A 72089-nucleotide genomic window follows, 5' to 3' on the forward strand; every position below is an offset into this window, starting at 1 on the left:
CGATGTCCTATGCCTTTGGAATGGCGCATCGGTTGCTTTTACCGTCACTCATCGTCCAAATCTACAATCAAACCTCTGTCCTCTACCCTTCTCAGCCGTCAGTCATACGAACTTCACCCTCCGTCTTCCTCCCTCAGTCCTTCTCCCTCTTCCCTCAGCCCTCCATCCTCCTCCCTCAGTCCTCTTCTTTCTGCACTCGCTCACCACTTTAGAAACTTATGGATAAGACTGTTGGCTGAAAAGAGAGATCTGAGGGGGGGGGGAGAGCTGAGCAGCGAGGGCGTAGGGAAGAGGACTAAAATGAAGAGGACTGAGGGCGAAAGGCAGAGGATGGAGGGCTGAGAGCAGAAGGATGAGTGCGGAGTTCGTATGACTGACGGCTGAGAAGGGAGGGTAGAGGACGGAGGTGTGATTGCAGATTTGGACGATGGGTGATGGTAAAAGCAACCGATGTGCCATTCAGAAGGCATAGGAAATCGCATGAAGGACAGGTATTTCGCTGCAGGATGTCCTAAAATGCGTTCCGTACAAATACGCATTGTCTCCGGAGGCTTCTCATGGCAAATGCCCTCTCTTTCTCTCTAAACAAGCCATGGCTTGGTTTGGACATAGGTGCCAAGGCTGATGTGCCCGTGTGTCAGTCACGTGTCCATGTGCAGCTGTACAGTGTGCGCACAATTCTCCACTACTGCTGCTGTGTGTGCCCACTGCGCGCCGCCGCCTCCTCCTCCCAAAACTGCGCGCGCTCCGCATTCCGGCGGCACTGAGGGGAAGGAGAATAGAGAGACAGTGGGAGGGGAATCAGGTCACGTGAGGGGAACGTCTGTCTCCACGTCTAGTCTAGTCCAAAACTGAAGAGAGAGAAAAAAAAAAGTGGGCAGCCGACGGCTAGGCCTGTGTGTGAGCCGCGGCCGGGATGCCAAGATAGCTGAGGTGAGTGACCTGACGCCTCCCCTTACACCTGCAAGCTTTTTATCATCCCGCAGAGCTGGGGCTTTGGGGCAAGAACCGCCCAAGGGGTTAAATAAATGTATGTCTTTCTATGCAATGAATCACACAGCATGAGGACCCCACACCGGCACCCAATTTATTCTGCGGGCCAACATGGCGCCCAATACAGTGGTGTAGCAGGATGGCTGGTGCTTAGAGGGGGAGGAGGGGGCACAAGGCTGGTTTTAGAATCACCTACATATCCCACCCTATGTTACTGGGAGACATAGCTAGCGTTGGCGGCCTGGAGGCTAGTGGTGCCTTTGTGGGAGAGGAGGTTTCTGAGGTAACAAAGGGAACGAAGGTAGAAGCTCCCTGGATTTACCGTGGACAAAGGGTTCATTTTAGGTTTAGCTGTGACGGTTTTGTTTAGTCACATGACTGTCTGGAGCCAATCCCAGCACACGCAGGGTGAGCTAGGGTATAAATGTAAGGTGGACGTACAATCTGGCGGCCGCCATTGCTACATATTTGGCTAATGTCTGGGGGGAAGAAAGTGAGTGCCGCATGTCCTTTCACTTGTTGCTGCTGTCTTTGTCTTTAGTGACATCAGCATGCTTCCACAGTCTATTCCCAGAGGCCTCTCCCCGGCATGTACAGTCCCCTGTCATTCATAGGGTTTCCCAAGCAAACTCATGTGAATAGAAGGATGGCCAACGTACGGCTGGTAGTGCTGCTGCTGCACTGTGTGTAGTGACTGTCCCACCTGTACAGAACAATGGCTTAGGCCCTGTCTCTCATTTCTCATGCAAAGCCTTATGCTCTCCTTTTATTGACTGCATATTTACTATCCAATTGCATCCTGCCTATTCACTTTACTGCAACACTGTACCCCCTTCTGCCAGCCACTAAGTGCCCCCAGCTACTGTAGTACTATAGTTTAGTGTGTATGTAGCTTTTGGATGGGCGTATAGTGGCAATGCTCCAAGTCTAAATAATAATGTGCAACATCTTCGTATGCGTTTGCTAATACCCTTTATACTTTTTTTCTTGCATCTAAAGCACAGTGCCATCATTGCAGTCCATTACACAGGCAAGGCACCTACGTTGACAAGTTTCCTTCTGATCATTATTGTGCACACCATCCTTTCACAAATAATATAACTGATGTACCACATGCAGACGTGGTTAAAGGAACAGTAACATAAAAAAATAAGCGTTTTAAAGTAACAAAAATATAAAGCAGTGTTTCCCTGCACTGATAAAACTGCTTAGTTTGCTTCAGAAACACTACTATAGTTTATATAAATAAGCAATGGGGACAGCCATTCAAAGGAGAAAAGGCTCAGGTTACACAGCAGATAAGCTCTGTAGAACATAATGGTGTTGTCTGTTATCCACTATTTAACCTGTGCCATATAGCCTTTTTTCAATTTCCACCATTGCTACACAGCAGCATGTTTATATGAACTATAGTAGTTTTTCTGAAGCAATCAGATCAGTTTTACCAGTGCAGGGCAACAGTGCATGATCTATTCATTATTTTAAAACACTTTAATTTTTTGGTGTTACTGTTCCTTTAATGGGGCAGCTCAACAGCTTAGTTGGCAGATATTGCATTGGTTGATCTAATTTGTTATGATTATCTTAGTGTTCATTTGTACATAACACATGGGTCTGTCTTGTAGACGTTACTATTTAATAGTGGTACCTCGCTTATTTTTTCTGGGCTGAATGTTTTCTTGTTGCATTAAAAATTTGTTTCATAGTGTTTGCCTTCTATGAAATATTTTAGTCTATATCTAATCTGTCATGTTATTGGGGGTTTAATCTTTTAACCTGATGCAATTATTCAATATTACAGTCTTTTAGTGACTTGCAGCGTGAATATCTCTCTCATATCATCTCTTACAAAGCTCATCTTTCAAAAGGAAGTTTGTCCTGGCAAACTGTGATCTAGGGTGATCTGAAGAATGTCTGATGACATATAAAGACAATATGTGGTTGTATGACATACATAATCTTTATATGCAAGAATAGGCTTCCACAATACTCAGTGTTTTTTTTTTTTTCTCAAACAGTTGTGTACCCCATTTGTGGGGTATGTTGCAAGGTGAATGATTACAATTTACAAGTATATCAGAGACATATGGGGGATTTTCCCATAGAAATTCAATCACCAATCAATCCACCAGAGGCCACCCATTTAGACTAGAGGAACTGAATTCATTAGAAGCAGGTGTTACTTCATGGTGAGGGCAGTAAGGGAGGTTAAAAAGTTGAACTTGATGGACATGTGTCTTTCAACCTAACTTACTATGTTACTATGAGTGTTGGGTAATGTTGAGATGGTAGATTCTAATCTAATGGTAATGTTTCTAATCTAGTCATAGTAAAAATGTAATGTATAAAGGCTGGAGTGACTGGATGTGTAACATAATAGCCAGAACACAACTTGCTTTTCAGCTCTCCAACTCTGAGTTAGTCAGCGACTTGAAGGGGGGCCACATGGGACATAACTGTTGAGTGTGTTTGCAATTGATTCTTTGCATACAGCTCAGATTCAAAAGCAACAGATATGACCCATGTGCCCCCCCCCCTCAAGTCACGGATCACCGGAAGCCAAGAGAGCTGCAAAGCAGGAAGTAGTGTTCTGGCTATTATGTTAGACATCCAGTCACTCCAGCCTTTATAGACTATATATTTTTGACTAACTATATTAGAATTTTTTTTTATTTTGCACAGTCTATCCATTTACCTAGTTTTTATTTTTACACTGAACAATTCCTTTAACAGAAGCTTAGTAAGTAAAATAATTATAAATCCATCAATTAATATTTATATTAGAAGCCAAGGTGCAGCTTTTACATTACCCTTTTAATGTCTGAATTTGGCATGGACAAAAACAGTGGAGAGTGCTGTTGCAAGAGTTGCAACTACTTTTAAAATCACTAGTTTGTTTACAAGTAGTAAAGCACCTTACTCCTCCGACAATATGTGGGTGTATGACATACATAATCTTTGTGAGAAGCTCATGCTTTGCACACCTAAAATCTTAGAGTGCTTTGTATGGTAACCCAAGCATCACATTTTGGTTGAGACTTTGGATAACCTTTAATACAGTTGTTGTTGGACTGGACTAAAAATCCCAGCAACATCAGAGTTGTATTCTTAAAGCAATATTGCTCAGTAACAATCGTAGTGATCCAACTTAATCATGGGAAATTGCCTCTGTTAGCATTTTCTTGCCATTAAGGAAAATCGCTGTTAGTAATGGGTTTTACTTGCAGTGATCTTCATTTTTACTATGGCAAGTCATCTTTGGGAGATTGGTCACCCGCAGTAGTGAGACAATTTGCAGTTGGTTTTTATTTGTGGTTTTTGATTTATTTAGCTTTTTATTTAGTAGCCCTTTACTTTGCCAATTTATCAATCTGATTGCTAGGCTCTAAATTACCTTTGAAACCATGCATTGATTTGAATAAGTGACTGGAATATGAATAGGAGAGGCCTGAATAGGAAGATGAGTAATAAAAAGTTGCAATGACAATACATTTGTAGCCTTACAGAGCATTTGTTTTTTGAGATAGGGTCAGTGACCCCAGTTTGGAAGCTGGAAAGAGTCAGAATAAGATGGCAAATAATTGAAGAACTATAAAAAATACACAATGAAGACCAATTTAAATGTTGCTTAACATTTGCCATTCTATAACATACTCCTAGTTAACAAATACAGTAAAATCTAAATTTTACATACCCTAAGTTTAGGTTTTCCCTCATTTTACACCGTTATTTTTGTGGTCCCATCAATATATAATGTATTGTACATTCCCATGATTTTACGTATTCCTGGATTATATGTAATTTTTTTCCTTGATCCCCCCTGAAAAATGTCCATAGGCATTTTACTGTAAAAAGGTAAGGTAATGTTATACTTTGAAAACTTCTTTTGTGAAAGCCAAAACAATTCCGCTGTGCCCCTTTCAGTGATATGCTTCAACTTGAGAAACACAAAATACTGTCCTGCATTGCTCTCCAGTGGTTGTGAGCGCTTTTAGAAGACTCCCTTGTTTCCCCTAATGTCTTTTGTAAAGTCTGTAAAATTGCCTTTCTATGTTGTACTTGGTTCCTGGCAATATTTATCCTGACACAGATTAATGTTATCTCATGGGGCAGTAGATAGACTAACTTTAAAATTGGCTAAATTGCAAACACGTGGGTTCTTTTTCTAAACATACTGGAACTGATCTGTCAGGACAGGTCGTGAGGAAAATTAGCAGGTTGTTTCTGACGCATTTTTAAAGGAATTGTTCAGTATAAAACTAAACGGGGTAAATAGATAGACTGTGCAAAATAAAAAATGATTGTAATATAGTTAGTCAAAAATGTAATGTCTAAAGACTGGAGCGACTGGATGTCTAACATAATAGCCAGAACACTCCACTGCTTTGCAGCTGTCTTGGTTTCCACTGGTTACCAGGCAGTAGCAATCCGTGACTTGAGTGGGGCACATGGGACATAAATGTTGCTTTTGAATCTGAGCTGAATGCTGAGGATCAATTGCAAACTCACTGAACACTTATGTCCCATGTGGGCTCCCTTAAAGTCGCTGACTAACTTAGAGTTAAGGCCCCCATACACGGGCCGATAAAAGCTTATCTGCCCATGTGTAGAGCCCTCCGACGGGCTTTCCTGATCGATATCTGGGCGAAAGTCGGCCAGATGCCGATCGGGCAGTTTAGAAAATCCAGTCGGATCGCGGTTGCATCTTTCGTTGATGCGGTCCCGCATTCCGACCGCCCGTTTGGCCTCCGTTCTGATCCGATGTTTGGGCCCTAATGCCCAATGATTGGATCAGCTCAATATCGCCCACTTCAATGTGGGCATATCGGGGAGAGATCTATACGTCTATGTCCACCTTTAGAGATCTGAAAAGCAGGAAGTAGTGTTCTGTTATGTTAGACATCCAGTCACTCCAGCCTTTATACATTACATTTTTGGCTAACTAACTGTATTAGAAACATTTTTTTTTTGCACAGCCTATTTACCCAGTTTTTATTTTTACACTGAACTGTTCCTTTAACCGTACTGCCTTTCACTCAATGTACTGACGAGTGCCGACCGTCTAGAGAGATCTGCACCACCAGGGCAGGAAACATCATAGGAAGGGTGAGAGGTGCGGTTCATATACACACAGGGCTTTTATATTAGACATTCATTTATTCCAACCTGTTTACATTACATTTTTGGCCTACTATATAAGAAAAATGTTTGATACAGCATATTGGTTCAGTTTTATTTTTACTCTGAACTGTTCCTTTAAGATGGCATGGAGGGGGGTATAATGGGGCTCTAAAATAAAGTGCAGTAAGTCTATGCTTTCCATTCTCATCCAAAAGGTTGAGGGCCTAATAAATTAAAAGTTTGACACCATTTTTATCTAAGGGTACTCACTACCTTGTAGTTTGGGGTGGTTGTTGTGTTTAACATAAATGCTCCCTGTCCCGCAATTCCCTCTGTTTCTCCCAATAAAGGGTCTCCCATATAGCCTGCTGAGGCGCATGGACCTCTTTTTTAGCCAAAAACAAAGGGAGTATTAAAACCTAAAAAAAATGACCAGAGTTATGTTAGTGGAAACCAGCTTTGGGGAGGTTTTTTTTGTGTGTCGTCCTAGACAAAACAAAATTGGAACCACCAACTTAAAAACTTGTACATCTCCTTTACCATATTGCTGAAGTAAATAGCCAGAAATTATTTGAAATTAAACTTTGAGGCCCCAACCTCAAGAATATTGTAATTGTGTAGTTAAATTGCACAGTAATATTGTTTGTGTTCTTTCTTTTTTTTAATAGGGCCTTCAGCTTTTTGGCATACCAAGAACAGCATGTAAGTAGTAACATTATTTTTTTTTGTAAAGGGTATGGTCAGTTCTAACTTAGAGCTAGTATTTATCTCCCCCCCCCCTTTTCACCCTTAGGGATTGTGCTGTAAGTATGTTGTCTTGTTTAAATTAGGAACAGTTTTTGCACCAAAGTGCAACATCTGAAAGAGTAGTTATATTATACTTCCTGTTTGTAAGAGCACAGTCAAAACAAATGAGCCATCCCCTATAGGTAACATCTTATTGGCCCCTGCATGGTGCCAGCTGATGGGCTGAATTTTGGAGCTGGATTGATGACAGTACCTGCATGTTTATATGGTCCTTGTCCTGCCTGACTAGTGGCCTGAGGGTCAAGTATCAGATTAGCATATATTGCCAACCTTGGTAGGTCACCACATGAGCTGTTCTTTACATGTATGGCTAGTTTAAAGGAACAGTTCAGTGTAAAAATAAAAACTGGTTAAATAGATATAGACTGTGCACAATAAAAAATGTTTCTAATGTGGTTAGTTATCCAAAAATGTAATGTATAAATGCTGGAGTGAGCGTATGTTGAACAGAACACTACTTCCTGCTTTACAGCTCTCTGAGTTAGTCAGTAACTTTAAGGGGGGCCATGTGGGACATAACTATTGAGTGAGTTTGCAATTAATCCTTAGCATGCAGCTCAGATTCAAAAGCAACAGTTATGACCCATGTGGCCCCCCCTCACTGGAAACCAAGGGAGCTGCAAAGCAGGAAGTAGTGTTCTGGCTTTTGTATTAGACATCCAGTCACTCCAGCCTTTATACATTACATTTTTTGCTAACTAACTATATAAGAAATATTTTTTATTTTGCACAGCCTACCTATTTACCCTGAACCTATTTTCATACTGAACAATTCCTTCAAGAAGCTCTCCTAGCTACAACTTTTAGATTTCAAATAGACGCACACTAAATGAGGCATTGTATAACCATATTTAATGTCTAAATATATTACATTTTCGCTTATGGGTAAATTTACAAACCTAGAAATCAGTGCAATGCCATAGTGTATATCGTCTCCTGAAAGTGGACCTGTCACCCAGACACAAAAAGCTGTATAATAAAACTTATTTTCAAATTAAACATGAAATCCAGTTTCTGTTTTTTATGAAAGCATTCATAGCTGTTGTAAGCGCCTTTAAAAATCTCTGCTGTCAATCAAATATTGTCTGCCCCTCCTCTATGCCTTAGGCATAGAGGCAGGGCAGACAATTACTTTCACTTTCCATTCAGCAATTCCTACGTCATTGCTCGCCACATTTTCACTCGTTCTTTTCACCATTTAATTGTGTAGCCATTGCATGGGTGATGGACTTCAAGCCCCCCATTCTGGTGCACAAACAAGATTTTGAGTTGATGCAAGGCTTGTCTAAATAAGTGTCCCCAAAATGGCTCCTGCCTGCTTGTTATAATTATGAATTCCCAAACTGAAGAAAACAAGAATCAAATAATTTATATAGTTTAATTAAAGTTCATTTTGCTTGACTAATGTGATAAAATAGGATTTTGCATATTTTTTTGGGTGACGGGTCCCCTTTAAAATGACTTCTGTTTTTCAGATATTTAATACCTGGCATCCTGTTTCTGTTCTTTTTCAGTTGTGATGAAGTTACATGAACCTTTGTCTGACCCAGTGAATATAGACTAGCAAGGCATAGTTACAGCTCAGTTACATAAATCTTCCGTTGCAGTAATTCCCATGTTGATCCTGAGCAAGGCAAAGAAAACCCTTAGTTGTCTAGCTTCAATTTATGCTTCACTTGTGCTAAAAAGTGCAGTGACAGATTTTACTAAGAAGCAATAACTTTACTCCACGGTTGCATACAGACAGCATGCTTTTGCTGCATTGTTTTGAAAAAGACATGTTTTTTTTTTAAACATGTCATGGTTTTGCTCTCATGGAAGATCTAATCGCTTCTCATAGATTTTGAATTTGTTGCACTTACTTTGTACAAGATGTTTGTGGAACACAAGCTTCTGTGGTCCAATAGGGGATATTTTCCATTTAACATACAATTTATTTTTATTTAATAAACTTAACTATGAATTCTCTTCATTGCTAGAAATATACCCTGCCCTATTTTGAACATGTTAGTGAATAGCTCTTTACTATGTCTCTATATAACTTTAAACTCTCCTTTTCTCAAAGCCTCTGTAGGTGTCCTCTTGTCACCAGTGCCATCCTAGGAAAGAACAGTTAACAGGACTTAATTGTTAATACAGGTGTGGCATCCTTTATCCAGGGACTTGTTAATCCAGAAAGCTCACAATTGCAGGATGACTATCTCCTAAATAGCCTATTATTAGGAAATAATATTTTTTAAGGAACTGTTTAATGAAATAATACTAATTTGTAGAAAGGATTTCCTTTTTTTTTTTTGTATAAAAGAAACCTGCATAAATCCAAAAATAATCCTATTAGGAATATCACAATATATGGTGATCCAAATTACATAAAGATCTGTAAAACCCCAAGTTGTTGGTATAATAGATCCCATACCTGTTATATATAGGATATAGTAGTACTCCCATTTTACATCTTTCAGGGGACAAGAAAAAAATGGGGTAAAATCCTGGGAAATGTTTGATGCATTATAAGACCACAAAATAGTGTAAAATGCAGGAAGAATTAACATCAGGTGATGTCAAATTGAGGTTTGGCTGCATAAAAGAATATTAGAGTCTCAAGAGGTTCTATGACCATATAAAGGCATGGACCACGTGCAGTTTGTGTTTAAAACGCAAATCAAAATTCAAATTTTCAATTTGACCCTTAATAAATCTGCCCCTTAATGTACAATTGGTTTTCATTTGTGGTTTGTGAGTTATTTCACTTTTTATTCAGCAGCTTTTCAGTTTGCGATTTCAGCAATCTGGTTGCTAGGGTGTAAATTACCCCGAGCAACCATGCAATGATTTGAATAGTAGACTGGAATAAGAACAGGAGAGGGCCTGAATAGAAAGATGAGTAATCAAAAGTAACAATAACAATAAATGTGTAGCCTTACAGAACATTTGTTTTTTTTGTTTTTTACCTCCATTTGCAATTCAGAAAAAAAAGGCAAATAACAAATTGAAAATCTGATAAGAATAGGCCATTCTATAACATACTAAAATTAAATGTAAAGGTGAACCACCCTTTTAATGTAAAGTGCAATGTAAATTGCTGATATTATATAATTAAATGATGATGTCTGTATATGTACATTTATTTATATGGTCTGTGCTTGTACTTTGATATTGCTGGCAAATTTTTATCTGTAAAATGTATAAATTGTTATGGCTATTTTTTAGCTGTCCACTTGATGGCAGCAAAGGCCACTTCATGTAACCTATTAAACCACAAAATTGCAATATCATATGAATGCAGTAAACTTCAAAGATGTAGGTGTCTGCATTGTCCTACCATTGCATGCTGGGTTTGGTGTGAATGTGATTAATTTGTGTGTATAAAGAAGAAAAATGATCATATATAAATATAATACACTCACTCAGAAATCTGAACAATACTATTTGTATACATCAGTGATCTAGGAGGGCTACAGAATTGCACTGCTATCTGTAGTGATTAGTTGGAAGTTTTTATAAGGAGCTTTTCAGCTTGTACAATTTAGCTGCACCTTGTAATGCCAATAATGAAACTTCTGTTTAAAGTTTTTTTCCTAATGGAAAGCAGGTCTTTTATTATTATTTGTTTTTCTTTTAGTGTGTCCTCTATTTTTGGGTGGAAAAGAGGATACACAAGGTTTCGGTTGGCTGCGTGGGAGGGACCCTTAACAGGTAAACAATTTTAGGCTTTAAGATTAGGTTCATACTTTAGAAGCTTTTTAATTTATAAAGGAAAAACTCTTCATGTACATTTTTAGTGGCAATGATATTAGTGTGACTTGCGTAAGTCTCAATAGGGATAAATAAGAATGGTAAATATAAGATCTGCCTGGTTGGACTGACTACAGCAGTAAAAGATATTCGTTAAACTCTAAAAATGTGCATGAGACCCAAAAGTAGTGTTATTGTGATATTGCCCGTACCAAACTAAGTGAAATCAATTCTCTCTATTGCTGGATTTCTTCAACAAGCTTTAATTCACGAACATTTCTGTTGACATGTATTATTTAGTCTTATAAACAAAGTAATGCCTTAAAATATTTCCAACACTTTTAGGAAATGAAAAGCTTAGCAACAACCACACTCCACCTGTAACCAAGCATTTACATTTGGCTACAGTTAGGGGATACGTTATCCAGAAACCTATTATCAAAAAAGCTCTGAATTATGGAATGGCTGACTCCCTTAGACCCTTAAATTTTTTTTGGATGTTGGGTTTCCTGTTCAAACTTTGCCCAGCCCTCCAAGCACTCCAAGATTACTCCTAAAAGGTATTGCTGAATGACCCGGTCATTGGTGGCACTTTTTGAAGGTAATGATAGAGGTCGTTTTTAGGCTCAGGGACACATTTCTGTTAAAATCTAGAATGTATCACTATTCCTATGCATTTATTAGCTCTTCAACAAAATACACCTATGGTACAAAAGATGTATATACTTTAAAGTGATACTGACAATAAAAATTACTCTTCAAAATATTCATGAATATTGAGGTGCAGATTTATCAAGGGTCAAATTGAAAATTCAAATTTGGAATTCAAAACTGTCAAATTCGACTAGGGAGTTATTGAAATGCAATTCGAGTTTTTTTTTTTTGTTGTTTTTTTTAAATCGAATTTTATTTTCTAAATTTGGCCCTTTAAGAACTCGAATTCAACTATTTGCCACCTAAAACCTGCCAAATTGCTGTTTAAGTCAATAGGACTTAGAGTTTTTTGTTCGAGTAAAAACTCAAATCGAGTTTTTTAAATTTTAATCAAATTTTTGGGTCAATCTAATTCATTCGGAGTTACATAGTTACATAGTTAAATTGGGTTGAAAAAAGACAAAGTCCATCAAGTTCAACCCCTCCAAATGAAAACCCAGCATCCATACACACACCCCTCCCTACTTTTAATTAAAATTCTATATACCCATACCTATATTAACTATAGAGTTTAGTATCACAATAGCCTTTAATATTATGTCTGTCCAAAAAATCATCCAAGCCATTCTTAAAGGCATTAACTGAATCAGCCATCACAACATCACCCGGCAGTGCATTCCACAACCTCACTGTCCTGACTGTGAAGAACCCTCTACGTTGCTTCAAATGAAAGTTCTTTTCTTCTAGTCTAAAGGGGTGGCCTCTGGTACGGTGATCCACTTTATGGGTAAAAAGGTCCCCTGCCATTTGTCTATAATGTCCTCTAATGTACTTGTAAAGTGTAATCATGTCCCCTCGCAAGCGCCTTTTTTCCAGAGAAAACAACCCCAACCTTGACAGTCTACCCTCATAATTTAAGTCTTCCGTCCCTCTAACCAATTTAGTTGCACGTCTCTGCACTCTCTCCAGCTCATTTATATCCCTCTTAAGGACTGGAGTCCAAAACTGAACTGCATACTCCAGATGAGGCCTTACCAGGGACCTATAAAGAGGCATAATTATGTTTTCATCCCTTGAGTTAATGCCCTTTTTTATGCAAGACAGAACTTTATTTGCTTTAGTAGCCACAGAATGACACTGCCCAGAATTAGACAACGTGTTATCTACAAAGACCCCTAGATCCTTTTCATTTAAGGAAACTCCCAACACATTGCCATTTAGTGTATAACTTGCATTTATATTATTTTTGCCAAAGTGCATAACCTTGCATTTATCAACATTGAACCTCATTTTCCAGTTTGCTGCCCAGTTTTCCAGTTTAGACAGATCACTTTGCAAAGTGGCAGCATCCTGCATGGAACCTATAGTTCTGCACAATTTAGTATCATCTGCAAAAATAGAAACAGTACTTTCAATGCCCACCTCCAGTTGTAAATTCTTTTCTTTTTAAATAAGTTTCGATTGGTCGAATTTATGGGAGTTTATAAAAACTCACATGAATTCGAATTTCCATTGATAAATGTGCCTCCCCAAGTTACCTATTGGTCATGTTGATGTTTTTTGCTGATAGACCTGTTTTTGGAAGTAAATATCACTTGAAGTTCTTAAACCAGACAGTTTTGCCAAACTTCTCAACCTGTCAGTTAGAGTTTCTAAGGCTGCACAAATATGGCAGCAATGGGTTGCTGCTCCTGGGCAAAACATAGTGGGGGGTTATTTATCAACATTTGGCAAATTTGCTCATGGGCAGTAACCCATGGCAACCAAATCAAATTGCTGCTTTCATTGTTCTACTTGCAGCTTGCTTTAAAAAACTAATCACTGATTGGTTGCAATAGGTAACTGCTCATGGGCACATTTGCCCAGTGTTGATAAATGAGCCCAGTGCCTTTTATTACACATGGGGATGCATATGCTCATGCAGACTGATCGGATTCAAATCAATGGGTCAGGGAGCAGACCTGCTTCTCTGAGCCTGCAAAAATACACCTGCTGAAAGCACCTGGAGCCTTGCTAATCTCCTTGTGTATCATTATATTAAGCAAGGAAGAGCCAATTACTGCTTTAAAAAGTAATTATTACAGAAATATTGATTCTATGTCATTTAAATCAGACATTTGTAGGACAAAATGGAGTAAATTTTTTACTGGTTGTAATGCATACAACCAATCTGAAATTAGCTTTGATTGGTGAATAGCAGTAACACCACTGATGGGTTGCTGTGGGTTACAACTCATATATTGTGTATTATATCCCTTTATATTTGTGTACTTTGGGTTATCATATGATAATAAATAATAAATTCTTTCAAAACAACATACCCAGTATATATGTGCTGTTGCCCATAAAGCGGTAGTTCACCTTTAAATTTTATTATAACATAGACAGTGATATTCTGAGACAATTGTAATTGGTCTTTATATGTTTTTTTCTGTATTTTAAATGATTTAACTTTTTGTTCAGCAGCTCTCCAATCTTGGGATTCAGCAGCTATCTGGTTGCTAGGAGATCCAGTTTACCCTAGCAACCAGGCAGTGGTAAACAGTTAAAAAAAAAAACAAAAACAAAAACTAAATGACCAAATGAATAGTGAGCATTTTGGGAAAATAAATCCCATTCCTGTACACAGACTCCCAATTTCTTCATTAAAAGAGGCAAACTACTCCATCATTTAGAACTACCATATTTCATTCAGATATTATTTATTACATCAATTATGTATAAATGTGTGACTTGGTAATTATTGAAATGTATACCAAACTGATGTCCCTACCATTAAATGTAACTTTAAAATTGAGCATGTAATAAGTAAAAACTTGTTAGCAGCTTTAATGAGTGTTGAATCACAGCTAGAGGAAACTGCTGGGTTTTTTGCAACTGCAAAAATGTATTCATTTGGTATGATAGTTGCGATAAAAAATGCATACTAATGTTTCAGTTCCAGTGTGAATTTTCTTCATTTTCAAAACTTGGAGGTGTCTATAAATAAAGTAGTTATAATTAAAAACAGTCTCTATCTATCCATCTTGTTGTCTATCCATTGTTTATTCCCCATTCTATTAATGTCTTGTACAAAAAACCTGCAATGTATTTTAAATGTTTTTCCATTTGTGCTATTCTAAACCTACATCAATAACAACGGTTTATTCTTTCTATTCAAGCCAGAGTTTGATCATAAAATATGTTGCTGCATAAGAAATTCAGCCTTAATTCAAAGAATAAGTATTCACCCCAAATTAACCCTTGCACACTTCGCTTTTGTGTGTATCTAGAGAATTTTTTAGAGACATTTTACCTAATCTCATTGTAACTGCCTTTCATATCAATCCCCATGGCACTGCTTAGGAGGGTCCCCTAAGGGTAGGGTTGCCACCTGTTTGCTTTTGAACCAGCTGCCCGTTTCACAACTGCCTGCCCGGTTTTCAAATGTTGGAAAACCAGGCAGGCATGTCCCGATTGATGCAGGATTTGGCTGGTCACAGGTTTCTGTGTTATAGCCTGATCCACAAATATGGCCGGCTCCTGTATGTCATTGGTGCGCCCATGAAGAAAAGGTGACAATCTCATTGTATGCAAGGTATTTGGATGTGCATTACCATATAACATTAATATCTATGGAGGTGCTCACTGCTGGGGTCACCTGTAAGATCCCCAAATATCATCTCAGTGCACCTGATGAAAGACCCCTCTATGAAGGTCGAAACATGTTGGGTTTTGACATGTAATTCTAATAAACAATTGTTTTTTTTCCCTAACCCTACTACTACTTTTATGCAATTGTATTATATATCACAACATATGAAAAGGGCAACATCATTGAAGTATTATTCCTTCATTTACAGGGGTAGTTCACTTTTAAGCTAACCTTTACTATTGTATAGAATGTCCTAAACCAACGGTTTAGTTTTGTCTTCTTGTTCCTTCTTTTTTTTTTTCTTTGAAAATAAAAACTATTGCTTGCCTTTCTTTATATTCAAGTGATATAATTTCCATAAACTATAGATATCCATGCATTAAAGAGGATTGTTGTCAATACATCATACACATATATATTACTTTTTGGAAATTCTATAGTGTTTGCTGGTATTGTGAAAGTGTATCTCTGGAAAAGTCAAGGAACCATTATTCCTGATGGTTATTGGGAGGGTATGGAATTTATTATCCAGAATTCTTGAGACCTGGGGTTAACTGGATAAGGGGTCTTCTGTAATTTCTAGTACTATGTTTAAAATCTACAAGAAATTTTTAGTTCTTAAAAAAATGGTTGTTTTGCAGAGATTCTCTGAAAAGCAGAGGGACTTTAGAATCTATCCCTTCAGCATGGAACAAAGTGAGGGGGTAGTGCATTGCCATCCAAAAGTGAGTCAAAAACAGACCATCATGATTACCTCTCAAACTGTGGAGCCATCTATATCTGCGCTAAAATATATATATGAATATAATTATATATAAAAAAAAACTGTCAAAAAGCTTATAAAAATGTGGAGGTATTTTTTCTTTTAAACATAAAATACTTGGTAGGGCCCTGTTTAGACAACCCCTAATATTATCCACTGTTACTTGGGTTTTAACATCTCCACCTGATAACTGAAATTAGGCATTGCACTTTAATCACATTTTACTTAACTATCTTATTTATTTAACACATTTTATTTAACTATCCATCTGTACAATGAGCACATCTAGGTAGGAAAAGCTTAGAAACATAATACGGATTTATCATTCTTCCAAACACTAATATAATAATAATACGTGTCATAGTATTCATCAATTACAACTACAAGTATGGCACCTGTTATCCAGAATGCTTGGGACCTGAGGTTTTCCAGATAAGGGATCTTTCCGTAATTTGGATCTTCATATCTTAAGTCTACTAGAAAATCATGTAAACATTAAATATACCCAATTGGCTGGTTTTGCTTCCAATAAGGATTAATTGCATCTTCGTTTGGATCAAGTACTGTTATTATTACTATGGATGTGCAGAATCCACTAACGGCTGAACTCCCGAATCCTTTGCGAAAGATTCGCCCAAATAACGAACCGAATCTGAATTTGCATATGCAAATTAATGGTGGGAAGGGAAAACATTTTTAATCCTTTGTAAAAAGTCACGCAATTCCCCTCCCCGCCCCTAATTTGCGTATGCAAATTTGGATTTGATTCGGTTCACCAGCAAAAGGATTCGCCCATATCCGAATCCTGCTGAAAAAGGCTGAATCCCGAACGTATCCTGGATTCGTTGCATCCCTAATTATTACACAGAAAAAGAAAACAATTTTTATGAATTTGGATTATTTGGATATAATGGAGACTATGGGAGATGGCCTTTCTGTAATTCAGTGCTTAATGGGTTTCTGGTTAACTGATCCCAAACCTGTACTTTCTTTTGCAGTCTGAGCACTCTGATTTACATTTATGTCCAAAGCCTGGTGTTCACTTGGCAACCTAAATAAATCTAGAGCCACACGGATGACTAGGTAGTCCAGACAGGCTTTGCTAGATGCATTTAAGATTAAGGGACAAGAAAAGCATATTTTGCTGGGGAGAGTTGACAAACCGCAAGGAACCCCCATTGAAATTAATTGTTTTCCCCAAGCCAGTTCTCTTTTTCTGAGAAAGCTACACTGCCCTGTGGATAAACTGTGTAAGTGCTTTGCTGGTGTTTATATATAGAAATCTATATCTTGCAGTCATCCTCGTTTGGGCTTGGGCACTGGAGAGCTTTTAGTTAAATTTAACTTGTATTTAAGTGACCCAGCCTGTTTTCTTAGAAAATTTGCAGAATAATTATGGTAATATGCAATTATCACCTCTTTTCTTCAGTAGTAACCTCAAGATGCAGTGTAGCAAGGGTGTTATAGCAAGTGCTGATAGTTTGCAAAAATACTGATGTTTAAACTTTATGAGATGGTAAGAATAGCTTGAAGCATTTAAATAATCTGCCACTCTGAAGAAAGGTCTGACCTTTGTTCCTTTCTAAATGATAAATTAGCAAGTATATTTATATAATTGTCATAAGCAGACAAACAACACAAAGACGATACTTACCCCGTGAATTTCCCAGTGACTTTATTCTGGTTGTCACAAAAAGATCAAATTATTCATAAACATGGCTTTTGCTTGTTTAGTGGGTATATCAGTCAAACAAAGAAAACAAAGAAGTGAAGAACACTAGTCATTTAAGCAGCCACATAAAACCTTTATAAGCAGATCTTTGTATTTTTTTCTGTATACAAATCAAGTAAGGCTTCATAGTATCCATCATTTTTGTGTGTTAGCAAATATCGAAATATGTAACTGAAAACCAGACCACACTCTTAATTGTTTATTGATCTCTTTAACCTTATAAATTCCCTTTTGCAGCACTTCAAATAGAAGGTTTTGATTTAGTTCAGGTGAATTTAGGGATGTAGCTAAGCCAAATATTTAAGTAAAGGGAATTTGGTGCAATAGGTTATGCATATAGCACCAGTTTTGTGTTTTTTTTTTTTTTTTATATATATATATCAAGCAAAACCCAAACGCCCAAATAAGCTTGTAATGTTTGCAAGTGCAGGTTTGATTACATCTTGTATTTAAGTCAAACTTGCATGTATTGCTCTAAAATAGGTATACGTCCGGGTCAGCAGACAATAGTGGTTTAATTATTAAAACAGATTATGGATGCGTAGTTTCATGCTTGCCTATATTCTTCCACCCTGCTGTTCAAGGCCGTCCGTGAACTTGTTTTAAATCGGAGAAGCGTCTGTTCTTTCACTAAACCCCTAACACTAGAACAGATGGATGGCGCATGTAAGGTTTTACCTCTGAGGTGGTAACAGTGAAGCCACTCATTAACACTGAATTTACCACTTCGTTAGCAGCATTGCTTCCTGTTGAGAAACGCTAATATAGAATCTGAATTGGAATGAGCATACATTTTGTCTACCTCTGGTTTATAATAAGTTGTGACACAAACCACACATTTCACTATACTGAAGTTCCCACAAGGCTACATTTATTTTTTGCAACTAGATAACCCATACTGAACTTTGCTTGAAAGATGTTGATATTATTGTTTATGTTGTGCTACCTTCTGTATATGCCATATTTTTTAGATTTAACAAGCAATGCAGTGTCCTGCTGAGTACAACTTTAGCACCATTTTGGGGTGCTAAAACTGACTGATCATCTTTCACTGCAGAAACATGCCTCAAGTAGAATGTTAAGTTTTGTTAAATATTCAGGGGAATGGTGAAAGGAAAATGTGTTTATGTATTTGTGTGTGTAAAATGCCATTTTAAAGTAAGACTTGAAAAAAAATGACAACTTCACTGCCAGATTTTTTTTTATATATATATATATATATATATATATATATATATATATATATATATATATATATATATATATATATATATATATATATATATATATATATATATATAATATTTTTTTTTTATTCTTGAATGTAAATGGAATAATTCATCTTAGGTAGTTGTAATCATCCGTTTGTAAAGGGAAAGCACAAGAATACAGTTGTTCCTTTTATATTTACTAAAACTTTAACAACATTTGCACTTAATGAATTTGCCCAGTTTCTGACACAGCCGACTACTAGATTCTATAATCTTCTGGAAGTATCTAAAGCTAAATATAAATTTGTGTTTTCTAATGATGTTTCCAGAATGTTTTGGATTCTGCTGAATCGTCTATTGGAGTAGTGCTTTGCAGATTCGGAACCCTAATTTTCATTGTGAAACGAAAAAAAATCAGCACATCACATTGTGGGGGTTATTTATCAAAGGTTGAGTTTTATCGTTTTTTTTTTGTTTGTTTTTTTTTACCTCAAAACTCGAATTATATCTTACTTAAAGTGGAACTATCGCAAAAATGAAAAATGTAATATAAGCTTCAGCATACTGAAATAAGAAACAATCAATTAAATATTCTTCATTGTTTCTGAAATAATCAAGTTTATCTTCACTATTCCTCTCTCAGCATCTATTTCTCTTCATTCTCTCTTCATGCAGTAGTTGGGTGTCTCATTGACAGTTAGTGCCAATATATCTTATAGGGGGAGGGGGGGCTTCCTTTCTTAGCAGATGAATTAGAGCTCACTCAAATAACTGATTCCAGTACAAAAAAAAATCTAACCAAATAACTGCCTTTTGCACAAATCTTGCATGTAGAGAGACATGATGTCTGGTGATTTTAATAGAGTAAACTCTAATAGATCTAATACACCAAAAAGGTATTTTGGATCTAACTGTGAATGATTATCTGACATCCAACTCCTGCAAGAAGACAGAATGAAAATAAACAGATGCTGAGAGAGGAATAGTGAAAATGAACTTGATTATTTCAGAAACACTACAGAATTTTTAATTGATTGTATTTAGAAAGTTTTTTATTTCAGTATGATGAAGCTTATATTAAATTTTCGCAATATTTCCCATTTAAGAAAAAACTCAAATGTGAATAACCTGATTCGGCGAGTTCGAATCCCACAACCCGGAAACTCTAATCATTCGAGCTTTCGGGAAAACCCATTAAAAAAAAAAACCTTATCGATTCAGTGTTTTTTTTAAACTATGAAATGTAAGTTTTGACCGAAAAAGAAAACTTGAATTTTCGTGGCAAAAAACCCACTTTGAACCTTAATAAATCTGCCCCCATATGTCATACATGAATGAAAATATAAAGCTTCAGTTGTCCAAGTCATAAGATATGTGAACTGCAAAGTAACGACACCAAAGGCTGATTTATGCTAACTGCACTATTTGAAATCAATGGAATAACTTTTAAAAGAGTATCTACTAGAAAAACTTTATAACATATACTTTTAACCATAAAAGTAATGACAGCGTAACTTATCAGCACTATATAAATAAATGATGATGATACTACCTGTAATATATACTACACATCTTCTAAATGTCTCCATTCTATATATGCTTGGCCCAAAAGTCTAGCTGAGATGAATAACTGGGACTAACGAACTTAAAGGGCCTGTAACTCCCTAAATCTATATTTACAAATAATGTTTGCTTCACACTTCAAAGAGAATATTTTAATGTGTACTGGAGTAAAGTAAATAGTGTGTGAAGTGGGTGGGTGGGCAGAGGTTACTGCTCTCTCAGTGACCTGAAATAACAGAACAAAGTGCTTATTATTTTTAGGTATACTTTATTAAAGGGCAAGGCAAACACAATATAAAAATTTGCCTAGTAAAAGAAAACATAATCCTAAGCACCTTTCCATTTATTACAAATTTGTAAAAACAATGGCTATTGAAAGTAACATTTGCTTAAGTCATGTTACTATTTAAACAATGTTGCAAAAGTCTAATTTCCCCAGCAAAGACAGGTCTGTGAATCAGGTGCCTTGTCTTACATTGTATCAACAGTCCGAGCCATCTGGGCAGGGAATATAAAGAGACAAACTCGGCTTTCAATAGCAATACATATACAAATAACTTAAAACCCATAGAAAGTTTGAAATGTGTGTGTATTGACAAGTTGCTTAGAATTATGTTTTCTTATATTAAGCAGAAATATTACTAGAAGAAGTAGGCTAGAAATGTTAATATTGTAACATTATTTTTTGGGCTTCCGTAGCAACCCAAGCAACCACAGCCCTTCAGCAGTAAAGATCTATGCCTCCAAAGATGCCCTAGTAGCTCCTCATTTTCTTTTCTGCTGATTCACTGCCTATGCTCTGTGCTACTGTCAGTTACTGAGCTTAGGGACCAACTCACAATATACAGTACCCAGAGTATATAAATCTGTTATCTGGAAACCTGTTATCCAGAAAGCTGTGAATTATAGAAAGGCCATGTAGACTCAATTTTATCCAAATAATCCAAGTTTTTTAAAATGATTTCCTTTTTGTCTTTAATAATAAAACAGTACCTTGTACTTGATCCAAACTAAGATAAAATTAATCTTTATTGGAAGCAAAACCAGCCTGTTTTGTTTATTTAATGTTTACATGATTTTTTAGTTTGTCGATCTAAATTACAGAAAGATCAGTTTTCCGGAAACCCCCAGCATTCTGGAAAACAGGTCCCATACCATAGTTTTATCACTAAATTACACTATCATTTCAAAAGGTATTCTTGAACCAATAAATGTGTGTGTGTGTGTATATATATATATATATATATATATATATTTTTTTTTTTTACTTTTAATATTTGTGTGTAGGCAGTCTTCTCAGGTCGTGTTGCCTGGTCATGTGCTTTACAAAGGACCCAGCACTTCACAATGGAACAACTTTCAGATAGGCTGTTGTTTCTTCTACTCAATGTAACTGAAGGTGTCTCAAACTGGGTTAGATAGACCGGATTTTTACTATGGAGCGCTGTTCTCAAATCTACTACTAGATGGGCCATGGGAACATATTTAGCAATGCAGGTGTTAGAAAGGCGTTATCTGTTAACCTTTCCATTATTCTGCTGAGGGAGAAAGGGAGGGGTGATATCGCTTCAACTTGCGGTGCAGCAGTAAAGAGTGGCAAGTCACATGGCTGAGGGCACCTGGGAAACTGACATGTCGAGCCTCATGGCTAAACTATTAGCCTGCATTTATGAAAATAGTGAGTTTGTGTTTAGAACTTTTATTATTGAAGGCTGATGTGTAGTGGCATACATAGATTTTACTGGGCCACACAGCAAATTATTTTTCAGGGCCCCAAAATGTCTAGAGGATTTACCAATATTAATTAAAATTGTATATGAATTAGCGCATCACAGGCCCCTTTACGTCCTGGGCCCCCCTGGGTCTGATTCGCTATAGTTACGCCCCTGCTGCTTTGTAGTGTCCAATATTTAAGGCTAATCAGTTGAAATATACGGAGGGCAGAATTAAGTGGGGACAACTTACATTATTAATTTGAAGGCTTTAAATACAACAGGTAAACAATGTTACAGTCAATGTGGCTTTAACAACCCTCCATTTTTTTCCTGAGTTCATTGCATAGCATCTAATATACATTTTAGTAACTGCATTTCCATTTTAGGTTAGTTCTATTCACTAACTTTTTAACCCTATTGTGAGTAAACCATTAGAATTCTTTAGAGACAAGTAACAGAAAGGTTTTTTTTACCCTATTACTAAGAGAATGCGCCAAGTGCTGTTTTCTGAGCAACGCTTAAATCAACATGGACATTCTGTGGGCTTATTTATGAAGGGGTAAAACTTGAATATATGTTCACTTATGAGCACACAATTATGCACATTAGTGTGCCATACAATTTGCATATGCAGCAACCTTGTTGCCTGTATGGTGTTTGTGCCTTTATTAAAGGATCAGCAACATCAAAAACCTCCCATTACATAATGGGTGAATGTTGTACCTGACAGTGGTAGGTGAATGTACACTTTTTTGCCTTTGCTTAGTGAGGCCTCTGTCTGTCATACTGTATATCTGTGGCCAGTGCTGAACACTCAACAAAGTTGACTGAACAGTGGTTTTTAGTCTTGCAGCCATGTATTGTTAATGCCTGGGAAACTTGACAACCAACGAGGTATGGCATTAGCATCAGACAGGTCATTCTAAGTGACCCAGGTTTCTCTTTGTGCAGTAGAAAAACATGTCTGTGTATTTTGTTGTTGTTGATGATATTCAGTTATGTTAAGGACAAGGGTACACAAATCGTTTGCTCCATTGCTCAATCTGCATCAGTGAAGCTGATCCGTTCCCTTCCCCAGCTCTGTGATCTGCACTTAAAAGTACAGCTTCTGCTTGAGTACAGGTATGCGAATAGAAGGTTGTCCAGAAATTGTCTGCTTTTGCATTTTCAGGCCAATCTCTCTACTGTATACCCGCACTTTTTAGTTCAGATCAATGTACACTAAAAAGTACATTACATTTTAGTGTAGATCAATGTAGCTGGGAACAGATCCACTTATCTCAGTTTGAGAAAAGAGCAGGCTGAGAGCAGCAAAGCCAATACTCTCTGTGCCCTGGCCCTTAATGTAATAAAAACATGTGTAAATCAGCAGAGCTGGGGATGGGAGCAGATCAGCTTATCTCAGCCTGTAAAACAAATGCAGGCTGAAAGCAGAGGAGCCAACGTTCTGTGTGCCATCAGCCTAAAAATGTTCACAGGCAGTACATTATTTTTATGTATGCAGTGATGTGCCATATGTATTAAAATTTCTTTTGTGGCAAATTTTAAATCTTTAGTGGATTTAGGTTTATGGAATATAGCAGTTGTGTGGGTTTTTTTTTCATTGTGTATTGTTTAATATTACTTTGCACACTCTTAGCTTATTTTTTTTTATATCTTTCTTTTTAGAACACATTTCGTTAATGGGAAGATTAACAAGATGGAGGAATCCCACATTAATACTGAAAGTTCTGATGTTAAAGAGGACACCAATTTCAACTCCATTGAGGAAAATGATTTAGTATTTAAACGTATACAGTCGGGACAAATAATTTTTCAGAAAAATAGTTCATTGACTATGCCAGAAGAATTACAGAGGGACGGGTCTGAAAACGCCTTAAGCAAAGTCCAGCCTTCTCTATTTATAAATGTTGGTAATTCTACTAGCACTAGTGAACACCTTTCCTTGATAAAAGAAGCTACTATAAATGGACCAGTTTCTCGCTCCCCACCCATTACTTCCATCATAAGTACAGATAACATTTCAAAAACCTCAGAACAATCTGTGGTTCAGCAAAAAGATTTGTGTTCATCTTTGAAGGTGGTATATGATCTCCAACAGCCAACATTAAAAACTGCACAGATGTCCAGTCAACAAGTTGTATTTTTGATACCTGATATAGCACATGCAAAGAAAGAAACCCATTCCATTGTAAAACTTCCTACCTCTTCTATTTGTTCTGACACACCTAATGGGAATATTTTCACATTGGATAGCACTTTAATAGAGCCTGTAGATGTGTGTGATGATAGGAAAAATATGCCAGTCAAAGAGGTATATAATCCACATAGCTGTGGAATAGATGATTATGTAACGGGAAATGAGACCAATTTGAATGGTCAAAAAGAACTTGTAAATAAAGAAAATGGAGCTGAAGAATCTGAAAAAAACTGTGTTGTTAAGGTAGAGAAAAAGAGGAAGCGGAAAATGGATGGTAGTAAGATAACTCGTTGCTATTCAGAAGATGCTTATAATGATGATTATATTTCAAAGAAATCAAAGTTATTTAGTCTAGAGATGATGGAACAGAGTGATGAAGAGCATCTCTTGGCTCCTCACAATTTTGAATTGACGAAGGTCAAATCCGAATCCAATCTTGATGACACGGAAGATCATCTTCCAAAAGAAGAGATGGATGCTATCGCGCATTATATGTATAGCCCTGTTTGTGACTTTTCTGATGACGCATCACCTGATGATGTTGGATCATTTTTTCCAAATAACGATTGCGATTCATTGTCACCTCCAACTTGCACTAATGATCAAGAGCCATCATTTTATCCTTGCACAAAATGCAATGTAAATTTTAGGGAGAAGAAACATCTTCATAGACACATGATGTATCATTTGGATGGGAATAATCACTTTCGGCATCTTAATGTTCCAAGGCCATATGCTTGTAGAGAATGTGGGAGAACATTTAGAGACCGTAATTCACTTCTTAAACATATGATAATCCACCAGGAACGAAGGCAGAAACTAATGGAAGAGATACGAGAATTAAAAGAACTTCAGGATGAAGGTCGCAATGCACGTCTGCAGTGCCCTCAGTGTATATTTGGAACAAACTGTCCAAAGACATTTGTGCAGCATGCCAAAACCCATGAAAAAGATAAAAGGTACTATTGCTGTGAAGAATGCAACTTTATGGCAGTTACTGAAAATGAACTGGAGTGCCACAGAAGTGCTGCACACGGAGCAGTGGTCAAATGTGCAAGCCTCATTTCAGATAAACCTCAGAGGAAAGGTATAAAAAAAGCCTCATTAAAAAATTCACTTTTTCTTTCTTCCAAAAAATCTGCAACTCATATCTGCAAGCTGTGCCCTTTTACTGCTTCTACTAGAAACATTTTAAGAAAACATATTGAATATGTGCATCAGTCATCTTCCCCTGACCACTTTAATGGTTCCCTTTTACAGAATTTCACAGATTCAGAACTTGTAAGCATTGGTAAGGAAACAAAACCCTTTATAAAACCTTCCACTTCATTTCCAAAGAATTCTGTCTTAAAACAGGATATGAAAAACCATTATGGTTCTATATCCCAAACAAACAGTTTTACAAAGTTGCATCGAAAGCACAAGATTCAAAAAGCAAGGAAAAGTGCTGCTCAGTCTGTAGTTTGTAGTCCATCCATTTCCCCAAATAAAGCCCTTCTCTTTACAAGCAACGACCAAAAACATAGGTATAATCAACACATTACAAAACAGAAATATGCCAGAGCAAATCATGGCTACAGATATGGTCAGAATTTCAAAATGTTAAAGAAGTCTAATGATTTGTATCCAGTTAATTTAAAAAAGGAAGCTTCATCTAGTGCTTTAGAGTTACATTCAGCATCCGGTAATCTTCAGAATGATTGCTCAGTTATGGATCCTCAAAGTTTACAGCCTAGGAAATTTGTTGCTTTCAAAGATCACCGTCAGGTAGATGTAGAAAAGGTGCTTAATTCAGAAAATGAACATTCAGCCACTGAAGAAAATTTAGACTGCTATCCAGATTTCCTTGAAAAAATGACATTTGTTATGCTGAAGAAACTTGACCCCTCTGAACAAAAGGATGAATATGATGCATGGGAAAATGATGAAATATATGAATATGCAGAACCTCCTGATGAATCCTACAATACAGGAAAGCAGTCTGTTTATCATGTATTCAAGGAAAAAGTGGATGATGAGCATGGTGATGAATCCACCCTACACTATAATAACAATGATGGTTTTTACTTTGAGTATTATGAAGATGGTGAGGGGGAGTTATTTATACAAGACATGCCTGGTGCTAACCATCTTGAAGATGATGAATCTTTGCTGCAAGAGCATGGCTCTATATTCCATTGGAGTGATTTGTCTCTTGAAAAGAAATCATGCCCTTATTGCCCTGCAACCTTTGAAACTGGGGTTGGACTGTCCAATCACGTTCGTGGGCATCTTCACAGAGCAGGATTGACATACGAAGCTAGACATGTGGTGTCACCAGAACAGATTGCAACTAACGATAAAATGCAGCACTTTAAGAGAACTGGAACACCAACAAAACGAGTACGAAAAGGTAAGCATGACCTTTACCTGAGTGTACGGATAGATGGGGAGGGTTATTTACTAAAATCCGAACTCATAATTTAAATAAAAAAACCACGACCAAACTCCCATACCCGATTTTACCTTATTTATTATTAAAAAAGTTTGATTTAATCGGTTCGGGTAAAAACTTGATTAAATCAAGTGGAAACCAGAATCGTACGTTTCAGCGTTTTTTTTCCAGAATCACTAGATATTTTTTCGGATTTTTGCCCAAAATGTCAGATTTTCAAGCTAATTCCAGCGCAGACCACTGAAACGTCTAAATAGGATAGTGACCTCTGCCATTGACTTACACAACACCTCGGCAGATCTAATAAGATGGTGGATTTTCGAATTTGGGCTTTTTGTAGCATCGGACTTTAATAAATCTCCCGCTCTACCTTGGAGTCCTTGTCAGTGTTAGACTGATGAAAGCCTGAGCATAGGGTATTCGCTGATGCACTAGCTTTTTTTTTTTTTTTTTTTATGAAACATTTTTCTTGTTTTCTGATCCTGAGTTGAGCCTAATGTCTGTGTGCTTTTATGTATTTGAGTCACCACTTATTAAACTCGGCCTTCTAATTTTCTTTTGACTAGACTGTAATACATTTGAAAACAACTGTCATTTTGTTTTTTTATGCTTTTTTTTAGCAATAGAAAAATCAGAAAGTCCATCAGAACATACCTGTGCACTCTGTGGAGGATGGTTCGATACTAAAATTGGATTATCAAATCATGTTCGTGGGCATTTAAAAAGAATTGGCAAAACTAAGTGGGATGCAAACAAGTCACCCATCTGTGTTCTTAATGAGATGTTGCAAAACGAAGAAAAATACGAACAAATATTGAAAGCACTTAGTAACAGACGTCCAATTCACAAACCATTTATAGCTCGGAAACCTTCCAGGAATAATTCAGCTAGCACTGCTTTGCCTCCTGAAGCTCGCAATAATGGCATAAAGGTTGGAGCAGCATCAGAATTAGAGGGATTGCCTCTACCAGATGAATGTAATAAAGCAAGCATTGATGCTGACAAAGATCAACCCTTTTCACTAATTGAACTGCTTAAAATGAAACGATTGGGTCAAGGAAAGAATGTAGAACATTCCACTCAAAAGATCAGTCAAACTGCAAGAAAAAGGTTCATTCAAAAAGGCCTTCATCCACTAAATGAAGACTGTACGTTGATGTGTAATCCGCATAAATCCATGGACTATGCTATGCATGCAGGTAAAATCCTCTTTTATTTTTTAGGTGTTTTTAAATTAAGTTTTGCCATTTTATCCCTCTAAAGAAAAAAAAAAAGTTTTCTTTTTTTTTATAATATCATTTTCCCATAAAGGGGCAGGATACCCCTTTACCTATTTCTTTCATTAACAAATATCTATAGCTTTTGTTATTTCTTGCACAAAACTGGAAGAAACACCAATGTAAAAGTAGTGTACATTTTCAACTCCCCATGGTTCTTCAGAGCCACTGTTGAGGAGAAGGTAGTTAATTACATTACCTACGATAAGCCCTCTGTATAATGATCAAATCTCAATGCCCGTGACACAGGTTTTATGTAAAAAACAAACATAGCAAAGGTAAAAACAATAAATTGTTAATGCAAGTCTTGTTTATTATGTTCATGTCTGAACATAGAACAAAGGCAGTCATGTTACTATTGGGAATACCAAGGCCGTAAATAAACCAAAAGGCCATACTGTGGCCTTCAGACACAACTTGTACTGATTTGGACCCTGCAGTCTGACAAAAGGTATACTGTTATGTAAATGTAATCCACTGTAGCAACCAACCCACTGCACATGTGTCATGTGATAGTAAAGAAAACCTTGGTGGGTAGGTGGTGGTTGATTTCCACTATACGTAGTGTTGCTTGAAATGCACCAAGTATCATAGCCCTGTAGAAGAGATGTATCCATAAAAATGATTTTTATTTCATCTACAGTTCAGTTCTTTGGTTTTGTAATTACAGAATCTGTTACATATAAAATATTTTAAGTAGAAGCAGTAATATATGTAGAAGATGATCACAGCATATGAAGATTTTTTTTCTCACATGAGACTATTCCATACAAAGGAACAACTTCTTGTTTTGTTAACTTCAGAGCCGATTTTTTTTCTCCCTTTGATAAGTAGAACTAGTTTGTTGATCATTTGCTTTGCACAAAGAATTTTGCAAGAAACTTCAGATCATTAACTTTCATTACTGCTTGCGCATCCAGAGTAATGAATATAAAAGGCACTGAATACAATGTTTTGTTTAACAGCTGTTTGGTGCTGTGTTTTACCACCTTTTCTCCCAGCCTTCATCAGCAGCCTAATTTAGTACTGAGCCTTTTACAGTCTTGTGGGTAAAACACTTTAATTGCCACAGTGTCAACTAGACTTTTCATTCTGTTCTGACTAACAGAAAGCTTTTAAAAGAGTGTATATATGTGTGTGTGTGTATATATATATATATATATGTGTGTGTATATATATATATGTGTGTGTATATATATATATATATATATATATATATATATATATATATATATATATATATATATATATATATATATATATATATATATATATATATATATATATATATATATGTATATATACCTTATAACAAGTGTTTGCATTTTATGTTAAAATTAGCAGTTTTGAATGTTTGTTGCTGCTACATACATATGTAGTTCTCTCTTTATAATTTAGCTGTTGAGTATAATGTATATTTTAGGACATGGTTTTTCACCTGGAGACAAAATCCAAGTTTCACCAGTCTCTCTTCTAGGTAGCGCCTAATGCATGGTTTGGAGGGATCGCCTCTTCTCCCACAATTATAGCAATGAAAGTTACACCAACACGTCTGAGAAAGGTGCACACCACCGAAACATTACTGTGTGGCATAATATGCATTTCTTGCTGTTGTGTGCTGGTATAACTTTTCTCTGTCCATCTGGAGACCCACATGCTTGATCCAGTCCATTCCTTCCCACAGAAAGCCCATGAGCGCCAAAGATATTTTATTATTATATATTATTATTTTAAAATAATATAACAAACGTGTCATCTATCAGATAATCAATGCATTATATAGGAGAAGGTGGATAGCACTGTCTTTAGAAAAGCCACGATTTTAGAATAGGTCAAACATTTAGATCTTTCCAAGCTTTACATTATGCAAGATAGGTACTCATACTTGCAAGTGACAACATTAGGGAAACTTTTTTTATTTTCAAATAATAAACTATTATTATTATGTAATATAATATTTAATTACAAATCTACTCTATAGTGTATTTAATCTAATAACCTTGACTCTACAGAATTCAAGCAAAAGAAATCAAGATCAAGGTCTGGAAGTAAGAAGAAAGGATTAGCAATGTCTCATGGTGCTGATGAGGTTTACATCCTAAGATGCAGGTAGTTATCTGAAACAAGTATTCAACTTGTATTGTTCTTCCTACATGTGAAATATTCTTTAGTGTGCTTGGTAAGAATGTCTATATCTATTGTAATTAACACATTTTTTTCTGTAGTTGAACTGTCATACTTTAACACATTACCTTTTTCAGATTCAGTTAGGATGAGAAGTGATATAAGAAGCTGAAGAGCCTTTCATTTTTGGTTTTAAGGCAGTGGTGTGTTACATGAAGCTAATACCGTCTATTTGACAAAGGCTTTACACTGCTGTCTTGTATTGTGAAGGGCTCTTAAGGCTGTAGTTTATCAAAGTAAATCTGTGCTACTAAAGGCAACCAAATGTCCCTAATTTCCTTCCCACTGGCAGTAATGTGAACCTTGGAGGTTATACATACTCGTTGCAAAGTAGGCTAACGTTTCCTTGTGAGGCTACTTTTGGAAGTGACGTATGTTTTTCCACCGGTGAGTCACATAACTGTTGGTTGGAAGGAAACCACAATATCGGAGTTTTACCGTGTGCCATTACCCCAAAGAATATTTTTACTTTTGCTTTCCAGGTAAATGCCACTTATCAGGATTTGCCTCAGGCAGAACTTTTCTCATTCATTTCAGTAGGAGTCTGATTTAAGAAAACAGAGTGGCCGGTGTTTTGCAAAGAAAACAGAAAATTTCATATATGACAGTCCCTGACACTGTAGGAAATAATTTCATTTAAAAAGGATATAACAAATTATAATTATTAAAAATAATGAACCACATAAACTTTGTATTAAAAATTAAGCTGGCTATACAGAGGCCAATGTAAGCTTATGATAAAGCCCCTCTGAACATTGTCAGCAATTTATTGGACCACGTATAGTATCTGCTGACTGGTATCGGGCAGAAAAAATTGTGCAGATATCATTCAGGACTGTTTAAAAATGCAGTCGGGTCAGGGCCACATCTGAACGTTGATGCAGTCTTTTTTCAACGGTTTGTAAGTGGCACAAAGTTCGAAATTATTGTGTTAGTCTGATTTGGCCCACTGCGGGTAGTCAAATAAAGAAAAATATTTACAATCATTCTTTTGATAAAGGTAAACTATATCCCTGAACATTTCAGGTCTCTCTTAAAATATATTGAATAAAACCACCCGTAAATGTAAATGTATAGCAAACCTGCCATTTAAATGCGCCTCTTGGCCAATTTGAGACATTCTGCTCACATGCTCACACACGCCAAGGGCACACTACTAGAGCTTTCTCGTTAACGGGTTTCCAGAAAATAGATCCAATTCTTGTACTATATAGCTATAGTAGTAGTGTTTCTAAAGCAAACATGCCAGTTTTACCACTGCAAGAAAACAGTGTATCATATTTGAATTACTTCAAAGGAACTGTTCAGTATAAAAATAAAAACTGGGTAACTATATAGGCTGCGCAAAATAAAAAATGTTTTTAATATAGTTAGCCAAAAATGTAATGTAATAAAGGCTGGAGTGTCTGGAGAAGAGTCCTGATACATTGTTTCAAGTTATCAACAGAGAACAAAGTGGGCAAAATAAATACTGCGCTGTATTGCTATTATATTTACAAATATTTTTTAAAAGCATTGCACATGTTTCATTTGTGTACATTGGTCTACCCCCATGAAAATTCATCACCTTAACAGATCCTTTTTCAACAAATTCCTTAAATGAGTTTTCACCATGGAAAAAAAGTACATCTGTTATCTTGAAACCCGTTATCCAGATTACTCCAAATTACAGAAAGACCATGTAGACTCCATTTTATCCAAATCTAAATTTTTTTTTTTAAAAAATTCCCTTTTCTCTGTAGTAATAAAACAATAGATTGTACTTAATCCAAACTAAAATAGGATTAATCCTTATTGGAGACAAAACCAGCCTATTAGGTTTATTTAATGTTTAAATGATTTTCTAGTAGACTTAAGGTATGAAGATCCAAATTATGGAAAGATCTGTTATCCAGAAAACACCAGGTCCCAAGCATTCTGGATAACGGGTCCCATACCTGTGAAAAACCACCTTTTATATGAAACCGTTCATAAACTAAAATTTTATATATTATAAATAATGTTTGTGCAAAAATGTTAAATCCATTTTTTAGTCATAGTTTTTTGTGCCAGCAGCACATGCAAAGCCATGGAAGTTGTTTCCATATGTAGATACATATATTCCCACCAGTTTGCTTGTGAATCCTTCTCATACTGTTTTGTTTTTCATGAAGGTTTTGTGTCAATTCAAAAACAACAGCCTTGTAGTTGGGCATACAATTTAAATTCTACCAAACTAATATTAACTACTGATTCTTCCCGTTTGCAGGTTTTGTGGGCTTGTATTTCGTGGGCCTTTGTCTGTTCAAGAAGACTGGATAAAGCACTTGCAACGCCATATAGTTAATGCTAATCTTCCACGGACTGGAGCTGGTATGGTTGAAGTGGAATCGCTGCTAAAGAAACCTCCCTCAATCTCTGAAACATCATTTCCTATTCTAATGGAAGCGACAACATAAAACAGAGATCATGTTAAAAAAACACAAGACTTGTTTTGTTGTACATCATAACTTTTTCTAAATAAAAAAAAAAAAAGATCAATTTGTTAAACCACAACGGATACAGTAAAGGCTGATTTGCCGTAACACAAACTTTTAATTTACAATAAGCTGTCCAGTTTATCTTTGGTTAAGATGGATGTTCATTTTTGTTTGATTTACACACCTTGTGTAATACAACACACTGTAGTAGTTGAAACAATTTAAAATTGTGGGTTTTTTTTCTCTCCAGTTCTTGTAACAATGAACAGACATCCAGTTTAGGGGGAAAAAAATGGATCCTTGTATACATTTATTTAAAGTACTTTCTCTAATAAGTGATACTCAATGTATTTAATTTAGGGCATTACGTATTACCATGTACTGCAAATTTCATAAGACTGTTCCATTCAAATAGGGCAATCAGTACTCTTATGCGTAGTTGTATGTGTTTTTTATTACACAAATTTTTGTACTAAAAAGTGGAGGGTGAATTGTTTTAACAGATCTTTCTGAAAGTGTATATATATATTAATGGAACCTATTTGTTGTAAGGAAATCCTTTATTTCAGTTGCATTTCTCACTAACTGGTGCATCCATGCTACCTCCTACTTTGTCAACAAAGATGTATTTACCCAATGACCTTTTTAAATGTAGATTTTGAGCAAAGCTTTTGTTTATAGAAAAAAAAATCATTTGCTATTCTCTTTCAATGTTTTATGTTAGTTTGGCACCTTAGTACTTTATTAAACACACATTTTGTAAATATACCTTTCTCACCACACTTAAAGGGTGTTTTTATGTTACGTTTAGCTTCACATGCGATCATTTTAGCAGAAGTTTAATATTTCAAAATACAAGAATGTTTACAATTAAATTTTAAAACTTGTTTTGGATGTGATTGTGTATGAACATTGTGTAACACTATGCTCATTCTAAGGGCCCACTTACAGAAATATTGAAATAAATGTGTTGTGAGGATGGAAATTTGAAGTTTAAATGTGTTTAACTTCAGTAACATCAACTCAAAAGAGAAATCCCAAGAAAGCGATCTATAATGTGTCGAAAGATATTAGACATTACTAATAACACACTTCTCTTTTTATTATACAATTTGTATACGTTAAAAAAAAAAGTTCTTTGTGTATGGGAACTGCTGAATTGTTATCGAGTCGCGGTTTATATGAAAAAATGTTCTCCATGAATCTTCTATGATATTGCCGACTCCGAATTGATTCCAAAGCTAGGTGTGCTGCATGAGTCCACTTTAGTAGCAGAGAGTTGTGGTGTGATAACCAGTTGTAAAATGCAGCAAAGTGTAAGGTTTAATTATTCCTTTTTATAGTACAAACTTTAGAGATTTTAATTACATCTCTTCACCAGGTAAAGTATATAAGAATGCAAAGTCAGCTTTAACAGCATCTATTCAGCAGAACTGCTGATGTAACCTGGTAAATGTCAAGTGAAAATGCAATGTGTGACTCGTACAGTCTGCCTAGTTTTGGAAATGTTAGCTGCCCTCAGGTACTATATCCTGTGCCCTGTATCACTGTGCACTCATGTGGCAAAATACCTGCTAGTAGTGGCCAGCAACTCAACCTGAGAATGGATATACAAAAATATTGTACTACTAAAAAAAAATCCCATTATAGATCTCCTTTAAAATAGTGACCTTGACAGCTTGGATAACACATTACTTTTTTTTCAGATGCATGTTGCAGACTGCTTGGATTTCTATGCAACTGTGTGGTGTCAGAATATAGTTAAAAAACATAGTAACGTTTTGATTTTGTTTAATTTTTTTAATTCATTATTGTGCTTAAATATATCCTGATACACATGGGCTTAGCCAGCATTTTCTAGATATGTGACTCTCACCCGGAAGAGTCTTAAAGTGATACTGACACTAAAAAACTACTTTTTAAAATATGAAAGTATATTAAAAGTTACCTATAGTTCATGTTTTGTTTTTTGCTGAGAGGTTTGTTTTTGCAAGTAATTGTTAGTTGAAGTTCCTAAACCTGACTGTTTTGCCAACCTAACTGTCCCACCTCAGCCTGCCAGTTAAAATTTCCATTGCTAACGGACTCTTGCTGCACAAATATGGCAGCCCCCTCATACAGGAACATGGGGCATCAGACAGGTAATGTAAAAGCATTGTGGAAATAGTTCATGGGAAAGTTATAAGTAGCTTTCAAAGCCAATATTATGATAGATGTAGAAAAGTTAAATTTCTGGTGTCAGTATCTCTTTAAGGTTGCTGCCCATATGTACAGTTTGATATTGCAAATCAGTATTGATGTGGGGTCCTGGTGCACTTGCTCCAGACCTTAAATAAACCGTAACATCAAAAAATGAAAGTGTTTTAAAGTACAGGTATGGGATCCATTATCTGGAAACCCGTTATCCAGAAAGTTCTGAATTACAGAAAGGCTATCTCCTATAGACTCCATTATAATCTAAAAATCAATTTTTAAAATTGATTTCATTTTTCTCTGAAAGTATAAAACAGTATCTTGTACTTTGTCCCAACTAAGATATTTTAATCCTTATTGGAAACAGAACCCACCTATTGGGTTTATTTAATGTTTACATGATTTTCTAGTAGACTTAAGGTATGAAGATCGAAATTACAGAAAGATCCATTATCCGGAAAACACCTGGTCCCAAACATTCTGGATAACAGGCCCCATACCTATAATAAAAATATAAGCAGTGTTGCCCTCCACTGGTGAAACTGCTGAGTTTGCTTCAGAAACACTACTATTGTTTATATAAATAAGCTGCTGTGTAACAATGGGGGCAGCCATTCAAAGGCGAAAAGGCTCAGGTTACACAGCAGATAAACTCTGTAGATTAGAACATAAAGGTCTTATCCACTATTTAACCTGTCCCATATAGCCTTTTTTCAGTTTCCACCATTGCTACACAGGAGCTTGTTGATATGAGCTTTAGTAGTGTTTCTGAAGAAAACATATCAATTTTACCAGACAGGACAACAGTACATTATATTTACAATACTTTAAAACACTTTGGTTTTACTCTACGTGCTTATAGGAACAGTAACACCAAAAAAATTAGACATTCATGGTTATGAGAGGCACTCAGACTGGAGACAGTGTAGATAGATGTGGATAAAAACAAAAAGTTTATTCCAAGAAAAACATCTCAGAACAAATAATCCTTACACACTTTGTGCCTAGAAGATGTGCTTTATCATAGGCCTATGATTAATCTGAATTCCCACTGTACAGTAGGACAGTAACCCTATTTGTCAATATACAGGGCCAAAATTATGCCATTTTCATATAGGTTTATTCAGGCATCTTTTGAGCAGGCTGGAAAATCACTGGGTTGTCGATAAAGTCTGCAGCTAATGGGTCTGCATAGAGTCCACTCCGCTCTTTATGATGCACAGTTGATCAATCTAAATTAACCTTGGGCTTATTATCGTAGGGATCACAAAACACAGCTATTTACTAAGTCCCTTGCTGTGATAGTCTCTCACCTGAGATTAGGCATAGTATCTACTCATTTGGCCAGAATACCAAATAAATTGGCCTTTGCCCAATATTGTCATTTTTTTAAATTACTTATATTAGATATACCATGACCTGGATGAATGAAAATCTTCATAGTAATATTGCCACTGAAGTTAACCATATTGGGCTGATCTAATTGTTTGCGCCTTGAACTAGAGATCAGCTGCCACATATTCTTACTGCTTTTTATTGTAGGGACAGTCACAACACCTGTGAACCTAAAGCCATGGTAGTGGTCAGTTACAGTGCCCAGAGAAATAATTTTCCACCTTAAATGGTGTCTTGCAAATTAATATCTACAAAAATGTAAAAGTATTGTAGTCGGTAAAGGGATTTTCTAATCCTATTATTTGCATCCAATTCAGTTGAGTATATGGTTCCTCATCTCCTAATAGTGTGTGGTGAAATAAAAAGCAATACTGCTCTGCACCTTGCATGTAGGGAACCATTTACTTTCATGGTAACTGTCTCACTGCACACTTGAGGCATTTTTTTGGGACAAAACTGCAAACGTAGTGTCCAAAACCCCCCTTGTGTGTAGAGTTGTTGCTTGCATGTGATATTCAGAGCAGTATAGAGCTTTTTCTCTCCAGCATAAAAAAAGCAGCCCAAGAGTATGCCATGTGATACTACCCTACTACTAACTGTCATTTCTCTTCGTCAACCTTCGTTAGCTTTGATGACTTTTGCCAGGTTGCAAGATTATGTAAAGAGGGGTGACTTATTCCGTTTAATTTAAACAATTTATTTGTAATTACTGCAGCCTAGCAAATCGTAATCTTTTAATTAAGATCAAAGACCGTTTGATGATATCCAATGTTTTTACTGATTGCTTTTAAAATATTTTATATTACATGCTGTTTCCTTTCCACTCTTTACAGTAAATGTCATCTTATTCTCTTGTTTTTTTAGATATATAATGTAAATATCTTGAACTATATATATCTCTAGGGCATTATGGAACTATTTCAGTGGATGGAAGTTCTACTGGAAATTACTTAATTTTTCTTGACTTGTGACTTGATGCTAACCTGAAAAGGCAGGTACTGGCCACACACTATGCAGAAAGGCTACTGATTAGAAAAACCTTTTGCAAGTATAATGAATCATTGGATCCAGACACGACAGAGATCTGGGAGTTTTGCTCAGGAAATGGGTGTTAGAAAATGTAACTGATTAAGAAGTAAATTCGGAAAGGGCTTAGTGGCACTTAGAGTACACTTACTGCTATTTTTAGTAACCCTTATAATGACCTTAATGCTCATCCCTTTTTTAAATATTCAAGTATGCTCTTGTGCTTATTTGTGCACTGAAGATTTTGTAAAGCAATGCTAACCACATAGTGACTATGTTTTAAAGTGCTAATTATCCTATAGATGTTTATCAACTCAAGTCAAGCTGACACTCATTTTATGGCAATTTTATTGTACAGTTATGGGATCTGTTATCTGGAAACCCTTTATCCAGAAGCTCCAAAACACAGAAAGCCATGTAGACTCCATTTTATCCAAATAATCCAATTTTTTTTAAAAATGATTTCCCTTCTCTCTGTAATAATAAAACATTACCTTGTACTTGACTCAAACTAAGATATAATTTATCCTTACTGGAAGTAAAACCCGCATATTGGGTTTATTTAATGTTTACATGTTTTTTTTTTGGAAGACTTAAGGTATGAAGATCCAAATTACAGAAAGATCCGTTATCTGGAAAACCCCAGGTCCCGAGCATTCTACAAAACAGGTCCCATGTCTGTATAGAAATTAATTCTTAAATTATACAGTGAAACCTCAATATTACATTCCCTGAATTTGTTTTCCCTCTTTTTAAAAAATTTTTGTGGCCCCACCAATATAGATGGCATACTGTATTTCTCTGATTTTACATTTTCCTGCATTTTACACTATTTTATTTCTTGCCCCCTGCAAATGTAAAATGGGGGGGCTCTACGGTTTGTTATTTGTGGCAGGGGCCATTTTATGGCTTATCATTATAAAGGACTCCTCTTCAACCCATTTTTATATATTTTATAGTTTTATCCATATATTTTGTAGTTTTATATAGTTTAGTTTTAATGCACTAAACCTTATCAACAGCAACCCATGTTCCTTTGTTACATGTTCAGTATGAAAGTGGTCAGTAATAATAACAATATGAAAATGTATAATATGTTTGGCAATCATAAAGATTATGTATGTGATCAATCATAGGACATAAAAAGGAATTTAGTCTATTATATGTATGACTAGGGGGTTGAAGTCCCAGAAGGGATTAAAATGACTTATTCTGGCACATTATATGGTCAGTGATATGCACATTCATGGTATGTGCACAAACTCGCATGGGGCATTGTGAATAAAAGAAAGTCTAATGTGATGTAAATAGAATGGCAGAGTCATGATGACAGCCTAGATATCAAGCAGAAAGCAGCAGAATCTACTATAAAGATGTATTTTAGCATCAGCCATCTGGCTTACATGCTCCGAGCACTATTCACACAACCCAGTGGGAGACGCCTTGTACTTAGATTACCACATCTTTTGTCTTCAAAATGCTTGTAAATGATTGCAATGGTAAGCAGGCTTCAGGAAACCAAATGATACAGTGATCATGGTTAGTTGTATGTGTTTTGGTTACTGAAAAGTAGAAATGTATCATTGAAATAAAAGCTGTTTTGTCCCTTGAGCCTCAACTGGCTCTGTGATGTTTCATAGTATGTCAGGAGTGATGTGCAACAGACTGCCCTCACCATGTGCACTGTGTTAATAATACATACAGTATAATGTAAAGAAAGCTACAAGTATGGGATCCGTTATATGGAAACCTGTTATCCAGAAAGCTCTGAAATACGGGAAGGTCATCCTCCATAGCCTCCATTTTATTCAAATAATTGACATTTTTAATAATGATTTCCTTTTACTCCTTGTACTCCTTGTCTCAACTAAGATACAATTGATCCTTAATGGAGGTGAAATGATGATCATGTTGAGTTAATGTAATTTATAAATGACCTTTAAGTAGTTTTAAGGTATGGGGATCCAAATTGTGGAGAGATCTCTTATTTGGAAAACCCCCAGGTTCCTAACATTCTGGATAACAGGTCCTATATCTGTATAAGGAGGGATTAAATGCACAAATCACCCCACCCACCCCAAACAATAGTCACATACTTCTTTCTTCAGGTAGTGGGGATTTTGGGGTTAGTTTATGCAAATTAGCCAATCACTGACTACCTACACGGATTTATATGGTCTAATAAGATAGCAGTCAGAAAAAGCAATTGTACCCGTACACGGGGCAATGAACTGATTAATAAAGGTGTTCAATGTATACACCAATTTATTGTAAAACTCTGCTGAATATTTTGCTGTTTTATGAATACGTGTATAATAATTATACAGCTGGCTCTAGAGATGCACTACATCTAGAATTTAGTTTGACATTCCATACTTTGTTTTTTTGGGTTCTTATGCAGGATTCAGATTCATCTTAATCCTGGCCCAATCGAAACCCTGACATCTGAAGGTGACTGTTATTTTCGCATGCTGTGATTTTTTATTTCCATGCATTTGGATTTTGTTAATTTTGCATACAGATCCCATACATGGTTCTTATGAGGATTGGAAACATAGTCATAGGTGTTGTTTTAATATAACTCGATGAACCCCCCTGTATGTTTTGGAGTTGTTTGGCTCTGGATGAAACTAAGGAAGAGACAGCTCAATAATATCATTTGCCCATGTATTTTGGCACCATGTCTACTTATATGACAAGAACTGCCATAAATCCCAGTCCTAGAAAGTGCTGTGTTCATTGAATTTGTGCTTGTTGCGCAGCTTCCATGTAGGTTTTGTAATGTGAAAAACACAAATACTGGACAATTATTAGCCCTGGCAACTGGTTCAGACTCAGGAATCATGTCAGGTCAAGAGCCAGCGGCCAGAGCTAGATGTAAAATGTTCCCTTAAGCTGCTACAGAAAGAACTCTTTTCTTCCTCTTTTCTCTGGGGAAAGGGCAATTTTCCTTCATAGAAAAGAAGATGCAGTAATGACCCATCCGTTTACTAAAATGAACTCACAGTACAAAACAGTCCTCTGAGGACTTGGCACAAAGTCACTGCGCACTAGGAAGTCTCTTCCTTCTTTTATAATTACAATGTGATTTAAGCTATACCAAATGTCACATTTATTGTAACACATGGAGCTCATCAATATGTATTGCTGCTGTACAAAGCTTGCAGCAAATTGGAGGTCCATGTAGTGTGTAGAATGGTGTCACAAATTGCACATTTTTGTAAATATATTTCTTTTGAAAATGTGGTTTTCCTTTTGTTGCCCAGGGAGTAGCAAATAGATAAAGATGCTCAAGGTCAGTTTCCGTGTTGTGTGTGGGTGTGAGATGTGAGCCAAAGATCTATAAGATGTGCACTTTACATTTGAAGTATGCGGAGCAGCAAAAAAACATGCTTTACACATTCTGTTGTACGTTCATAGGAATACAGCCTTAAAGGGGAACTACAGCCTAAAAATTAATATAGATATAAATGCTGTATTTTATATACTGAATTTACCAGCATAGAGGGTTGGCAGCCCTATTACAGGAATGACTCAGACTCAAAGTTGTTGATTGGAGCTTGCTATCCTGGATTTTGTTAGGCCATCTTCTGAGTCAGTGACACTGCACATGCTCAGTATGTTCTAGGCAGTTGTTGGGAAGCTAAGCTTGGCATTTCAAGTAATGAAAAAAGATCATTTGCAAAGTTACTAGGCTTATATTGATATACAAACCAATAAAAGTTAGTTTAAAGATAATCTGTTATTACTTTTTATATCACGCAACTTTTGGTCTATTGGGAAAAACACTACAAATGTATGAAATTAAGGGGCAGATTTACTAAACCCACGACCCCTTTTTTCGGGTTAGCTATTTGTCACCAAAAAAGTAAATGAAAAAAACTTTACTTTATCGGGATTTATTATGCGACAAAGCTGCAGCAGTTCCAAATCCAAAAATACTCCAGCTAAAACCTGTCAAAATCATGTCTAAGTCAATGGCAAATGTCCCTTTTACAGTTGGAAGAACTTTCTTTGCTTAATGATTTTTGAGGTTTTCGGGGGTTTTGACGCTGACTTTTGTCCTACAACGTCATAGCTATCATGTGTCAAGTTGAAACAGTTGAGATTTTCGCGACTTTCATCCTTTTACAGTTTAGATCTTTTAATAAATGACTGACATTTGTGAATATTAGGTTATTCATGGTTTCTTAAAAATGAGAAAAATTTTACTTTTAGTAAATCCCCCCATGTGATATAAGAAACGTAATTCAGGTTATTTGCAGATGGTCATTTCTCAGACAACTTTATGATTTGTGGAATGAAATTGTCCGAAGGATTTAGATTTAAGTTTTTAGGTTTAGGATTTACCTTCCAGTTTGGGATCTCTAAAGGGTTTTATGGATTTGGTGAGGGGTGTGGGGTTTCCAAGTCTTTTCTGTAAAACAACAAGATGGTTAATAGTGGGGGATGAGATGGGGCCTGGTCCAGACACTGACTCAAGCAGTCAACTGAACAAGAGGAGGGGAACTCCTATTAGTGATGGTCAAATATAACAAATTACTGCCTTATATTCACACTGAATAGAGATTAGAGCAGTAAAACAGCCATGGACTAATGGCAAGAGAATACTAACATGGTCTATTCCAATTAGCGTGTTCATTTTGCTTACTTGCCCGTGTGGTTGACTTGAAAGTCAGAAATGTCCATTTACCAGTGGGTGTCAGTATACCCTTACAAGTGAAATAGGGTCTATTTATTATACATATCACTCCCCAGTTGATTAGAATTGATTTGGCTTTATATATTTTTCAAACACCTTCCCCAAATGTAATAAAAGGTGCTAGTGTCTTCCAAGTGCAGTAACCTATATCAACCAATAAGATATTTGCTTTTAAACAGGAAACCATGAAATGCTTCCCGCTGATTGGTTGCTACGGGTCACTGTACCTGGGCAAGTGTAATGTCTTTTAATACATAACCCAAATTTATTTGTAACAGGTTTTTCTCACTGTCCTTGCTCATATTCAAACTCGTCTTTAGTAATGTGGATCTCAAATTGCTTTATAAAAATTGTTCTTACGGCAACAGATAGATGTTCCTAAGTCGTTCATAAGAACATGGATGTTGGCTGTACATTTCAGGTCTAAGAACCCTTGGCCAGTCCTAATAAACAGTGCACTCCAACGGACATTTCACTTAGGGAATACAGGAATATGTGTCTCTGGAGGCTTGTAGGCAACTATTGTAGAGGAAAAAAGTCAGCATCATCTGTTTATAAAAAAAAGGTCAACCTTTCTGTTAATAATTGAGATAGGGCTGTAATCCTCTCCCTGGAGGGCCAGAGTAAGTGGATTAATGTTGAGTTTGAATAAAAAGGAAATCTGGAATGCAACCTTGCCGAACCCCTTGAGCCTTCATATCATGCCTGTCAATTAACAGATACTATGGCACCTGGTGCTGAGAATTTACATTCATTCTGCAGCCATTATTAAAATGGAAATGATGGAACACACAACAAAGGGTTTACTTACCAGAATAAACAAAGTGCAGAAGAAAGTAGTTAAAGATTTATTAATAGGATACCCCACAATTATTTCAGACAGGCGGCTGTGCTTTTTCAATATCAAACCTAATAATGATTCTCAGAAATGAATTACATGTAACCCCTTTGCAGCTTAAGATGTTCATTCCCCAGTGCTGAGCCTGTTTTGCAGGGAAATGTGAGTGTATGTGAACATCTCCATGAAAGGGACTTGGATAGAAGAATACAACTTCTGAGCACTTATTTTGAATTTGCGTTATAAATATTCTGGAAACAAAAGTTTATTTTGGGGGAAGAGTTTGTATAGGTTTAGGGGGCCGGAAGATAATTCTACTTTAACCTTAGAAATAAAAATGGTGATGTCAAGTGATCATTGCAGCAGTTGCATTTTACAGCAGTTGGAATCACCATTTTGTTTTTAAACCGTTATGCAGGTGCAGATTATGTGGATTACATTATATTATTTGACTATACGTATGAATAGTTTCTTTAAAGGCCCCAAGGCTTTATATGCTGTAAAAAGGAAACTTTAAAAGAGTTTTCATACTAGTTGAAGAAAGGTGCAACTAGTTCTGGGCTCTTTAAACCACGGGCCTAAACATACCATTGGCCCTTAGCAATTTGAAATATATTTTAACCATTTGACATATTAGTGATTTAAAGATCTTGAATTGTTAGTGCTAATTTGTGGAGTCATTGGGGTCAGGGCTGGCCAATGTCAATACCAAATGATGAATAGCAATGGTATATTCAAGTACAGCAGGAGTAACTACCAAGAGCAATATGACAAACAAAATAAAAGGTATTGATGCTGGGGGTCATTCAGTAGGACATACCATGCCCCCCTCCATGTAGACGTAGATACGTCGCAACCCTTGCATACACTGAGGGGCCGATTCACTAACTTCGAGTGAAGGATTCGAAGTAAAAAAACTTCGAATTTCAAAGGTTTTTTTGGGCTACTTCGACCATCGAATGGGCTACTTCGACCTTCGACTACGACTTCGAATCGAAGGATTCCAAGTAAAAATCGTACGACTATTCGACCATTCGATAGTCTAAGTACTGTCTCTTTAAAAAAAACTTCGACCCCCTAGTTCGCCATCTAAAAGCTACCGAAGTCAATGTTAGCCTATGGGGAAGGTCCCCATAGGCTTGAATAACTTTTTTTGATCGAATGATATTCCTTCGATCGTTGGATTTAAATCCTTCGAATCGTTCCATTCGAAGGATTTTATCGTTCGATCGAAGGATTATTCCTTCGATCGTACTATCTGCGCTAAATCCTTCGACTTCGATATTCGAAGGATTTCCATTCCCAGTCGAATATCGAGGGTTAATTAACCCTCGATATTCGACCCGTGAATCAGCCCCTATATGACCAAATATATCCTGTGTACCCTTTTACTATAAGATGTTCTCCGATTGTATAACTGCCTCTTCCAAACTGTGGCTGTGACATCAACACAGTCATTTGTTGGTATCACTAGATTTTTAAAATAAACCTAGCTTTTTACCATGTGCAAAAGTCACTGCTGGAGCAATAGAAACACATTGGGGGTATTCACAACAGTGGAGGAAGCATTTGTAGGTATAAAAGTGGTGTAAATACAATCTCCATATTCTGAAATCCACCATAATACCGACTCAACCGCCACTTTTCATTTTTTTGGTGAAAGAAAAAACAGCTTATAGACACAGCTACGAAGATTTTTATTCATCCAGGTCATGGTACATCTAGTATAAGTAATTGTAAAACAACTGGACTTGCTAAATGATCATTGAAGATGTTTCACTACTCATCCGCAGCTTCTTCAACTGATGAATATGTTGTTAAAACGACAAAAATGGAGACGAGAAATTAAAATTTTAACGACATTTTCTCCTGACATTTTTAAAATGGAGTAAAGCTCTGCATTGCTTTCTTCAATCTCCATTTACCCCAATTTTAGTTGTGGTATTGGAGACTAATTAGCATATTCATGGGGCCTAGCAACCTATTCTTAGGGTACAAGCCCTGTTTTCTGTATAAACATAAATGCATGACAATAGATTCATAATCAAGAAAAAAGTATATTTTAAAAGTAGTTTATTGACAACATAAAAAAGTTACAAAAATGTTTTTGTCTCACATTTGCATTATTTTGCTCTTTTTTGCTAAGTGAATGAGACAGTGTTAGCATTTTAAGTAAATATCTATGTTAAAAATCTTTATGTAAATGTGACGTAAAGCCACCCTGGCAAACTTTAGTTTTAATAATGTACCAGTACACGGCCCACCCCCATCGTCCCCAGAATTAAAGAGATGCCCAGCAATATTGTAATGCTTAGAGCACTATTAAGTTCAGAGATTGCAGTAAATGTCAGGGAAATAAACACACACACTATGACTTATAACACGTACTACTTTACTAATGAAAATGGCTACTGACAATACACACAATGCTAAGTCTACTTATAGTGAATTAAAACAGTTAAACACTTAATACTTAGCTTTGTTTAGGAGGTGAAGTTTACAGAAGAGCTGCAGTCCTTGCACGAAAGTAGAATCTCTGGGCCCCTAGTTCTAACGACCTTCCATGCAAGATCACTTGTCCAGGTCCTTCAAAGTCTTCTGTGAGATTCTCCTGAGCAGTCCTGTGCAAGCTCATTTCTTGGGTATACTCAATCAATCACACTTCACCACCTAAACATGCTAACTCTCCCTGTACATTAGGGACCTATCAAGACAAACTGGTGATCCCTCCCAATATTTTCCATTTACTCCAACTACAGTGTCTGTGTTGTTTTTGGTATGAAACTCCTGGCCCCAAGTTGTGTTTACTGTAAGAAAGACATGGAGCCGAAAGTCTGTTGACCACTGTTTACAGATAGACAAAATCTTATAGAGAGCAGGCCCCAAGTTTGTTGATCATTATCTACAGCCCAGAGTCTATTGTCTTATAAATCAATGCCTGTAGGCTACTGTATGAAAGTGTAGGTATCAATGACAAGAATATTTTATAGTTTCACTTCATTCCAGAAAACATCATATTTTACTTTGCACTACAAATATTAGCCCCACATTTAGCTGCTTCTGTTTCCAGCACCCATCTTGCTGATCATTCTGGAACTGGCAGATTATAGGGCAGTAAATGTGCAATGAATAATGCCAAATATAAAGAGGAATAATGCTCTGGGGCTGTTGATGTTTTGGTGTAGGGCACTACTCTTTTGCACAAAATGAGGACTGTACATTGGGAATGGGAGAATTTTACTGGCATGAGCCTACACTGAATGATGTCTTGTTTTTTAGATGGTGGTATCAGTGGTTCTTTTTATTGCCATTTCTCTTGGGACTGAATTGTAACAAAGCCTGTTCCAGAGTCTACAGCGGGGGTCCCAAACCTTCTTTACCCATGAGCCACATGGGTAATGTAAAATGAGTTAGGTAGCAACACAAGTATGCAAAAGTTCCTGGGGGTGCCAATTATGGGCTGTGATTGGCTATTTGGTAGGCCCTAGGTGGATTTTCAGCCTACAGGAGGATCTGTTTGACAGTACACCTGGTTTTTAAGCAACAAAACTTGCCTCCAAACCAATGATTCAAAAATAAGTGCCTGCTCTGAGGCCCCTAGGAACAACCTGTTGCTCACAAGCTATTGGTTAGGGATCACTGGTCTAGAGGAAGGCCTTACTAGAAGGAAGGGAGTTTTAAAGTAGAAAATGGAGAATTAATTTTGGAATGAGTTGTTGGACAAGCAGGTGTCCTGAAATTTTTGGTAAATTAATCCATGTCCATATCCATAGGTCTTACAGCTGAGTATCCAGCTGTTCAGGGAGTTTAAAGGGGTTAGACTCATATGTTCCTGCCAGATTTTTTTATTCAAAATTATCAAAAGGTTATAATCAAGTTTTTCTCCCCAGTTTCTGGTTTTGCCTGCATCTGAATAGTTCTTCATATAAACTGACTTTGCAAAGAGTGATATAGCTGGCAAGGGGATTAAAGAAGCTGTTGAGAGGTACTGACTCAAGGCCCCCTGGGTCAGAAAATGTCTCATTTACTGATGAGCTACAGGCTAGAGGCACAGAGGCATCCCATTCAAATGAGCATTACTCCCACAAATATTAAAAAGCCTTTATTGCTTGAAAACTGGCACAAAGCAATGTTTCAAGCTGACAGGCTCTTTATCAGTTTTAAAATCAAGAGTCAGACATTTTACATTACATTATTCATGATTATATAACATTATACTGTCAAATACACAATGATTTTTGTTATTTTAATACAGTGCAATGCAAGCAGATTAAATATAATTTAGAATAAGGTTAGTAATTATAGTTGTCATTAACGGAATTTGATCTTTTGTGCTCTGCGCAAATTGATTTGTTCCCTGCTTGCAGGGGGTATTAGTGGGGTATTAGAACGCAGTGCCACTGCTGAGCTTTAACACTCCAAATAGCAGAAAGGCACTCAGGTAAGTAAATGCAAGGATGCTGCTGCTAGTTAAAGGGATCCTGTCATCGGAAAACATGTTTTTTTTAAAATGAATCAGTTAATAGTGCTACTCCAGCAGACTTCTGCACTGAAATCCATTTCTCAAAAGAGCAAACAGATTTTTTTATATTCAATTTTGAAATCTGACATGGGGCTAGACATTTTGTCAATTTCCCAGCTGCCCCATGGCATGTGACTTGTGCCTGCACTTAAGGAGAGAAATGCTTTCTGGCAGGCTGCTGTTTTTCCTTCTCAATGTAACTGAATGCATCTCAGTGGGACATGGGTTTTATTATTGAGTGTTGTTCTTAGATCTACCAGGCAGCTGTTATCTTGTGTTAGGGAGCTGTTATCTGGTTACCTTCCCATTTTTCTTTTGTTTGGCTGCTGGGGGGGGGGAAAGGGAGGGGGTTGATATCACTCCAACTTGCAGTACAGCAGTAAAGAGTGATTGAGGTTTATCAGAGCACAAGTCACATGACTTGGGGCAGCTGGGAAATTGGCAATATGTTGCTCATGCAGAATTCTGCATTGAAATCTGTTCTTCAGGTGCCCTCAGTCATGTGACTTTTGCTCTGATAAACTTCAGTAACGCATTACTGCTGCACTCCAAGTTGGAGTGATATCACCCCCCCCCCATTCCTCCACCTCCAGCAACTCATCAGAAAACAATCATAAGGTAACCAGATAACAGCTCCTTGACACAAGATAATAGCTCCTTGGTAGATATGAAAATAGCACTCAATAGTAAAAATTCAAGTCCCACTGAGACTATCTGAAAGCAGTTCCATCATGAAGTGCTGGCTCTTTCTGAAAGCACATGACCAGGCAAAATGACCTGAGATGCTAACTACACACCAATATTACAACTAAAAAAATATATACTTGATGGTTCAGGAATAAAATTTTACATAGTAAAGTGAATTATTTGCAGTGCAAACAGTATAATTTAAAAAATAAACTACACCATAAAATTCATGACAGAATCCCTTTAAAAGCTGTAATTCCAATTTTTAAATTGGAATTTTGGCTCTTCTAGAGCATGCTAAAATGAAGCAACATTGTAACTTAGAGGCAGCCTTAGTACTGTAATTAAATCAGTATGGGTGGGTGTCTGGACACCTGTCCAAACTAAAAAAGTATTGTAAAAAGTGACCAGTACACTGTAGCAATAATTATATGCAGGTTTAAATATATTATGGGGAGCAACACCAAAGCAAATCTGAGCTACATTTTGCTTAAAAGCCATTGGTTGGATATATATATATATATATATAACCTATACTGTATCTTATTTTATTTGTCAAGTGCAGGGTTTTTTGTAGTATAAATCTATGGAATATATGTACACGTATGATAATTTGACCAAATGAGCACAAAGCTAAAACTATTATGTAAACTAAGGCATTTCCAGTTAGCTTGTATATAAATATTACACCAAACAAAATTAATGAATACACAAGGTTATCACAGATAGTAAGAAGAAAGGCTAATAGCTATAGTTATGGAGCTGAAGAAGAAGAAGACTACATTTCACATTACCCAGGCAATTAGAATAATTATTGTTTTACACGGCACTTTGTCTTGGAAACTTTATGCTTGTAAGGCTCTTATTAATGTAATGTTGTTTTTAATTGGAACAACAGAGAAAGGTAACCAAAAGCACAAATCTCTCTAAAGCTTAGGGATATATTCATTTAGATTCTTCAAGTTATTAAATTTGCATTTAATGGAAGCTGTTTTTGATTGTATTGGTTAACTTGCTCAACCAACATTTCTAATCAGCCCCCAAACTATACAGTACTCTCCTTTCAGTTCCTAGTAGGGAACATTACTACATTTTATGTTTTACCATTTAGGGAATGATTTATTAACTTTCATATTTTATACCTTTCCCTGAATAGAACTTTTTAGCACTAAAATCATGTATTAGAATAATTACTCTAAACCACAAAAAATGTATTTATTGTGTGTAAAAACTACAAAAAAGCTCTTATACAAAACCTCTCCATCTAAAAGCTGGTGAGGCCATGTAGATGTCTTTCTTTCTTTGCTTTGGGTTTTTAAAAGGTTTTCAGATTTTTGTTTGTTTGTAATGAAACAAAAATCCTTCCTAAAATGAAGATTTCAAGGTTTTTGTTTATTTATTCAGATTTGTTCCGCGCCTTTATCCATTTGTGCTTTTTATATTTGGATCTTTCAATGAATAGGTAGGCATTTGTAGTTTTTAAAAATGTGAGTTTTGTCAAGGTTGAAAAAACCTCTAAAACTACAGAAATCTAAATTTTAATAAATAAGGCCCTTATTGTCACAGGTAAAGTAAGAGGCTGTTATGTTAAAATGTAAAAAGTAGGGATGCACCGAATCCAGGATTCTACCTTTTTCAGCAGGATTCGGATTCGGCCGAATCCTTCTGCCTGGCCGAACCGAATCCTAATTAGCATTTGCATATGCAAATTAGGGGTGGACAAGGAAATCGCATGACTTTTTGTCACAAGGAAGTAAAAAACAAAATTCCCCTTCACACCCCTAATTTGCATATGCAAATTAGGGTTCGGATTTGTTTCGGTATTCAGCCGAATCTTTCACAAATCCACAAATAGTGGATTTGCTGCACCCCTAGTAAAAAGAACTAGGGAGCGGCCACAAATGTGCCAAAAGCCTAAAGCTGGCTGCAGATTTTATTTTGTGTACAACAAATCATTCAAATCGATATTGATAGTTTGTTTCAATGCCATTAAAGTAGGAAAATAACAAATCAGACAATGTTCTGGGTATTAATTGACAGACAGCAATCTTATAAATGTCCCAGAAATAGCAGTGACAGTCCACCCATGGATATCGTCAGATCATAATCGATCGACATGGTACAAAAATTGTCAGGACAGTTTTTCTGGGCCTACACACGGTCCAAAATTTGAAAGAAACATCTTTTGTATGATTATATCTGCACGTCTATGTCTTAAGTCTGTTTATTAGAAAAAAATTAATGAAATGGTAGCCTAACCGTTAAAGTGATTTTAAAAAAAAAAAATACATTAGTTAATAGTGCTGATTTTTTTTATATTTAATTTTGAAATCTGACATGGGGCTAAACATATTGTCAGTTTCCCAGGTGCCCCCAGTCATGTGACTTGTGCTCTGATAAACTTCAGTCACTCTTTACTGCTGTACAGCAAGTTGGAGTGATGTCACCCCCTCCCTTCCCCCCAGCAGCCCATCAGCAGAACAGTGTAAAGGTAACCAGATAACAGCTCCCTTGCACAAGATAACAGCTGCCTGGTAGGTAAAATAACAGCTCTCAATAGTAAAAATCTATGTCCCACTGTGACTCCTTCAGTTACATTGAGTAGAAAAAACAACAACCTGTCAGAAAGTAGTTCCATCCTAAAGTGCTGGCTCTTTCTGAAAGCACATGACCAGGCAAAATGATCTGAGATGGCTGCCTACACACTAATATTACAACTAAAAAATACACTTGCTGGTTCAGTAATTACATTTTATATTGTAGAGTGAATTATTTGAAATGTAAACAGTGTAATTTAGAAATAAAAACCATAAAAATCATGACATAATCCCTTTAAATACATCATGACTATAAAATAATGTTTTTATCCACAAATTTTGAGAAGCTCTGTTGAAATGTTGCAGTTGTGTCTGCAGCTAATTCAAACTAAGAATTCCAGTAGTGTTTTAAAACATTAGTAGCTGCAAATCCATTCACACACTGTACTGTATAAACATGGGATCCATCTGGAAACTCATTATCCAGAAAGCTCTGCATTATAGGATGGCCATCTTCCATAGACTCCATTTTAATCAAATCATTCAAAAATTATTTTAATTCAATTTTTAATCAATTATTTGTAATTATTTCCTTTTCCCCCTGTAATAATAAAACAGTACCTTGTACTTGATCCACATTGAGATATAATTAATCCTAATTGGAGGTAAAGCAATCCTATAAGTATTTATTCATGTTAACAGGTCCCCTACCTGCACATTTTGATGGTGCATTTAATCATCGGTGTAAACAAGGCCTTTGTTTCATTTGAAATAGTTGGATTGTAGAGCATATGTATTACTTATAAAAAAGATTATGGTGTACTCATGGCAAACAGATTTAAAATTTACAGAAGATAGAAACATGTAAAATGTGCTGTAAAATAAAAAAAACAATGTATTTAGTTATACTGTCAAACTTTCACCAATAAATGTTGATAAAATAGCAATATGGCCTATAACTCTTAAAAAAAATCAGGTTTTGTAAACTTTTATAGCTGTAGGTGTGTTGTGTTTATAGATCGTTGATGCTTTCCATGATGTTGCCTCTTATGTCTTGTTATATATCAGTTTACAGTTTAGGTTTTGTTCTCTTCAGTTCAATATATTCATGAGTCTGATGGTGATGGTTTCCAAGCAATTATCTGCTGACTCTTGAGTGTGTGATTGGTAGACTCCAGGCAATTGCAATTCAGGTCAATGGAGGGAAAATTCAGATTCATTTTGCCACTGTTCAGGCTGAATATCATGTAAGCGGCAAACCACTGGCAATTATCCTATATTTTCTATATCCCCATTATTATATTTACTATCTACATACTGTATATCTCTAATTCTAGCATTATCTGAAATTTCTCGAGTAATGTCACTCCATGAATTTCTATCAATGCTTTAATGACTGGCAAATTTAAGGTAAATAAACCCCACAGTATAGTGCAACACAATAAAACCCAAATATATAGAAGTGTTTCATGTCTGAACAGTGGGAAACATGTTAAAGCTTCTCTGTTACCTCTTTATAAAAACAATAAAAAATCTCAGGAGATCTCCTTAAACCAGCCTTTCAATTTGCTAACATTCTAGGACAAATTGTTTTTGCCGGCTTAGTTGCAGAGCGAGATTACTGTCCTTCAAAGGACCATGGAGATTGATTTCATTTTGCAGCCATTGTGGTGGATTTCATTGGTAGCTCCTTTGTTTGATTACTTAAATCTGCTCGGCTTAGGCACAAAAATAAAAGGAGACAGAAATGGGGTAAATATCTCTTACTGATCCACAAAAGGATCTAAAGGACTGTAATTATAGCATTGTTATGTATATACAAGTTGCTGTTGTCTTGCGCTCTACTCTATCTGTTATCTATGACTTTGTATTCTTGCATGTGCCTTGTAAGCTTCCCGAGAACGATTCTGTCAGCAGAATTACAAGTTTGGGTTCAGTTTGTATTTGTTGTTGCATGTATTTCTTTAACTGAAAGCTGGTAGACACAGGGCTTATACTTGTAGCATATGTCGTACAATAGTAAATACAGGTATTTTCCTTATACTAAAGAATGTGCTGAGAAATACTGATGGTCTCACCAACAAAGGGATGAAAAAGAACCCATAATCATAATAACTTTTGTATCAGAAATGCACTCAGTCAAGGATCTTGCCCAATGGGTACTGATTTGACTAATGCATAGTTACCATAAAAGCTTGAATGAGTGGAGATGACACTCATTATTTTCAGGTGATGCAAAGTAAAGTTTGGAATCAGTTATCTGTCGGTATCTAGCTGAATGTTTTGTGGAGGAAACAGTATTTGTAGAGGCTAAAACTGGATTCATGTCATCCCTCAATTTATAGTAATAATAATGGTGAGACAGAGAGAGTTACATGGATGTAAATATATTTGTAATGAGCAATGCAAAAAGAATAAATCACAAATGAGAGTAAGTCAATATATAATCCCATAATGATCTGCATCATGATCTCGTTCAGCAGTTTTTATCACCTAAATAAATTGTAGCTGGCCGGCGGCCCTCTAAATGGTAGTATTGGACGAGATAAGGTGTTTTTGGGAATTATAGTCAGACAGCATCTGGAAGACCATAGTTGGGTAAATGACAGTACCTTTTTCACTGGCGTAACTATAGAGAGGAGCTATACTGAATGCAAATCCCACAGGCCTGACCCTGGAGTTTGGGGTGACTGTGGGATTTGCTTTCTCTATGGTTGTTACAAAACGGGGATGCAAGTGTGTGGGTTTAGCAGGGGACAGACTAGGGAATGCTGTGCGTGCTGGGCCCCTCCAACATGTTTTTTTGTGGAGGGTAGTGCGCTATAGTTACGACACTGGCTATATTCCTTTCTAAGCTTCCTATTTTAGTTTCTTTGCCTTCCTGGATTTGTTTCCAGGGTTTTAATATATTTGCAACATGGTGATTCCTCCAAATGTCTTTTTTCCTACACACTCTAATTTCATAAGTTTGAAGGCCAGTTCCATTTCTGTTTTTATTAATAAACTCTTTAGCGTGCACTACATGTACTAGGTTTGTATTTAATTAATTTACATACTTACATATTAAGTCCAACATAATATAAAGGATCGTATTGTTTACAATACCTTATTTATCTGCAAATTTGTGTGTATATATATATATATATATATATGTATGTATATAACAAGGGATGTATGTGTATATATATATATATATATATATATATATATATATATATATATATATATATGTATTGTAACAAAAAAAAAAAACGCACTCACAGGACTTAAAAAAAAAGCCGTAAAGGCTGTGATTTATTGATCCGACGTTTCGGCTACAACTCTAGCCGTCCTCAGGAAGGACTTTTTATATATATATATATATATATATATTTATGACTGGGAGCTACAGTACAGGGTGATCTGATGAATATTTTTAAAACACCCTCCAAGGAATTACAATGATAAAATGGCAAAATGCTGCATTGATTCATTTATCAATGTTCAACAGTGTAATTGACTTGGTTCTTTTATTCTGATGTTAACAGTATTTTGTAGTTCCAGAATTGGTCCATGTAGGCCTTATAATGGATGACAACATCCAGAACAGATGCCTGTGATCTTACTGCATTTGAAAGGGTATTCATTTCATTACAAAGAAATCTTAACAATACCTAGCAAATGTAGAGACAAGTTAAAATAAATAGACATTAACACGTGAAAGAGTTTTACCACTGAAATCACAGAAGACAACAGAATTGATGCAGATAATGTTGAGAACAAAGGACTGAAGGATTAGCTAAATAATAATCAAGTCACTATAATGGCAACAAATTAATGTACAAATTAAATCCTTTTTTTTGTCATAAATTCCCTTATGTAGCAAAAATGTAGTAAACTTCTTCATATGGTATATGCTGACCAATATAGCTTTTTATTGTATGTACAGTAGTCTAGCCTTCTTACAGAAATGAAATGGCTTCACTCTCTACTCTCCTCTGGGTATGACATCTCCATTCAGCAGTTACAACTGTTCCTACTGATGTTAATATGTAAAGTCTGGTATCTCAGAAAGTAAAGCTGGTTCAACCAATGATTATTGTGTTCGATGAGATTATAGCTGCTTTAAGTCTACTTAAAAATAATTTTGATAGTAAATAAACCCAATGGGCTGGTTTTGCTTCCAATAAGGATTCATTATATCTTAGTTTGGATCAAGTACAAGCTACTGTTTTATTATTACAGAGAAAAAGGAAATGAATTTTAAAAATTTGAGTTATGTGATTGTAATGGAGTCTATGGGAGATGGCATTCCTGTAATCTGTAGCTATTTGGATAATGGGTTTCTGGATAACAGATCCTATACCTGTACCGTAAATAATGTATTTTTAAATGTTAGCTTAAAACGTTAGGAAGTATATCAATTGCATTGACTAATTTTATGCCTGTTCTAGGATTACATTTTGGGCTAGTGCTATAGAAAGTTGCCTTTCTGCCAATGAGGTTGCACGGCTCAAATATTGACACCTGCCTATTTGTGTTACCACAAGGGACAGACATGTTAAGTGTGTAACTTCATGATTAACTGCAACATAATCACTGTTCTTCAAATAGGAGGCAATTGTATTGATTTACATTATGTTTGAAAGTTAAAAAGCAACGGTATGGTCCTCCTTACTGTCTAAATGGTCTGATGCAATGTTGTACTTACCTCTTCTCAGTCCTGCTCTTTTCTACATTTCATCCAACCAGGCAGAACAGAAAATGGACAGTAGAGTCTGCAATGTATAACCAGGCATAAATATAGAGTCAATGAACAAAACAATACATTTAAAAAAAAAAAAGGTTGCAAAGCTAAAGATATCACCATGCAGAAAAAATAGAAAAGAACATTTAGGGGTTGATTTACAAAATCGAGCCTTCAATTCGTATCATACGATTGACGCTGTGATAACTCAATTTTTTCAGATTATCATCTGAAAACCTCAAATTTTTGGATTATCCAGTGTAGATCACAATGTCAAGAAGCAACTTCAGGGACATCTGCCATTGACTTCTACATGACCTCGACAGGTTTGTGATGGCCTATCCTTGGATTCGGATTTTAAGCAGCTTTGGGGGTATGATTGTGTTCCCAAAAAAAAAATTACGTCTTCCTCCTAAAAAACCTTGACCAGAAAAAACCCCCCCGAAATTTAATACATGGACCCCAAAGTTACCTCTTTATATAATAGTTATGGTTGACAAAAGACACATAGTCATAATCTGCTGAATTTGTTCAAATAATTCTTAACTAGCATCTACTTGATCAAGATAAAGTTAAAACCCCATATCAACTGAACCAGACTCTAGCTCAACATTATTTTATAAGTAAAAATGCCAGCAGCTTAGTATTTCATTTACTTTTCTCATTGCAGGCAAGTGCACCTGTTTCTACAATTTCACATTTTTCATGTTAAAAATCATTCATGCGTCATGATGTATGAAGATGGAACAATCTTGCTTGTAACCTAAAGCAATGCCCTCAGGTCCTATGGCAAGATCTATTGCAAATTAAGGAGCCCTACAATGGTTTGGTCCCCTTATATTTTATATACAGTGATAATATACCCCTTTAAGAAACCCTTATCCTATGTAAACAATACCAAGTAAATATCACAACTCAGATTATGTTCATTTATTAGCTTACGCACCTTCTCTGAACTCTCTCTAGTTTCATAATGTCCTGTTTGTCTCATGGAGACCAGAACTGCACTACGTACTCCATGTTTTAACTCCTCCCGACACTCACAGTTGGGTCAGATGCAGTCTCAGTCTACATTGTGCATGAAATCTTTAGCTACAGCGCCACAAGCATTGTTTATTCATCTGAGTCAGCAAGGAAAATGATCAGACTGACAGATAATATCTAGGCCAGGGCTTTCAATCTGTAAGGAAGAAGCAACCCTCCGAGGCTTTTTCATGGTTCCTTGGATGCCCATGCACTCCACAGATTTGTTTTTATGACATCACTACTTTAATTAAAACTGCCTCCAAAACATGTCATATGTTGGCTAGTCTGGCAGTTGCATGAAAAAGATCTCTAGACCCAGCCAATAAATTCATTTATGAAATGTACAATTATGTATTTTGTTTGTATTTGTATAAAACCAGGTACACTGTAACACACAACAGTCCTGAATATTAGTGCATCAAAGTTGCTTTATTGGCCCCAAAAAAGTAGATATATACTCTGCCCCCATTTGTATTTGTAGGCGTCTTCTTAACAATACAGGTGTCACTGTTTCTACCTTTCTTCAATAGGCCCCATCAATATCATGGCTTGAGTTATACAAAACTAAGGCTAATATGGTATACTCACAATTCGCTATATCTTTCATTTCATGCAGTGTTTTTATTTCCACTATTGCTGCAAAAACAAGAAATGGTTCTTGTTTAATAGAATAAGAAAAATGTCACTTGTGATAGATACTAGTGCTGCCAGTTGGGTATTGGTGGAAAATGAGTGTTGCTCATTGGAAACTACCTGATTTCTCTAGCTGCTGTCCCCGGGTTAACTAAGTAGTTAAAATGTAAGGGTCATGTATAAAATTACCAGGCAGGAGCAGTTACCCCAATTACTAAAAATTTTGCAGGAGCTACAGTGACACAAATGATCACCCTGTTGATGAATCATTAGTAAAAGTGACTATTGGAATGTTAGCATGGAAGTCATTGGCAATGGTATCATAAAATAGGGCTAAATAAATTGAATTCATCCTTATTTTGAACAACAGTATCATTAAGGACTGTGTGGCAAGAATTTTACATTGAGAGATGCTATGACTGTGCTCTGTTTTGGTAGAACTTTCCTTGTACCTGTTATTCATATATCTTTTCTACAGCACCCCTGGACAGTACACAGGACACACAAAAAGTGTATTACAGTCTAAAATCAACCTCAACTTAAGAGATGACTTCTGTGGGAACCTATTGAAATTCTAATTCACCCTGAGTGTCAGAATCTGATGCAATTGATGACAATACATTGGTTTGTTTTAGATCTTCCAAGCCAACAAAAATCAATAGGTTTCTATTATCAGGTCCAGCCGGGTCACTAGTCTGTCAATGAGCTGTCGTAATTGCTGTACAAGGGTGAATATGACCAGTCAATTGCTGCTGACGGGAGGGAAACATGCTGTCAGCCACTAAAACAAGTCAGAACACAGATTTGCGCTTCCAGTGAACCGTCCAAGGAGATTCCATGCAAGACCATTTTCAAGAAGTAAGGACACACAACAGGAGGGAAGCAAAGGTCTCCTTCAATTTACTGGGTAGGCCTGGAACACTACAGTACTCACTGAACATCACACAAACACAAAGAAAGCCAACGTACACCTCCTGAATCAGGAGCTCCGAAAACACAAGCGTAATTCTTTCACTGTAGGAAACATAAAAAGCGACCACAATAAAATAACAACAACATTTTCATACCCACACAATTGTTATTATATTGGTGCTAAAACAAGCTTTTTTTATATTTAAGGATAACCTAATCATTTTTGCTGCAATACAGATTTCTGGAAAGCAAAAAAAAAAAAGAAAACAGTTATGAAAAAGCCTAGAAAGAGAGTAACAGAAACAGGAGCTTCTCTCCCAGACAAAAGCAAACACTTATGGGCTTCTAATTAGATGAAGCAGTCCTGTGACTTCAAACACTTGATGTGTCAATTATTTTAAAGCATTAATTAAAAGGCATGTATTATTTTTTAATAAAATGCTTTCGTGATTTTACCCTCTATCGCTCCACCAAATGTGATTTTCTGCGCTGAAGGGAATTCAGGTTAATATGTTGACACACTTAACAATGAAGGGTCATGTTGCTCCATACGCTTCACTGGTTTGGTTGAGTACACCCCCTGACAGGTCCTAATCATCCGCTGCCCTCAAGGCAGAAGCAAAGACAGCATTTTAATTACACAACTAGACAAGAGTTTTGCCAGCATTAAATTGAGACATAATTAGGCTTCCAAATTTTAATAATTGTCCCAACTAATTGGGTAGACATGTACATTATATGGCGTGTCATGATTAGATAATTAGTGCTTCAAAATGACAAAATTATGCTCTTGCTTACAAATTATGGGTGTAGGGGGAGATGAGAGCACATTTCTACAAGCTTATAAAGAGTTTAGCAATGTTTATCATTTGAAGTCCATTAGTAGCTGGAGTTCAGCCTGGGGAGAGTGTTTTTTGTATTATGCAGATATAACCTCTATTCTTCTGCTTCAGCATATGTTTGGAAATCGTTTAATGGAAATGTTAACAATTATTGAGTGTGCTTCAATTTTTTATATATTAATATGGAGAATAACCTAAGATCAGGATTGCATGCTTTTATTGTTCTGGCTTGATTTCACCATAATAGTCGAACAATTACACCATTGCTGCTCAATTACTGGGTGCACAGTGGTTCACAATAGGTAAAATAATGTACAGATTTCTTCCCTATGAACTCAGTTAACGAGACAGAGTTTTTGTCAATTCATCTACAAGAATGTTGTGAAATGCAGCACCTGACTAGTGATGGGCGAATTTGCGCCGTTTCGCTTCGCCGAAAAATTTGTTTTTGTTTTTGACGCCGGCCCCGTTTTTTCGATGCCGGCGCCCGTTTTTGACGCCGGCGTCCGTTTTTTCGTAAATTTTTTTTTGACGCCGGCGAATTTTTGCCGCGAATTTTCGCGGGCATTTCAAGAATTTATTCGCTGGCGGCGAATCGCGCAAATTCGCCGCGAATTCGCGCCTGTCAAATAAATTCGCCCATCACTACACCTGACCTAAAGCCACCCTAACATAAGGCAACCCCACTCCCCAAATAAGTTTAAACAGTCTTTTTTAGGTTTAGGCTAATCGCACTTGGGACAGTAAAATCAAAAATGTAAAAAAAAAAATTAATTTGTATAAAACGAAAAAAAAACCACGAACACATATTAAACTTTAAAATCACAAACTCTATATTTAGAAATAATATACAGAATCTCCGCTTGCACTCCTCTTCAGAGAAGGCGATCGGGTGATCCATCGTGCGGCGCTACCTTTATTATAGGAGATAGCCAGGGAGGAGAAATTGAGTGACGCACGATGGATTGTTACCCTGACGCCTTTTCTGAAGAGGAGATTCAGTAAGTTATTTCTAAATAAAGAATTAGCGATTTTAAAGGTTTTTTTTCTGTGTTTTTTTTCCGTAGTATACAAATGAATTTCTTTAAAAACATTTTTTGATGTTACTGGTCCTTTAAAATTTTTTTGAAATTTATCATGTACTGTCCCTTTAAGAATTTGAATTTGCCATTTGAAACCTTCCGAATTGGTGTTTTAGCCTATGGGGGACTTGCTACAATCAATTGGTGGACTTTTGAAAAATACATTTTTTTTTGTGAAAAAACAAATCGAATTAGATTCTAATTTGATTCAAGTTTGCAGGTCGATTCTATTCACCCATGCAAATTAGGGGTGGGAAGGGGAAAACATTTTTACTTCCTTGTTTTCTGACAAAAAGTCACGTTATTTCCCTCCTGCCCCTAATTTGCATATGCAAATTAGGGTTCGGTTAGGCCGGGCAGAAGGATTCGGCAGAATCCGAAACCGAATCCTGAATTCGGTGCATCCCTAATTTTTTAATACATTTCGGTTGGTTGTTTTTTTTTTCGAATTTCAAGTTTTTGGGAGTTTTTATAAACTCCCATAAACTCTAAATTCGACCCTTGATAAGTCATTTAGCTTTTTATTCAGCAGCTCTCCAGTTTGTCATTTTAGCAATCTGTTCCTAGAGTCCAAATTACCTTAGCAACCATGTATTGATTTGAATTAAAGACTACAATGTGAATAGTGGATGGCCTGAATTGAAAGATGAGTAATAAAAAGTATCAACAAATTTGTAGCCTTACAGAACATTTGTTTTTTTAGATGGGGGTCAGTGACCCCCATTTGAAAGTCAGAAAGAGTCAGAAGAAGAAGGCAACTCATTCAAAAAAAAAAGTTGCTTAGAATTAGCCATTTTATAACATACTAATCTATTCTCACTTACACAACGTAAAAAATGACCCTGTACTTGCATTTGTCACTCTTTTCTAAGCATTGCATATTTGTAATACTGTACAGGTATGGGATTCATTTTCCGGAAACCTGTTATACAAAAAGCTCCTAATTATGGGAAGGCCATCTCCCATAGACTCCATTGTAATCAAATAATTAAAACATTTTTAAATGATTTCTTTTTTTCTCTGTAATAATAAAACAGCACCTTGTACTTGATCCCAAGGAAGTAAAGGTTAATCTTTATTGAAGATAGAACAATTCTATATGGTTTATTTAATGTGTAAATTAGTTTTTATTTAGTAAACTCAAGGTATGGAGATTCAGAGCATTCTGAATAACAGGTCCCACACCTGTAATAGTGTAAGAGCTTTACATTTTGTTTTTATATAATCTGATAATTCCCTTATAACCTTTGCATATTTTGAAATGCCTTTTTCTTTTGCCATCATCGTTTTAACTTAATATATACAGTCATATAGCTTTGTGTTACAGCACAGTATTCGTGGTTTTCAATCTCTTTTATCGTGCTACAGTTTAAATGAATGTCTCTTGTTTATTTAAATATCCAAAGTTACTATCCAGTGCTCCGGTTGTGTTTATCATCACTCCCATGTGGCGCCAACAGCCCATCTCGCTACATGGCAGTCTGGGAGACAGAGTTGGTGTCAACTCCATCTAAGTTCTCTCGTTGAAGTGCTATTTGAAATCATCAAAATGCTAATTATGTGCAGAGTCCTGGTCGGCTTGTAATGTGCTGGAGACTGGTGTTGCTCCTCTAGCGATGCCATTATTTCATAATAATTACATGCTTAAGAATGCCTGAAAAGAGAAAGCAAGGTGTGACAGAGCGCTGGTCAGCAAACAGCTGCCCCATCTTGCCTTTCAACCCCCAGGGCCTGCTCTGACCTCCTTTTTTCATCTTCTCCTTTTTCTATTGTTCTCTTATCTTTGTTATTCTCTGTTTTACTGTCTCATAACCTCCATTCTCCCAATTCAAATGTCATTTCAATTTTCTTCTCGTCTGCGCCGTCTTTCTATTTTAATGGTTTATCTACCCATGTGGACTTCAAGAACTGAGTAATACTCTTCAGTGCACATGGTCAGTACACAAAGGGGATGCACATTTCATATATTTACTCTATGAAACAAGCAATACTGTATGAATAAATTGTATAAAATACACCCCTTATGCTTTACTATGTTGTGCCAGAATACAGCAAATCATAGTATCATCAAGCTTTTTGCAGATCCTATTATTTAATGTTGAATTCTGATTCTAGAAAAACATGCTTCTTCTCATATCGATTTTTTAACATCGATTACACAAATTCTACACACTACAAAATGTTTTTATATTTCCTTATCTTGCACTTTTTTTCCAGAAATAATTTTTCTGCTGATAACCTAACACCTTGGCTCAGATTGCACAAAACACGCCTTATAAATATATGATAACCACGCTGTAATAGACAGTGTGACAATTTACTTCACAGTGCGTTCCAATCTGCTAATTGATTGTTTCAGTCCAGGGACTATATGGAATAAATTAAAGCCATTAAAAGCGTTCATTTTAGGCTAATGCTTCCAATGTCGTTTTTATATTCATCTTGCAGACCTTATGTGCATTCACCCCATGCGTTGGTGGCTTTTATTTTCTCTGATTTCTATATTCTTGATCGAATGCAAACCTCGGACTGAACACCAGAGGACACTCTATTTGCATATACGAGAATGGAAAAATGTGCTGAGATTAAGAAGAAAAAGAATTCCAATAACAAGGATGGCAAGTATGCCAGTTTCAATTTTCAGTCTGTTAAGTTTAGAGTCCATTGAGTGTCACTTAACTATCCATCCTATTTCTTTAAAAAAAATGAAGAATTGATGTCCTATAATTACTGTAAATGATCCTGGCCCAACATGATTTACATTCTCATAATCTTACTCTAATTAAACAAGGGATGGAACAAATTAAGAGAAATCCTTGCAAATACTAAAGGAAACACTATGTTTCTACAACAGGGAAAAAACTAAAAAGAAAAGAATCCATAGGACTCCCCCTTGAAGAGAACCATTGTACTGATTGTTTTAAATATTTTTAAGAGTTTATAAAAATGTACAGGTATGGGATATGTTAACCCATTATCCAGACTCTGTTATCCAGAAAGCTCAGAATTACAGGGAGGCCATCTCCCATAGACTCCATTTTATTCAAATAATTCAAAGTTTGAAAAATTATTTCTTTTTTTCTCTGTAATAATAAAACAGTACCTTGTACTTGATCCCAACTAAGATATAATGAATCCTTATTGGAGGTAAAACAAGCCTACTGAGATTATTTAATGTTTAATGTTTAAGGTATGAAGATCCAAAAGTATGGAAAGATCCGTTCTTCAGAAAGCCCCAGGTCCCAAGCATTCTGCATAACAAGTTCCATACCTGCACTTGCATCTATTAGTAGACACAATATAACATTACTATTTAGAAGACTTGTGATATAATTAATCTGAAATCTTTCTGAACGGTTTCTTCATTCATGCTCTGTTCAGTTCCGTGCTTTCCATGTTTGTTGCCATGATTGGCACATGACATATGCAGTTCATTGCTTCTAGTATCTATGCTCATTGGCCATATACAATTTAAGACTCTCATTAGAATGCAGACATTTTTAGATGAAGGCCCAGGGAAGTATGTGGATGCTGTGTCCCTCTCTTGAGAACTGTGGCCACTTGCAGTTACTTACCATTCTCTTGAATTCAAAACATGCTTCGGGTACTACCGCTATCAGGAAGGGTGGATGCCATCATGAATATCTTTCTGTTGGGGGGGCTGAAATCACAAACCCCTGTATGCCATGGATCCAAGAGGGATTTTTGTAATTGTTTGATTATATTTGTTCAAATCTGCAAAATGCCCATTAAATGCCTTTGTTCAAATGTACTAAGAAGTGCCCAGGGAATTCAGTGGATCTATATTAAACTTTAATTAAAGAATGACCTCAAAAGGGCTTGTATTAAGTAGTTGTGACATTTTCCAAAGCTATTAACAGATTAATTGAGTTTGATAATTATTTTATTTGTAGACATACAGTGGAACCTCAATTTTACATCCCCTAATTTTAAGTTTTCCCTTATTTTACGTTATTTTGTAGTCCCACCTACATATTACGCATAATATATTTCCCTGATTTTACATTTTCTTGGATATTACACCATTTTTTTCTGGTCCCCTGAAAAAAGTAAAATGGGGGTTGTACTGTAGTTAAATTAGGTTGACAAAATATAATAGCCCATATATAGGGATGGTCAAATTTTTTCGCCTTGTTTCGCCGAAAAAATGACGCCCATAGACTTGTATGGTGTTGTACGTCAAAATAAAAAAAACTAATTTTTTTTGACGCCCATAGAATTTAATGGGCATCGGTGACATTTCGCTGGCGGCGAATTTTTGGCGAAACAAAACGGGTCAAATTCGCCCATCCCTATCCATATAGTTAAACTCCTGCCAGAGTATCCGAAGCCCATGTATGTATTTGTATCTGATCACAAACTGGACTGCACCCAGGCGTCATTGGAAGCATGAGTGCTGGGACTCTGGCTTCTATATATATATTATAAACATATTAAACATAAATACATCTTGAGGCCTATCTATGTACTTGCATATATTTAAATATACACATATTTATACCCTGCATACTGTGATTGTCTAAGAAGTCCTCAAAGTCACTCTTAAAGCCTTAATGGAATTTTCCACAAAAGTACCAGCAGGACAATCCACAACTGCTTTCACAGTGAAGAAATGTTGTTCTTTTTGAATTTTAGATGACACAAGTTCTGTTGTTCCTGTCTTTGATATCATTTATCATTACGGAGCCTATTTACTAAGGGTCAAAGTGAATTTTCGAATTAAAAAACTTTGAATTTCGAAGTAATTTTTGGGTACTTCAACCATCGAATAGGCCAAATTCGACTTCAATTCGAATTGAAAATACTTTGAATATTTGACCATTCGAAAATCGAAGTACTGTCTCTCGACACTTCGCCATCTTTAACCTGCTGAATTGCTATGTTAGCCTATGGGGACCTCCTAAAACCTATAGCCAAAGTTTGGCTAAGTTTTAAAAAGTCTAATTTTTTTTTTTGATTAAATCATTAGATTCGAATGATTTCTACGATTGATCAAAGATTTTAATTCGACCGAAAGTGGCCAAAAAAATTCCAAAACAAAAGTTCGACTATCAAATTTGGCCAATTAGATGGTCGAATTTCTAAGTTTTTTAACTTTGAAATTCGACCCTTGATAAATGTGCCCCTACATGTTGAAACTTAGTACACTCTAGTGATAACATGGTTATATCACCATCCAATAATAAAACTACAAATCCATGCTCTTACTTTGTCCAGTCATGACTATTGCTCTACAGTTTTTGATCTGTTATTTGGAAACCTGTTATGCAGAATGCTCAGAATTACAGGAAGGCCATCTCCCATAGACTCCATTTTAATCAAATAATTTACAGTTTAAAAAAAATAAAATCTCTGTGATAATAAAACAGTACCTTGTACTTGATTCCACTTAAGATACAATTAATTCTTATTAAAGGCAAAACAACCCTGTTGGGTTTATTTCATATTTTTTAATTGTTTTTAGTAGACTTAAAATATGGAGATCCAAATTACAGAAAGATCCTTTATTTGGAAAACCCCAGGTCCAGGTTATTCTGGATGCATTTTTGTATCTTGCTTTATTGTTTTTTCATATACTGTATATATATATATATATATATATATAAATATATATATATATATATATATATATATATATATATATATATATCAATGCAAAATATAGCAGTAAGGATGACATTTAACATGTATCTATTTATTATACCTGCTATCTTCTTGCTTAACTGAATTCCTAATCCTTGTGCTTAGTGTTACTGTAGACCCAACTTCTTTTTTCTCCTGTACTGTACTGTATATGCTTTCTTCTGTACCCTGTATTGCCAAGATTTACAAAATATTTCTCGCCTCTAAAACCTTTATTCTCTCTTGCACCCCAACTCTGAAAATCATTGCAAATTGGTTAACATCAATAACTGGATCTTAGCATTTGAATATCACTGATCTACAGATATAGGATTTAGCATTCATTAACTAATTGGCAAATGATTGACAAAAGAACATAGGCAAACAAATAAAAAATAGATGTTTAATATTTATTAATTATTTATTAATTATTTATTTGATGAATACTGCATACCTTTAGGAACAGAAAAGGGTGTAGCAGTAATTAGACACATTAGACTAGTGTCCCTATAAATGAATACTTATTTCTCCTGGTGTGTAGCCAGTAGTGATATAGAACTAAATCAGTGCATAATACTACATTACTAATTTAATCATAAAAAAATGTCTGTTATCAATGATACCTCCAAATAGCTAATTACCAACCATACATTAAATCATTTAGCAACTCAGTTATCAAACCAACATTTTAACACTGCCAAGCAACAATCTTATCATCTTGGTTACAAATCTGTCACAGTTTAACCAATGAAGTGTTGATAATCCTTGCCAGGTGGGAGCTTAAAAACAAATCATGTTGCATAATTCACTCAGTCACTAGGTTGTTTTGCAGGTGTGGCATGGCACCTAATATTTATGGTTGATATCTCCTGGCCTTCCAATGTGGGAGCTTGCTGTATCTTTAAGAAAAATACTCAAACTGATACAACCCCCTACTGCAATTTGTTGACTATACTTAGAATATGACTATATAACTAGAATTATAGGGCTAATTCTAAAAGACTGTCATGAGATAACAGAACAACACTTTAGTAGTGAGATCAGGTCATTGCAAGACTTATAATATAATAATTGCATTCACATCATCTCCATTCTAACCATATTTGTCTTACTCTGTTACAACTAGAGATTTATATCTCCCAATGTGTTGCCTTCTGTGTTCAGACTTGTACTATTCATTCTGGACGAGCAAATAACAAAAAGAGAAACTTTTCAGTGAGCTTTCTAGCAAAGGCTAAGGAGAACTGTAGTTCAACAAATGCAAGAGCTTTTGACCTAGAGTATGTGAGGATTAAAACAATACTCTGAAATATCGGACAAAGTTATGGGTCATAAAATTTCCAAGTGGCATTTTAGGTATCCCATTTATTCCAGAAATGGTTTAGCTAAACTTCTGAACTATGGGGGGTATTCACTAAGGGGCAAATTTCCACCAGCGAACGCTCCACCAGACTTTGCACCACTTTGGCAGGTGTAAATGCGTTACTAGTGATGGGCGAATTTGTCCCGTTCGCTACGAAATTCACAAATTTCCCGCAAAATTAGTGAAACAGGCGAAAAATTTACAAAACGTGAATTTGACGCCTGTGTCAATTTTCGGCATCAAATTTGACACCAGCGATAATTCTGACGTCGGCGTCATTTGACACGTAGCAAAGTCAATGGACGTTGGTTTAATTGCCGGCATTGAAATTGTCGCTGCTGCCAGAATTGTGCCCGGCATCAAAAAACTTGAAAAAAAGTGAAAAAAGTTTCATTAATTTGTCAGTGTGAGCATTTCTTAGCGATTCGTTAGCGCTCAATTCTGCCAAGCAAAACTTTATTAATACTCTTACGCGTAGGTCATATAGACATCTTTATTAGAGATGTTGGTGGCAAGTGGCCACTTTTTATTACAGGGAAGTAAAATAAAGACAAAAGAGATCCTCTAATGCTCTACACAAGAGCCCACCCTAAAACAAATGTGGCATGCCCCTCAAATAGTTGTGAAAAAAACATTAACACAAAAATCTTTAATATTTAGAACTTTTGAAGGCAATCCCACTTTAAAAAATTTAAAATCTCAAGTGTTTTTCACAACTTTTATTACTTTCCGGCATACAGGATATGATGTCACTGACTTAAGACTGAGGAGGATGAAGCTTCGTTTTATCAGTTCTCCAGGTCTAAGATGGCGAAGGAAACTCTGCCGGTAACGTTCTGTAAAATTCGCACTTTAGTGAATTTTCAGAGTAACCATAATTCACCCGAGCGAAAATTCACCTGGCAATAGGGTGTGAAACTGCGCTAGCGACGGTCTCTTTTTGTTAGGGAGTTGTCCTCTACTCCTGTAAATTGTCGATGTCCCTGCTGATGAGATTTCTGGAGAATTTTCCTTGCCCTCTAGTAAAACTGCCCTAATATGTTTTTCCGTACGGGTTAATACTGCAAAATGTTTGTTTTTGGAACTTTGTCAGAAGGAAAAGATCAAAACATTGATTAGACTGCTATATTTGGAACATATTTGGAGCCAATTATGTTAGTAGTCTGGGTAATTAAATGGCACAGTGAATTTAGTGGTTGGCACTTTGCTGGAGAAGAGCTGTGTAGACATACTGGCACTATATAAATAACAAGATGTGCATTCTGTTACACTGGATTTTCATACTCATAAACATTATTTGTATTTATTGATGAACTTGATCCTCTGTTCTGTTGCGATTCTTTACTTTCTAGATCATTTCTGGCAATTCTGTGTCATGCAGGAGTGCCAAATTGCTAGAAATGTATTGCGTATTCTGATAAAATACAGAAACCCTTTTGTTATCTTCCTAATAAAAGCAATATTTCCCTTGAACCTCATCTTTATGGTAAGCACACGTCACTCTAAGAACTCATCAGTTCCCTTACACCTCACTAGTGGGAATCTTGATAGGATTAAATACTGTACAAATATGCAGGATTGTAGGATCTATTGGACACAGACCTTTCATTTGTCTCTCAACACTTCATCTGGATTGTTATTGTATTTGGTGCTTATTTGTATTCTGTTAAAGTATTATCCTCTGGTCTAATAAAAATATTGTTTTAGCGCTATATAAATAATAATAATAATAATATACATACATGCATACAATTATTTGTAGAAAAACAGGATATTTTCAAATCGCTTGGTGATTCCATTCCAAGAGGTTAGATTAAGCATGTCAATATTTCAATGTTCAAATAAAATAGGAGAACAGGGAATCAATATTATGTTGATGAGAAATCCACATATCCATGAAAAAGGATATCCTGGGAATAATCTGGGTCCAAATATTATGATAACATTTCTCAGGAAATACTATGGAACTCTGCTGCCAAAAACACATTAATTAAACAACTGGCAACTTATGGTAATTTGTGTTTTCACAAAGTCTCAGGATTTACGTTTAATGAATCTTCACTGAAATATGACTGTTTCCATTTCCATGCGACAGAAAGAATCCAGCACATTTCCCATTAAGAGGTGCAATTTAGCAAAGCTCTGCACATCAGTCTGTATAACACCTGTCCGACATATGCCTGGTAACATTGCCCTTGTTTGCTTGTTTCTCACTGATGAAGTGTGAAGAAGATGTAGCAGTAGTCGCACTAAAATAGATATACATTGTATTAACTGGGCATGAGTAAATTAGTTGCAAATAATATAATGTCAGAAGACTAATAATTTAGTGATTTCACTCAGATTTCAGTCTATCACATTGTGGATTACTAAATAATGTGGTTTGGTTCTTATAAACATTAGGCCAGTAATGTCATCACACCTGTTCTCTTTTTGGTTGCAGGGGGCAGACTCCTTTCTAGTGGTCATTATGATGTCATCAGGATTTTCTCTTCTAACTTTTACATTATAAATTTGCCACTTTGTAAACCAACAGGATTTCATAAACAGCAGCAGGGTTTGCTTAGTGCGCTGCTTCCATATTTTTTGCATCAATGGTGATTAGTAGTGCACTTTCCCTGCTGATATGCCTATTTAGGGTGCTTGTTGCTTTGTGGGTAGCAGGGGGAATTATTGTATAATAAAAGACACGCTTTTCATAGGTTTTCCTAGGATTTCCAAAATGTAATGTTGCAGGTGTTGTAACTGCTGTAAACTACAGTTTAAAAGCCATACTTCCTTAAAGGAGAACTAAACCCTAAAGTTAAAAAAAACCCTCCCCCAGCCTAGCTGCTACCCCGGGCAAATGCCCCTTAGTCTAACTTACCCTTCCATTCAGATTCTGTCCAGCGGAGTTCATGGCAGCCATCTTCTTCTCTTCAGTAATCTTCGGAATGAGACCGGCATATCGGTGCATGCGCAGCTGGAGCAATTTTATGATTCGCAACACCTTCGCATGCACTGAAACTCACGAAAATTGCTGAAGCACCGGTCTCAATTTGAAGATTACGGAAACAGCTGAAGATGGCGCCCGAAAACTCCACTGCACAGAATCTGCACAGAGGAGTAAGTAAAGACATAGGGGCATTTGCCCAGAGTAGCAGCTAGGCTGGGGGGGGGGGTGAGGGGGTCTATGTAGGATAGGGATTTTTTAACTTTAGGGTTTCGTTCTCTTTGAATGGATGCATGTGGGGTGAATGTGCCAGGCAGAGATGGGATGGGAGTGTAAAGAACTGACATCCTTAGCCCTGGATTCACCAAGACAGAATCAAAAGATTCATCATCAGCATTGGGGACTTTGTACAGAACAGGACTTTTGCCCCAGAATTCAAATATATACTCTGATCAATACAGTTCTTATGTATACCAAATTATTCATTGTAGTAATACACTGTGAAATGTTTAGGCTCACGTCTTAATATTTACATGCCTGGTTCACATTGTCTCCCTCCACTGGGGACTTTGCAACCTGATAAACATAGAATCTATTGGGCAGACTAAGGGCAGTAGACAAAAGTCACCTTTCTAGACACAAATGGTGTTATGTAATATGATGAGCAGAGTTTGCTACTCTTCTTATCACCTATGACAACCAATCAGCAGGTAGCATTTACTGGTCACCTGTTTAAAAGCAAGCATCGTATTGTTTGTTGTGGTTACTGCTCTTGGGCAATCTTTGTGCCTTTTATTACATACTGGGGAAAGTGGCTTGTCCTTTGGCACTTTCTGCCTCATGCTCTGCCTGGGATTGAACTGGGATCTCCTGGCTAGCTACCTTTCACTAATGACTAAGCCAAGAAGGAAGCTGAGAGGTTACTGGTGAATTTTGGCAATTTCACCTTTTCCTGATGTGTGTTTCAGATCCTAGCATTCTCATAGGCTAATTAGGGCCAGCCACACATATATAAACTTTCCTAACTACCTTACAAGAGCATTGAGGCTGGGTTCCTATCCCTCACTACTCATGTGTAGCTTGAATGCTGTAGATTGCCCATCACTCTTGTTCAGTCTGTCCTGATCTATGCCCAATCTGTCCTGCTCCCATCTGTCCTGTTGACTACTCCCTCTTGACCCGGTCTCTCTAGATCTTCACCTGATCCACCTGGTTCCAGTCTTTTCTTAGTTCCCTTTGGTTCCCTGCTGTCTCTTGCCTGGAACACTGCATCCCCTTTTAGAAATCCCTTACAATAATGTAGTAAATAAAATATTATTAAAGCACAGAATTTTAGGGCTAAAGGGAAGTTATCACTATACAAACCTATGCCCTGCTCTTCCATGTCTTACAAATGTTGTACTCTCTGCCAATTCAGCCATGAGACAAGGTGAGATCTTTGCCTCCGGTCAGCTCTTTACCAGGAACAGCAAGAATCTACCCTTGGTAACTCTGAGCCTGAATTTCAATTTTTTAACCCGAAACTCTTTCTCGGTTAGAGAACATCCTTACTGTATTGTCAGACTCTTAAATCATCACACAAGCTTCTGCCAAACAATTGTCAGTGTGTGAAAATGATTTGTATTTAAATCAACATCTTATCGTGCTTCGGCAATGGGACTTGCAGAAATGATTTTTCCTTAAAAGATGGTGTTTGCTTGTTTTCATTTCTCTATCGTTTCATCCTGATAAAAAAAACATTTTCCCCCAAGAAAACAGGATATTAAGATATTTTAAGAATGTTAATGTAAAAGTGCTGTCTAAGTGTCGCAGTGCAAAGCTTTCCCTGTGGCTCCGTCATTCAGTCCAACCATATGTGATACTTTAAGCAGAGATCATGAACAACATCTTGCTACCAAAGTGGCTCTTAAGGGAGGAAGTGCAAATTGATTTTATTGGAAGCAGCAAACTTCTGCCAAATACCAAAGCAGTTTTAGCTGATGATACAGTACATCATTAGCTCACACTTGTATCATGAAATGTTTACTACCAGATAATTCTAGAAGACACATTTGATAATACATTTCCATGTTGTATTCCAATAAATCCATTTTTCGTTAGTAATAAATGTAAGACTTGCAGAATAAGACCGTTCCTATTGGGCAGTTATATTGCACTATACCACAACCATAACCAACTTAATCTTTGAAATAAACAATCCTACTGTCTGTCATTGAGAAAACAAACTGTTATACTGTCAACGCCTACACTGACAATTACATGAGTACTATATTAGTGGGGTAATATTGGAGAGCAACCAAGGCCATGACTGTGCTAGTTAACCAAATGTTCTGGGGGCATAAAGGAGTAATTTACTTGTCTCTGCCCATCATTCCTTAAAGAACCAGTAACAACAAAAAATTAAAGTGTTTTAAAGTAATAAAAATATAATACAGTGTTGCCCTGCACACTGGTGTGTTTGCTTCAGAAACACTACTATGGTTTATAAACATAAGCTGCTGTGTAGCCATGGGGGCAACTAATCAAAGGAGAAAAGGCTCAGGTTATA

At 36.3% G+C, this 72089-nt stretch overlaps 1 protein-coding gene across 5 annotated transcripts; it reads left to right on the forward strand.

The window, feature by feature from the left end:
• The first annotated feature begins 535 nt into the window (after nucleotides 1–535).
• Nucleotides 536–33467, forward strand: znf644.L (zinc finger protein 644 L homeolog). Of its 5 annotated transcripts, XM_041590543.1 has the most exons (9): nucleotides 536–933; nucleotides 6783–6816; nucleotides 8987–9060; nucleotides 10544–10617; nucleotides 15586–15669; nucleotides 23597–26520; nucleotides 27183–27761; nucleotides 29852–29948; nucleotides 32272–33467. In XM_041590543.1, exons 6-9 carry the CDS (start codon nucleotides 23628–23630, stop codon nucleotides 32459–32461), a joined length of 3759 nt encoding a protein of 1252 aa, XP_041446477.1. In that variant the 5' UTR covers nucleotides 536–933; nucleotides 6783–6816; nucleotides 8987–9060; nucleotides 10544–10617; nucleotides 15586–15669; nucleotides 23597–23627; the 3' UTR covers nucleotides 32462–33467. The 5 variants fall into 5 exon arrangements, with proteins under 5 accessions (XP_041446477.1, XP_018114073.1, XP_041446478.1 ...); XM_018258584.2 differs by lacking the exon at nucleotides 8987–9060; XM_018258585.2 differs by lacking the exon at nucleotides 15586–15669 and having other exon boundaries at nucleotides 537–933.
• Nucleotides 33468–72089: the final 38622 nt, after the last annotated feature.

This window comes from Xenopus laevis, chromosome 4L (genome assembly GCF_017654675.1).
Source record: "Xenopus laevis strain J_2021 chromosome 4L, Xenopus_laevis_v10.1, whole genome shotgun sequence".
NCBI lineage: Eukaryota > Metazoa > Chordata > Amphibia > Anura > Pipidae > Xenopus > Xenopus laevis.

Coding starts and splice junctions, on each gene's coding strand:
- znf644.L (XM_041590543.1), top strand. CDS start 23,628: ATGGAGGAATCCCACATTAATACTGAAAGTTCTGATGTTAAAGAGGAC. Junction 26,521..27,182: donor AACAAAACGAGTACGAAAAG/GTAAGCATGACC, acceptor GCTTTTTTTTAG/CAATAGAAAAATCAGAAAGT. Junction 29,949..32,271: donor GTTTACATCCTAAGATGCAG/GTAGTTATCTGA, acceptor TCCCGTTTGCAG/GTTTTGTGGGCTTGTATTTC.